This window comes from Triticum aestivum, chromosome 6D, assembly GCF_018294505.1.
Source record: "Triticum aestivum cultivar Chinese Spring chromosome 6D, IWGSC CS RefSeq v2.1, whole genome shotgun sequence".
NCBI classification, from domain to species: Eukaryota; Viridiplantae; Streptophyta; class Magnoliopsida; order Poales; family Poaceae; genus Triticum; species Triticum aestivum.
The window spans coordinates 246,080,040-246,152,128 of record NC_057811.1 but is presented as its reverse complement, the minus strand read 5'-3'; the positions used below and the strand labels follow the sequence as shown (position 1 = coordinate 246,152,128).

General features: G+C 47.7%; 1 protein-coding gene across 4 annotated transcripts; it reads right to left on the bottom strand.

The window, feature by feature from the left end:
- Positions 1–21,555: 21,555 nt before the first annotated feature.
- On the bottom strand, positions 21,556–50,084 carry LOC123144548 (importin beta-like SAD2). 4 transcript variants are annotated; one of them, XM_044563754.1, is made up of 6 exons: positions 49,783–50,084; positions 43,948–44,125; positions 27,469–27,552; positions 26,992–27,146; positions 22,247–22,370; positions 21,556–22,171 (listed from the first exon to the last, which is right to left on the bottom strand). In XM_044563754.1, exons 1-6 carry the CDS (start codon positions 49,870–49,872, stop codon positions 22,011–22,013), a joined length of 792 nt encoding a protein of 263 aa, XP_044419689.1. In that variant the 5' UTR covers positions 49,873–50,084; the 3' UTR covers positions 21,556–22,010. The 4 variants fall into 4 exon arrangements, with proteins under 4 accessions (XP_044419689.1, XP_044419690.1, XP_044419693.1 ...); XM_044563755.1 differs by having other exon boundaries at positions 27,469–27,549; XM_044563758.1 differs by lacking the exon at positions 49,783–50,084 and adding an exon at positions 44,208–47,548 and having other exon boundaries at positions 27,469–27,549.
- Positions 50,085–72,089: the final 22,005 nt, after the last annotated feature.

Below are 72,089 nucleotides of genomic sequence, written 5' to 3'. Positions count from 1 at the left end.
AGCATTTAGATGACTAGAGGGATGTCTATCTAAGTGGGAGTTCTTAAGTAATATGATTAATTAAACTTTAATTTATCATGTACTTAGTACCTGATAGTATTTTGCATGTCTATGTTGTTGTAGATAAATGGCCCGTGCTACTGTTCCTTTGAATTTTAATGCGTTCCTAGAGAAAGCTAAGTTGAAAGATGATGGTAGCAACTACACGGACTGGGTCCGTAACTTGAGGATTATCCTCATTGCTTGACAGAAGAATTACGTCCTGGAAGCACCGCTAGGTGCAAGACCCGCTGCAGGAGCAACACCGGATGTTATGAATGTCTGGCAAAGCAAAGCTGATGACTACTCAATAGTTTAGTGTGCCATGCTTTACGGCTTAGAATCGGGACTTCAACGACGTTTTGAACGTCATGGAGCGTATGAGATGTTCCAGGAGTTGAAGTTAATATTTCAAGCAAATGCCCGAATTGAGAGATATGAAGTCTCCAATAAGTTCTATAGATGCAAGAAGGAGAATAGTTCTGTCAATGAACATATACTCAGAATGTCTGGGTACCACAACCACTTGACTCAACTAGGAGTTAATCTTCCTGATGATGGTGTCATTGACAGAGTTCTTCAATCACTGCCACCAAGCTACAAAAGCTTCATGATGAACTATAATATGCAAGGGATGGATAAGACAATTCCCGAGCTCTTCGCGATGCTAAAGGCTGCGGAGGTAGAAATCAAGAAGGAGCATCAAGTGTTGATGGTTAACAAGACCACTAGTTTCAAGAAGAAGGGCAAAGGGAAGAAGGGGAACTTCAAGAAGAACGGCAAGCAAGTTGCTACTCAAGTGAAGAAACCCAAGTTTGGACCTAAGCCTAAGACTGAGTGCTTCTACTGCAATGGGACTGGTCACTGGAAGCGGAACTGCCCCAAGTATTTGGCGGATAAGAAGGATGGCAAAGTGAAAGGTATATTTGATATACATGTTATTGATGTGTACCTTACTAATGCTCGTAGTAGCGCCTGGATATTTGATAATGGTTCTGTTGCTCATATTTGCAACTCGAAACAGGGGCTACGGATTAAGCGAAGATTGGCTAAGGACGAGGTGACGATGCACGTGGGAAATGGTTCCAAAGTCGACGTGATCGCGGTCGGCACGCTACCTCTACATCTACCTTCGGGATTAGTTTTAGACCTGCATAATTGTTATTTGGTGCCAGCGTTAAGCATGAACATTATATCTGGATCTTGTTTGATGTGAGACGGTTATTCATTTAAATCATAGAATAATGGTTGTTCTATTTATATGAGTAATATCTTTTATGGTCATGCACCCTTGATGAGTGGTCTATTTTTATTGAATCTCGATAGTAGTGATACACATATTCATAGAATTGAAGCCAAAAGATGCAAGTTTAATAATGATAGTGCAGCTTATTTGTGGCACTGCCGTTTAGGTCATGTTGGTGTAAAGCGCATGAAGAACTCCATGCTGATGGGCTTTTGGAATCACTTGATGCTTGCGAACCATGCCTCATGGGCAAGATGACTAAGACTCCGTTCTCCGGAACATTGGAGCGAGCAACGGGATTATTGGAAATAATACATACTGATGTATGCGGTCCAATGAGTGTTGATGCTCGCGACGGGTGTCGTGGATTTGTCACGGCAGATGTCCTAGTGTGAGGACTTATTCGTGAGGCCAACGCATCTTTGTAGTAGCTTGAGAGGGGTTGAGCGGAATCGAGAGACGCAACACAAGACAAGGATTTATACAGCTTCGGGCCCCGGGAAACATCATCCGGTAATAGCCCTACATGCTGTTTGTGGCTAGATCTCATTATGCTCATGAGAGAGTCGCCGCATAAGCTGACTCCCCCTTTGTGTCTAACCCTAGAGATTGTTTCTTCTTGCTTGTCCCTCTTTGGGGAGCCCTGCCCCTCCTTATATAAGTTGAAGGGGCGGGTTACATGACTAGTCCTAGTAGGATTAGGATTACTCTATTACAAGTGGAGTCCTAGTCTTGCTTCCTTTATAAGGGAATATTCCTTATACTTTCTCTTAAGCCGGCCCACCAGAGTATAAGCCGGCCTGCTGCACCTTGGGCCTTGTCGTCCGTCTGATCCGCCCGCCGGGTCTCCAGTGAGTCACAATGCTCAAGCGGGTTGCCTGTAAATCGCCAGGTCCGGGCGGGTTGCCAGTGAGTCGCCAAGCTCAAGCCGGGTCTCTGGTAAGTCGCCAAGTTCGGCCGGGTCATACCGCAGGGTATATCCCCGACAGCGGGTATCGTTATTTTCTGACCTTCACATATGATTTGAGCAAATATGGGTATATCTACATGATGAAACATAAGTCTGAAACATTTGAAAAGTTCAAAGAATTTCAGAGCGAAGTGGAAAATCATCGTAACAAGAAAATAAACTTTCTACGATCTGATCGTGGAGGTGAATGTTTGAGTTATGAGTTTGGTCTTCATTTGAAACAATGCGGAATAGTTTCGCGAATCACCCCACCTGGAACACCATAACGTAATGGTGTGCCCGAACGTCGTAACCGCACTTTATTAGATATGGTGCGATCTATGATGTCTCTTACTGATTTACTGTTATCGTTTTGGGGTTATGCTTTAGAGACGATTGCATTCACGTTAAATAGGGCACCATCTAAATCCATTGAGACGACACCATATGAACTATGGTTTGGCAAAAAACCCAAGTTGTCGTTTCTTAAAGTTTGGGGCTGCGATGCTTATGTGAAAAAGCTTCAACCTGATAAGCTTGAACTCAAATCAGAGAAATGTGTCCTCATAGGATACCCAAAGGAAACTGTTGGGTATACCTTCTATCACAGATCCGAAGGCAAGATATTCGTTGCTAAGAATGGATCCTTTCTAGAGAAGGAGTTTCTCTCGAAAGAAGTGAGTGGGAGGAAAGTAGAACTTGATGAGGTAATTGTACCTTCTCCCGAATTGGAAAGTAGTCCATCACAGAAATTAGTTCCAATGATTCCTACACCAATTAGTGAGGAAGCTAATGATGATGATCATGAAACTTAGGATCAAGTTACTACTGAACCTCGTAGGTCAACGAGAGTAAGATCCGCACCAGAGTGGTACGGTAATCCTGTTTTGGAAGCCATGTTACTTGACCATGACGAACCTACAAACTATGAGGAAGCGATGATAAGCCCAGATTCCGCGAAATGGCTTGAGGCCATGAAATCTAAGATGGGATCCATGTATGAGAACAAAGTGTGGACTTTGGTTGGCTTGCCCGATGATCGGCAAGCCATAGAGAATAAATGGATCTTCAAGAAGAAGACTGACGCTGACGGTAATGTTACTGTCTACAAAGCTCGACTTGTTGCGAAAGGTTTTCGACAAGTTCAAGGAGTTGACTATGATGAGACTTTCTCACCCGTAGCGATGCTTAAGTCTGTCCGAATCATGTTAGCAATTGCCGCATTTAATGATTATGAAATTTGGCAAATGGATGTCAAAACTGTATTCCTTAATGGATATCTTAAAGAAGAGTTGTATATGATGCAACCAGAAGGTTTTGTCGATCCAAAAGGTGCTAACAAAGTGTGCAAAGCTCCAGCGATCCATTTATGGACTGGTGCAAGCCTCTCGGAGTTGGAATATACGCTTTAATAGTGTGATAAAAGCATATGGTTTTATACAGACTTTTGGAGAAGCCTGTATTTACTAGAAAGTGAGTGGGAGCTCTGTAGCATTTCTGATATTATATGTGGATGACATATTGTTGATCGGAAATGATACTGAATTTCTGAATAGCATAAAAGGATACTTGAATAAGAATTTTTCAATGAAAGACCTCGGTGAAGCTGCTTATATATTGGGCATCAAGATCTGTAGAGATAGATCAAGACGATTAATTGGACTTTCACAAAGCACATACCTTGATAAAGTTTTGAAGAAGTTCAAAATGGACCAGTCAAAGAAAGGGTTATTGCCTGTGTTACAAGGTGTGAAGTTGAGTCAGACTCAATGCCCGATCACTGCAGAAGATAGAGAGAAAATGAAAGTCTTTCCCTATGCCTCAGCCATAGGTTCTATCATGTATGCAATGCTGTGTACCAGACCTGATGTGTGCCTCGCTATTAGTTTAGCAGGGAGGTACCAAAGTAATCCAGGAGTGGATCACTGGACAGCGGTCAAGAACATCCTAAAATACCTGAAAAGGACTAAGGATATTTTCTCGTTTATGGAGGTGACAAAGAGCTCGTCGTAAATGGTTACGTCGATGCAAGCTTTGACACTGATCCGGATGACTCTAAGTCACAAACCGGATACATATTTATATTGAATGGTGGAGTTGTTAGTTGGTGCAGTTCCAAATAGAGCGTCGTGGCGGGATCTACGTGTGAAGCGGAATACATAGCTGCTTCGGAAGCAGCAAATGAAGGAGTCTGGATGAAGGAGTTCATATCCGATCTAGGTGTCATACCTAGTGCACCGGGTCCAATGAAAATCTTTTGTGACAATACTGGTGTAATTGCATTGGCAAAGGAATCCAGATTTCACAAGAGAACCAAGCACATCAAAAGACGCTTCAATTCCATCCGCAATCAAGTCAAGGAGGGAGACATAGAGATTTGCAAGATACATACGGATATGAATGTTGCAGACCCGTTGACTAAGCCTCTCTCACGAGCAAAACATGATCAGGGCCAAGAATCCATGGGTGTTAGAATCAATACTATGTAATCTAGATTACTGACTCTAGTGCAAGTGGGAGACTGAAGGAAATATGCCCTAGAGGCAATAATAAAGTTGTTGTTTATATTTCCTTATATCATGATAAATGTTTATTATTCATGCTAGAATTGTATTAACCAGAAACTTAGTACATGTGTGGATACATAGACAAACAGAGTGTCCCCAGTATGCCTCTACTTGACTAGCTCATTAATCAAAGATGGTTAAGTTCCCTAGCCATAGACATGTGTTGTCATTTGATGAACGGGATCACATCATTAGAGAATGATGTGATGGACAGGACCCAACCGTTAGCTTAGCATAATGATCGTTTAGTTTTTCTGCTATTGCTTTCTTCATGACTTATACATGTTCCTCAGACTATGAGATTATGCAACTCCCGAATACCGGAGGAACACCTTGTGTGCTATCAAACGTCACAACGTAGCAGGGTGATTATAAAGATGCTCTACAGGTGTCTCTGATGGTGTTTGTTGAGTTGGCATAGATCGAGATTACGATTTGTCACTCTGTGTATCGGAGAGGTATCTCTGGGCCCTCTCGGTAATGCACATCACTATGAGCCTTGCAAGCAATGTGACTAATGAGTTAGTCACGGGATGATGCATTACGGAAAGAGTAAAGAGACTTGCCGGTGACGAGATTGAACTAGGTATGATGATACCGACGATCGAATCTCGGGCAAGTAACATACCGATGACAAAGGGAACAATGTATGTTGTTATGCGGTTTGACCGATAAAGATCTTTGTAGAATATGTAGGAGCCAATATGAGCACGCTATTGATTATTGACCGGAGATATGTCTCGGTCATGTCTACATAGTTCTCGAACCCATAGGGTCCGTACGCTTAACGTTCGATGATGATTTGTATTATGAGTTATGTGATTTGATGACCGAAGTTTATTCCGAGTCCCGGATGAGATCACGGACATGACGAGGAGTCTCGAAATGGTCGAGACATAACGATTGATATATTGGACGATGTTATTCGGACACTGGATGAGTTCCGAGAGGTACCGGATAACTATCGGAGTGCCAGAGGGTTATCGGAACCCTCGGGGGAACTAATGGGCATTCATGGGCCTTAGTGGGGAGAGAGGAAGGGCCACAACGGGCTGGCCCGGTACCCCCCTAGGTCCGAATTGGACTAGGGGAAGGGGGCGGCGCCCCCCCTTTCCTTCCCTTCCCCCTCTCCCTTCCTTCTTCCCCCTCTTCCTTAGGTGGAATCCTACTAGGACTTGGAGTATCCACTATGTTTTGATATTGATGTTGCTATGACTTTGCTATGCTTAATACTTGTCACTAGGGTCCGAGTGCCATGATTTCAAATTTGAACCTTTTATGTTTTCATGAATATATTTGAGTTCTTGATCCTATCTTAAAAGTTATAAGCACCTATTATGTGTTATGATCCGCATACCCCAAGTTTACGATAATTGGAATTCTTTCCGGTGATTACCGTAGTTTGAGTAGTTCATGTATTCACTATGTGTTAATGCTTTGTTCTGGTTCTCAATTTAAAGGGGGCCTTAATATCCCTTAGTTTCCTTATGGACCTGTAAGTGCATCTAGTGCCCTTAGTGATTTTGGTGTATTGAAGACTTATAGGTTAAGGGACTGATGAGTTTGTGAGTGTACACAGGTCTATAAGTCTATGAGGAGTTTGATATATACAGAGAATGTCGACCCCTAAAAATGAAGTTCTTTGATTGAAGACTTTGGATTTCTGAAGGCTTTCTGAAGACTTTGAAAGTGAAGAAATTGGTACGACCCTGAAGACTTGGTATTCATTCGAGGAACATTAAATGTGAAGACTTTTGTTTTCGTAGTTTCATTTTCTCTTTCTTGAGTCATAGGAAACACCGTACTGTTAAAGGGGGTCGAGGAAATACTAAGGAAAATTTTCCATGTGATGCTCAACTCAAAATCCTACACCTACCAATCCCTTCGAGTGAAGCCATTGGAAATCTCATATAGTTCAGTCAATTTCTTCAGTGACAGAGATGAAGCTCTTCTGGTCTCTGAGGAATTTGTTCTGACTGAGGAGTTAGGAATTCGCCAGTGCGGATTGCCTACAAGTGAGGAACATGATAGCCCTGAGGAATTTGACAGTCAAATTTCCGACCGTTGCTGTGCTACGCGCCAGCTGTCCCAAAATATATACCCACCTAACGGTCATATCATTGAAGGGCATTTATGTCTTATCATGTCGGGCTGCTCCCTAGGCTATAAATAGCCGCCCCCTACAACCACTAGCTGGTTGGCTGCTCCGAGAGAAACTGACACTTATCATTTGAGAGCATCCCATCCTCCGAGGACTTTGAGCGAAAATCATCAAGTGAGGAAAACCCAAACCCAAACACCTACAAACCCAAAGTGATTGAGCATCACTGAAGAGATTGATCCTGCGTGGATCCGACGCTTGTTACCTTTGAAGACTGTGCATCTTCCAGACGGTTAGGCGTCATGGTCTAGAGCATCCAAGAGGAAATTGTGGATCGCCGAGTGACCGAGTTTGTGAAGGTTTGGAAGTCACCTGAAGACTTACCACGAGTGATTGGGCGAGGTCTGTGTGACCTTAGCTCAAGGAGAATACGGTGAGGACTGTGTGTCCGGGACTGTGTGTCCTCAGGTTTAAATACCTAGCCTCTCCAACCAGACGTACAACTGTCACAGCAGTTGGAACTGGTCTACCAAATCATTGTCTTCACCAAGCCTACTGGTTCTATTTCCTCAACTCTTCCATTTCCTCATTACTGTGTTGTGCACTTGTTCATATCTGTTTTGAAGACTTTGAATAAAGACTTTCTCAATTTCCTCAGTTCAATTTCTTCAGTCTGTTTGTCTTCATCCTGTTATCATGTGTTTACGCTTTCTGTACTCTGTGCTTGTTTTCATTTCATCATGATGACCATGCTTATGTCTGCATCTGAGTACTTATTCCGCTGCAAGTAGTTCTTCGCTTAGGAATTTCCTCACCCTGAAATTCCTTAGTGAAGAATTCATAAAAATTGCCTATTCACCCCCCCCTCTAGTCAATATAACGCACTTTCAGGACCCCGCTGTCACGGGAGGGTAGGAAAAAAGATGTCATGCAAGTTCTTATCATAAGCACGTATGACTATATGCGGAATACATGCCTACATTACATTGATGAATTAGAGCTAGTTCTGTGTCGCTCTAGGTTATGACTGTTATATGATGAATGTCTCCCAACACAATTATCCATCACTGATACAATGCCTACACAAATCATATATTGAGCTTTGCTTAGTTACTCCGCTGTTGTCGCTGTTACAATTGCTACAAAACCGCTACTACTACTGTTACCGTTAGCCGCTACTGTTACTACTGCTATCAAACTATCATATTACTATGCTACTGATCGCTCTGCTGCAGATATTTAGTTCTCCTACTGTGGTTGAATTAACAACTCAACTACCGACAGCCACCCAGCTCCAGAATTTCTCCCATGGTCCGCGGACAACCAATTCCACTTCTTTGCCGGGTATTTCTATGGCGGGCAGAGCCCACCATTCTCAGATTTCTTTGTATAGGTCATGCAGTCATACGGATTCAACCTGCTGGATTTTGCCCCCAGCGCCATCACCTGCATGTCCATTTACGCACACGTGTGCAAAAAAATCCTGGGGGTGGCACCCAATCTTTCCCTGTTCCTGCATTTCTTCATCCCCTAGAAGACACAAGTTTCTCTTAACATTAAGCATTAAGCATAGTAGGACTCCCCTCTCCTGGCGTGCCCTAGAGGGCCGGCCGGCCTCCCCCTCCCCTCCTTTATATACGGGGGCAGGGGCACCCTAGAAGACACAAGTTTCTCTTAATCGTGTGCGGTGCCCCCCTCCACAGTTACACACCTCGGTCATATTGTCATAGTGCTTACGCGAAGCCCTGCGTCGGTAACTTCATCATCACCGTCGCCATGTCGTTGTGCTGACGGAACTCTCCCTCGGCCTCAACTAGATCAAGAGTTCGAGGGACATCATCGAGCTGAACGTGTGCTGATCGCGGAGGTGCCATACGTTCGGTGCTTGGATCGGTTGGATCGCGAAGACGTTCGACTACATCAATCGTGTTACTAAACGCTTCCACTTTCGGTCTACAAACGTATGTAGACACACTCTCCCCGCTCGTTGCTATGCATCTCCTAGATAGATCTTTCCTAATCGTAGGTAAAAAATTTGAAATACTGCGTTCCCCAACAGGAGGTGCCAGCAAGATCCTCTGGGGGCAAATAGGCGGAGAGGTCAGCCAAAGCTGGCATTGCAGCTGCATGACAGTAGTGGAAGGCGCTGGATTCACCTGGGCAAGAGAGTGGACCAAAGAAAGCACCGGACCAGACCCTATGGTTGAAAGGCTAAAGGGAACATTGGGCTTAGGCTAGTAGCGACAATTGACGGCTGGCAACAAAGGAAGGGTGCGTTTGCAGGTGACCTCGGGTGAAAAGGGGTCTTGTGTAAAGATTTTAGGCTAGAACCTGAAGAGGAGCGAGTTGCAGCTTTCCCTAGACTGCAACCCAGAGGTCAAGTCGAAGGAAGGAAAGTAGCCATCATCGAGCTTGGCAGGACCGACATAGATGGCGCCCTCGAACACCCTTGCCAGGCCGAGCTCAAGCCGGAAGAAGAACGCCCCCAGGTCCACGTCCAAGTAGGTGACTGCATGTGGCCGAGCCACCAACTGACGCTTGATATGCCCATCCTTCTCCGAATCCACATCCAAGTCGGACATATCCAGCGTCATCGCAGAGACCGGCAACTTGAGGGCAGGCTTGGCAGAGACCTTAAGCAGGGCCATCAAGTCACTAAAGGACGCTCCGTGGGGGTTGTTGTAGGCACGGAACGCCCTCTCAGCAGGCAGCAGCAGGTAGGCCACGCGTCGCCCGCTGGTAGACCCGGCCTCTCATCAGCGCCGGTGGAGCATTGGGCGGACCCCGCAGCGGTAAGCGACCACGCTCTCGCCCACTGGCAGGGGGCTGCTCGAAGCACGAGGGGCAGCAGGGTTACCAAGAGACCTCGCCACATCCCATATCTCATTGATAAAGACGTCGGCATACAGGCCGGTGACGTTGATCTTGTGGAAGGAGATGTGGTGGGGATGTGTTGGAGCGCCTCTACCTTGACCAGGACGAAAATGCCAGCCAAGTCACGACCAGAGAGGCTCGCATGCTCCACGTTGATCAGGACGGCGAAGCCCGAAACAATGGCCGCCACTCCACGCCGGTTCCAGAGCTCGAGCAGCACTTTCTCGAGGGAGAGGCACACGATGTGGCGGTAGGCGAAGGAGAAGGAGTTGCTCCCCGCATTATGCGGCAGGATCTCCACCTTGGGCGAGCCCGCATCCAACGGGCCAGCGTGCAAAGCACGCATCTGATCAGACTCTCGTTGAAACACAGCTAGGGATGTAGCCACGGAGGAGCCAGCGAAGCACACCGCGGTGATGCCGAGGCGCTGGTGGAAGAAGCGACATAGCCAGGAAAGGAAGTTAGGCATGGCTAGGGTGATTTTGACAAGGCAAACAAGGGAGTTGCGATCATGGACGAAAGGATAGTACATGTCAATGCAGGTGGTCTACGACGTTTGGCTTGGTTGTATCGCCGAGCTCGTGAGCGCCGCTGGAGAGGCCCTTGTGCCGTCTCGCTTGCCGCTTCCCCCACCGTCTCGGGCAGGTGACGTGGCCCACGGTGCACCTCCTCCTCCTCTTCGGTGCGATGTCGTCCCCAAGCCAAGGCGTGATGCCCCCCAGCGCGACCCGCCGCGTAGGGCACCGGCACGCGATGAAGAAAGCTGCCAGGTGGTGCAGCGGCCTCAAGGAGAAGCGCGTGCGCTCCCAGCACCGCCACGTCAAGACCGCGTGCCGCCAGAGGCGGCAGTGACGGTGTCCTGGACTAGGGGGTACTCACCATGTTGTCTCCCGACCAGTGGGTCGGGCCGAGGACCCCCATGATGATTCACTAATGGGCCAGTTCGGACAGCCCATGCCTCATACAAGGGATATTCCACAAGACTTGGCGCCCAAGACGAGGACTCTCCTAAACCCTAGGCCTACAGTGCATATATAAACCGAGGCCACCTAGTCAATAGACAATCTCACATTCATTAGAACAATCTCGTGGTAGATGCATATACTCTGTACTAACCCCCATATGAATACAATCAAAAGCAGGACGTAGGGTATTATCTTTTCGAGAGAGCCCAAACCTGGGTAAAATCCTGTTTCCATGTTACCATCGCTCGAAGACGCCTAGCTTAGGACCCCTACTACGAGATACGCCGGATATAGAACCGACATTGGTGCTTTCATTGAGAGCCTGCTGGGTGATCATCGCAGTTTGATGGGAATAAAAATCAACGATCAGTTGATGTTTTTTTGATTATATCGGTTTTGTACAAATTGGTTTGTTTGGAAAGGATTTCCGCTGTCACATCCTTTGCTTTGTCCGCAGATTAGATCGTGGTCAGTGGATAGTTCGGCGGATACTACCAAAACCAATGTGATGCGAGTTGGTCGGGTTTGGCATCCGGCGACAACTGCTAATGTGCCGCCCTAAGCGAACGCTTACGCGGACAATTACACAGCGGCAGCACCGAGCAATCCCACAAAGGAAGCACCCGCGTGCACAGATTCCAAAGGGCATCACCATGTAAAGCTTCCCAAAGCAAAGTATCCAACTTGGTTTTGTTTTCTGTACTAGAACTTTCTCCAGTATGAGGAATTGAGATCAATTCAATTTTAGTACTAGTTATGTTACCTGCTAGTTGGTCTGCTCAAGTGCCATCAATATAATCTGATAGTTTTCAGGTTAGATCTGTTTTATGTAAATCATCTTTTTTTTCGTTGCTGTGTCATGCTTCTTCGTTTATGGTAGGATCAGGATGAGAACATTTTAACGACGGAGCCGCCCATCGTCTGGTCGTGCAGACTCTGCAATCTCGCCGACGACGAGCGATCCAGCCGAGGAGACACTGCGGAGCAGTGTGCTGACAGGAGTTCGGCTCGATAGAGCACACATTAGGGAGATTTTGTTCGTATCCTTTTTTAAATCTGCTGCTAGTCAGCTTCTAGACCTCCACTACATTTTCTAAAAGGCGTGCAGAGCAAAAGTAGTACTAACCCTATTGAGTACACACTAGTTTTGCAGCACTTGCTCAAAATCGAGCCGGCGGTTAGTATTAATACTCCACGTATCGGTGAGTTCTCATGGATAAGCGGATCTGGTTCTTCTTACCAATTTAGTATGGTACAGTTCATCTGTTTACCTCGATCTGCTACTGCCATCGCCATCCAGGTTTTATTTTTATTAGCTATTTGTTTAGCACATAAATTATTACACAAAAAATATTTTTTGTTGTTTTGCACTGCATTATTTTTGCAGAGATATTTTATCGACACTTGTACAGGGCGTCGGTCTGGCCAGACTCTCGCCGTCATCTAAGTCGGCCGACCTGTGTGGACATTGCCGCGCCACAACGCCATCACGCCATCGAGTCGACCTTGGCGCTCGTGCCATATCCACCATATTATTGACTTCGCACAAATTAATTATGCATTTTTTCTTTCAATTATTATTATTACTTGCTTGCACTATTCTATGTGTGCAGGTAATCAACTTCGACCGCATCAGACGGTCAACTCTGTGGGCCGACGTCGTCGTCTTGCCTGCATAGATCAAGTTGTGGCGTCACCTCAGCGTGCGTCCCTATGTCAGCATGCAATTGACTTACACCGCGCATTACCTGGCGCAATGACACCCATTGAGGCCGAAGAGAGTTCGGCTCAGTGCAACCACATGGAGATTTAACTTTCTTTTTTCCTTTCTCCCTCTGTATTATTTAATTAAGCAGGTCCATCACACTTTTTCTAATGGTTTATCTTGCATGCACTTCCTGTGATGCAATGAGTACTACTATAGATGAGTCATGAGCTAGCCTACCTAGTGACTCCCGTGTGAAGCTATATAGTCACTTTGGGGCAGTTCTTTCACTCCTATGGCTACATCTCCTTATGAGCAATATGAATTATTTGTGCCATCATATTTTCTATTGGTTTGCACTCTTGTGTGTATGCAGACAACTGTTTGGCCTATTTGACGCCGCATCGGAGACTTGGACCGCCCTGCGAATTCAGGTTTTGTCACGCCGACGCCCCGCATCGACATTGGCTTCGACGCCAGGCCACATCTCTTTAAAAAAATATTTTGCGGGGATTTTTATATATTTATATTATTATTTTTTAGACTGCACTATTTTACATGTGTAGGTAATCAACTTCGGTTGCGTCACGTGGTCACTTCGGCAAGCCGACGTCATCGTCCCAATCGGCATAAATTGGATCGCGTGATCACCTTGTTGGTCGAATTGCCATACCGGCATGCTCGGTTGCCTCGGAGATTTCGGCATCGTTGAGAGAGCTCCACCTCATCAAGTGTTCGGCACATGGGCCATATTTCTTTTATTACTCACTTTGTATAAATTATTAATTAGGCAACGAATTTTTTAATTTATTATTATTACTATTATCTCCGGCTTGCACTATTTTCTATGCACAGCTAAATGATCCGGGTTGGGCAGCGCTGTCACCTCGGTGTACCGACGTACCACGTCACCTCGGCTGGACCGAGGGCTTCGTCAACACTTCATAACCCACGTCGGGGACTTCGGCGGCATTACCGCCGGCCTGCTCCGTCGCCTCGGTCGGACTGGGGGTTACACCTCGCTACATTGGTCGTGCTATGTCGCAACTTCGGAGTGCCGAGCTCTTCGCTCCGCCACCTCGGGACCGGCTTGGGGGCTGGGACCTCGTCCCACCGTAAGCTCGGGTCGCGCATCGACATCGAGCACATTAACCAGCTAAGTCGCTTCCATGCTTAATTTTTTTTAATTCTTGTTCGATTCAACCAAACATTATATTTGTGTTAAAAACTTAGTTTGTCAACAAACATCGTTTGTTAAAAACACTTCCTTTCCCATGTTAACTGGGGGCTCTTAAATTTATATGAGTTGTTTTATAATAACTACTTTCTTGTAAGTCGTTGCAAAGTCTTTTTTCTACCACTCCTTTTTCGACTCGAGTGTATGGTCAATAGCCGGATAGCCTGGTTTCTCTCTAAGCCGCTCGAGTTTAGTTCGCTAAACCGGCCTCGGAGAAGCACTCCGCCTTCGGGATAAGGAAGTTGAAGCCAAAGACTGGCCTACTTGAAGTTTAGAGATGGGATGTGTCATGTTAAAGCACGACAGAAACACACACAAAATTAAGACTGATTTCGGATTGGCACAAAAAAATTGATTTAGTTCGGACGTAAAGTTTTTTTTTGAAGTTTTTGGTTTTCCAAGCTTATGGCACTTTTAGCCCATTTATGTGTTTCCAGCATAAGTCTTGTAGTACAACGCCGGACACTTTTAAAGCTTCGGCAATATCAACGCGGAGCTGCGACTAGAGCCGAACCTGCCAAAAGCCTAGGTACTCCGAGGAGTCCTCAGCAAAATGTTTTCGGGTATTGCTTTATATGCATCGGTTTTGAATTGTGTCTTTGGTCAATAGTTGGGTTGCCCGACTCCTGTGATTGCCTCCTACGTTCCGCTTCATTCCGCTAGGTGTGCAAAGGGAGAACCACTGCGATTGTGCTTCCAGCTCACATGGTTAAGCACCTCAGTGGAGAAAGCCAAAAACTGACTGTCACAATAAGCATAAACTGGTCAGGGATCCGATGACTGTGTTAAACTATAAGATCGATGGAGGTCACCCCGTGTTAAAACGACCGACCGTTTATAACATTGGCCGAAGTGTTAACGGCTTGACTTCGGCTGATGTCGAACACTAACCGGGGGCTAGTAACTGGCCTCCCAACTTTAAGCTCCTATGACTAAGTGAAAGTTATAAAGCCTGCATATCTGATTGCCTCGTTTCCGCTAACACAACCGCCTCCAGGCACCGAGATGTCGGCTAAGGGTTGTCTTGTTAGTACGGAAACACCCTGCATAGCATCTACAAAGGGGTAGAAGCCGACGATAGGCCACTTTCAGATTATAAACGGTCGCAACGGAGTCAAAATAAACATATATCATTAGTGTTTGTATTCAATATACGAGCGCTGCCTTCCGTAGTTATCGTTGTAAAGCCATAAATATGCATCAATTTGACTTAAGATTTTGGCCAAGCTGGGTTGCCTTGCTTGGCTTCTGTGCTTACCCCTACGTTCCCGATTGTTCGGCTATGCGGTAAAGGGAGCACCTCTGTGATTGTTACTACCGGGTCATCTGAGTTAGTACCTCAGACTGGGTGAAGCCGAAAGCTAGCCATCTTAAAGGATATAATTGGTCGGCAACGACGGAAGTGAAAATTTCGGTCCATTCCGACTATAGAGTTCGGGAACTTTCCCTGAACTAAATCCTCATTATTTTCCTCCCACGTTGATCGGAGGTGAGGTTTCATCATGGTCAGCATGACAACCCAAACAAAGGAACCGATGGTGAGACTATTTTCTTTGGAAGATATTTCTTACGTTAATAGTAATATAACATACCGCGTACCTTTGTTTATAAAACTGTATGGCCGGATTGCCTTATTGCCGTAAATCTTTGCCTTCATAAAGGCTTTATAAAGTAGGACAAACACTCCCCGGCTACTGGCCGAGGAGGTCGAAGTCGATGGTCGGTCAACAAAGTTTTGTACAATGTCGATCCGAGCATTAATGATGTGGAGTACTTGAATACATAGAATCATTACACATATTTGTGATTTTACTCTGGATATCGATCCTTAATTCGATCACCCGTGCCCATATTAAGGCTCGGGGGCTACTGGGCTTCTCGCTTATCATTTACAAATATTAAAGGGGCACATCATTCCCCTGATCTGGTGTTGCCACTCGACCAGTGGTTCGGAGACCACTGCATTACCTATTCAATGCAGAAAATTCAAAGTGCTCGGTGTTCGGCTTGACCGAGCTATAGGCAAACGCGTCTTCGGACAACAATAGGTACCATCTAGGGCCTATCCGGTATATAGTTCGGGCGCCAGTGGCTGGCTCCATAGAGGGCATTTCCGGCATTAAGCTCGGCCGAATTCGTTCAATATTTTAAAGACCGAGGTAGTTTATGACACCTCGGACGCTGACCATTGTTAGAGCTCGGATGCAGTCCAGCGTTGGAGCTCGGAAGCGGCCTGGCATAAAGGTCGGATTCGAATGGCTCGTTCCATAGAAGACTACTCTGGCATTTAAGCTCGGATGAACTCATTCAAATTTTCAGAGGCCAAGGTAATCTATGATACCTCGGATGCCGACCATCGTCGGAGCTCGGCTGTGAAAAGATGCCTCGGATTTAGTTCGACGTTGGAGCTCGGACGCAAGAGGATACCTTGAATGTCGAACAGTGTTGGAGCTCGTCTATGAAAAGACGCCTCGGATTTAGTTCGGCATTAGAGCTCGGACGCTAGAGGACGTCGTCGCACGGGAAATACTTCAAACCCGAGATGTGGCGTAAAAAAACTTACAAGGCATTGATAAAGGCCGATAACTTAAAGGGGCTCCTCGGATGCCCGACATGTAAATTCTTCGGATTCAGCTCGGTGACCGTCAAGATCGGACATGAGAAGATTTGTTGAACCAGTTTTCAAGACCGACGATCGAAGACGAATAATTATTCGGAAGAACCGAGGAGCGTCCTCAACTTGAAGACCGGTTCAGGGGGCTACTGACGGTGTCCTGGACTAGGGGGTACTCACCACGTTGTCTCCCGACTAGTGGGTCGGGCCGAGGACCCCCATGATGATTCACTAATGGGCCAGTTCGGACAGCCCATGCCGCATGCCGCATACAAGGGATATTCCACAAGACTTGGCGCCCAAGACGAGGACTCTCATAAACCCTAGGCCTACGGTGCATATATAAACCCAGGCCAGGCTAGTCAATGGACAATCTCACATTCATTAGAACAATCTCATGGTAGATGCATGTACTCTACGAGGTTTGGCTTCAGTTGACAGGTTCCATGGCAACAGGTGGCAAGGCTAACGAGGGGGCAGGAGCGAAAGGGACAATGGCGTGGCAAAGGTTCTCACTATCAGAAGGAGGTGGAGGAGGGCTTGTGGGTGGAAGAGGGGGTGAGGCCTTGGCTTTAAAGACCAGAGCAGGAGAGCTATCTGAGCAGGAGTGTCGGGTGTGGCCTATGCGCCTGTAACAAACACACCAGAGGGTCACGACGGTCAACTCTCCTATGGCATTTATCATTTGGGTAGTAATATTACACTATGTCAGAGGTGTGCACGACTACCCTGTTGTTCAGGTCTCCAATTGCACACACGCATTGATCGGTCGTGAGTACGGCAGAATAACCACGGACAAGGACTGACTGTTTGTTTTGAACCTCATGGCTCGGATGAACAATCAGTGGATCAAGGCAATAATCAGATAAAACTTAAGATAACTAACTAGGACTTTTACATTCTAAAAGACATCAGAGATAAATAGAGATGTTCGATTGAGTCAGTTAGATGTGGAATAGATGTGCCCTAGACAAACCTTTTTATTATTTTTCCCTAACCTTTTTATTTTGAGGAATCTCATCAAACCTCTTAATCCAATGCCGAGTTGTTTTCTACTTTTTTTTTTGCGGGTTTAATAGTAGTCTATTCCGTAATAATAGAGTTACAATCGAGAGACAAGAGCTCCTCAATATATGAGGGGCCACTGTGGCTCACTCTGAACGACTATACCTTATCAGACAATCTGCAACGCTGTTTTGAGTTCCATGTAGCTTCTGTGAAATAAATTATCTACCAACCATTAAAGATTTTCTCAGCAACTAAATGACCATAAACCGAACAAACCAAACTTGACCCGGAGAGACAGGAAAGAGCAGTCAAAGAGTCAGACTGCATCAGAATAGGCAACTCGGTATGCTGACGGGCAAGTGCCATATCGATGTATCTCTGCCTTAAGAGCCTCATCGCAGTTAAACAAAAACAAAAAGAAATAGCTGATCCATCATGTCACCGGAGTATAAATCCTGCTGCCGTCGTTCCATCCGCCTCTAGAAAAGATCCATCCACTGAAAGAGCTAACATGTTATATGGAGGTGGTTCCCAACGTTGTGGGCACTACAATATCTCTCGTCTGCTCCCAGAAGTCATTAACATGCATTTTTCCTTTGATCATTTCTTCCGTGCAATATTTTCGTGCATCAAGAATAGACTGCATATATCTTTCTAGAGGCTCCCCCGCTAGGGTACCCACCCCTGTCGCCGCCGGCCACCTCCAGGCCTGCCCCGCTCCCCCTCCCCCCTCTCCCCTACCCACCCACCCCTCCCCCCCCCCCCGCGACGCGCCGGGAGGGCCTTTGCCGCCACAGACTTCGGCCCCGCCTACCTCCCCCCCTCCCCCCCCCCCCCCCCCCCCGCCGGCGAGCTCTGGTGGGCGCGGCGGCCCGGGGGGCCTTCTCCCCCCTGCTCGTGGGACGCCAGCGCGGGGCGACCTCCTCGAGCGGCGGCGCTGGACATCGCGGGGTTCAGCGGCTCGGCGGCCTGCTGGTGGCGGCGCGCCGGCGCCCTGGATCTCGCGCGCGGCGGGGCGGCTGCGGCGCTCCCGTCTCGGGAGGTGGCGCGCGGTCGGCCTCCTGCTGGATCCGGCCGGATTTGGCGGTGGGGGTCGGCCGGCGGCGCGTGGCGACTGTGGTGCGTGCCCGGCGGCTCCGGCACTAGGAGCTCGCCGGGCAACGCGGGTAGGGCAGCGGTCGGGCGTGGCCGTTGCTCCGGCTGTGGGCGGCGACGTGTGGAGGTCCGGCGGTGGTGGACTCCCGGTGTCGTGGCGGCTTCATGGTGGCTTGGCAGATCTCCTGCGGCGGCGGCCGGCTTCTCCGGCGTCGGCTCGTCTGCGATCGGACGGCCTTCACCCCATCTCCTCGGCGCCCGGTCGCTACTCCCTTCAAAGGGCTGGCCCTTTCCCAGTTGCGGTCCATCGCTTGTCTCGCGCCCGGTGCAGGAGGACCGAGCTCGTCTCGCGCACAGTGACGCGGCACCGAGCTCGTCTCGCGCACGGTGCAGCAGGACTGACCTCGTCCCCCCCCCCCCCCACGGTGTTGCAGGACCAAACTCGTCTCGCACTCTGGGCTGCAGGATGGGTCGATGGATGCCAGTGCTGGCCGACCTATTGGTCTCGACGCTGGGGGTGGACCAGGGGTGCAAAGGCGGGTCATTTTTCGCTCGTCTCTTTGGTTGGGGTAGCGACGGGTCTCGGGTGCGGTGGTGTCTAGGTCTTGGATGCCGGGGCGGCGACCCTGGTGGCGGGAGCATGGTGCTCTTGGTCAGAGCCCATGTCTTGGCGCTGCCCGGTGACCATGGCCCTGTGGGCGGCGTGGTAGCCGGGGTGTAAACCTGCTCTATCTTCGGACGGACCGGTGATGGCGAAGCTCGTTCCCTTCTTGAAGGCGTCGTCGTGGCTCTCGCCGCCCGTCGTGTGGCTCCAGGGGAAACTTTGATCCTCGGATCGGGCGGTGGCGGCGCTCCGGTGTCGTATCCTTCCTAAAGGCGCCGCCTCCAGTCCACGGATCGTTGTATGCGGCTTCATCTCTTCATGGTAGTGTGCTAGGGGTGATGTTGATGCGCTCAGCGCTTTTGTATCATGCCTTGGGTGTGTGTGGTGTTGGCGTGCGTTTGTTCCGGATGATGTTGATCTTTGCTTTATATATAAAGCGGGGCGAAAGCCTTTTTGGGTATGGCATTTTTGACAATTAAGGGCTCGCGTCGCTCCGTAGGGGCGACTCGGGCGGCGCCCTAATCTCGCGACCGGCGGCCCTCCCTTCCGCTCTGTTCTCCTCGCCGTCACTAGAGGGGACCGGCAGCGAAGCCTTCTCGGCCCTCGAGGACGGCGGCGGCTAGGCGCCCCTGCTCGGTTTCCTCCTCTTCTGCTCCTTCCCTCATCCGGGCTCCGTAGCCATCCGTCGTCGCCGGCAGCTCCCAGCGGATTTGGCGAGCGGCGCGCCGGATCTGGTCGCCCCAGCGCCTAGCGGCTGGCGTTTGCCTGGGTCTGGGTCACGCCTCCAGTTGAAGTGGCTTCAGCCCTCCCCGCGAATCTATGATTCGGTCCGCTGCTCCGGCAATCTTGTTGTCGGCGGCGGCCGTCGTGGTGCTGGCTGCGACCGTCCTGGCCCTCCTCGTTGTGTGGCCCTTATGATGTGGCGCACTCCTCCATCTTCCCAAGATCCAACCCTGCCGTGGCGCGGAGAGGTTCCCTTCGATGCCTCGCAGTGTATCTTTGTTGGCGCTACTCTGGCTATGGCGGTCTCTGGACATGTGGGGCTGCGTCAATGAGCTGGCCTTCTATATGTGCGGTGCGGACCTCCGACGCTGCGATCCTCGGTTGGTGGTGGTGATCTAGATCTGATTGGCCAGATGGTTGTGACTGTAGATTGTTTGCAACGACTTCGTATGCATCCACAACAGCGGAGGTCATAGAAAAGACTTCGGGAGTTTTTATCTCTTGATCCGGTGAATGACTTTCAGTGGTGAGTTACAAATTATCGACGATGACTTGACGCGGAGGGATGTTTGTGGAGTGGCGGCGGTCAAATTGTAGCTGCTAGGATTGCGAAAAAGCGGTGGCGAGAATACATGCGTGACTTTGATGGTGGTGCTGCGAGCACCCGGTCTCGAGCTCCGGGGTGAAAGCCTAGGTCAGACCCGAGTGGTCATCCCTGGCAATGGCGATATTTTTTAAGTCGTTACCTTGTTGGAGGCATTGCTCGGTTATGTTCGAACTGTTTCTTCGAGGTGAAAACTTTGATTCCGGCCTCTGTGGTTGGATCCGGCAACGGCGGCGCTTGAGTATCGCTTCCTTCCTGAAGGCGTTGTTGTTGAAGATCCTCGTCATCAATGTGGTGTCAATGATTGGTGCAGATATGATCTTAGTTGTAGTTTGTCGATCGTTGATCTGGTCGCTTTGGGGTATTTTCTCTTTCTTTCTTTTTCCACAGCTTTTTGTCTTAGGACTTTGCTAATTGTTGGTGTGTTTATGCATGTGTGTGTTGGGTTGGCTGTGTGCATCCTAATTATGCAGAGGCCGGGTGTGCGCTCATTGTATTGTGTCCTCTTGATGCTCCATTGAGCCAATAAAATTCACCTTTTGTCGAAGAAAAAAAAACAGCAGAAACATGCGTTGGTGTCTGCTCTTTACCATGAGTAGTATCAGACCTTATTTGCCAAATCCTCCAAACAAGCATAATCACCATGTTTCTCACCATGTCCGAGCACTTTGCAAGCAGCAGTAGCAACCAGTCCCGGCCAACGTCCTGTATCATTTCTTTATTTGGAATCGGCCAAATCTTGCCCATCTCATCCCATAGATCTTTGGCATGTCCGCACGATACTAATGCATGGAACGAGCCTTCCTCTTCAGAACCGCATACAGGGCACGTAGCCCTTGTTTCAATATGGCGTCGAACCTTTTCCTGTGTGCAGTAGCAAGGCCACCCATCACCGCTTTCCAAACCATGATCTTCATTTTTTGCGGGACAGTCAATCGCCAAAGACGCTTCCATAGCGGCCGCTCCCCCTCCGGGTGAGTACTTGAGTTGTTTTCTACTTGTTTTGGACTTTCAGAAGAATCAATTTTACAGAGCCTAAAAAATCAGGAAAAATTACAGAATAAAAGTCGAGAAGCTTCCGAAGGAATCTGGCCCCTAAAGGCCACATGCGGCTAATAGAGATGGCTTGATCTGCATAGTGCCGATCCTGAAGTTTTGCATCTTCTTCGAAAGCCATAGTGGTTGCATGATCGGAGGATACTGACCCGTAAAATGTAATTTATGTAGTAGTTAAAACAATAAATTGGTTGCCCTTTTAAATAAACCAACGAAGATGAGTATTCCATTACATTTTTGCCAAAAAAATGTAATGCCTAGACAAGCAGCCAGATGTACACTAACAACAAACTTTCCTTAAAACTCATGGCCCAGAGATGACCATGCCACAGGGGTTTCTAACAGACGCTCCGACCAAAATATACTTGCCTGAGCAGCATGACGAATTAGTGTCACTGCTCGCACAACCGAGACCCCCAACAAAGGGCCACCAGGAGAATGACTTCCGATGACCGAATCTCTAAGAAGGCTGCTATCGCCTCCCGCGAGGATAGAACAGGCTTTGCCTTGACAGGTACATGAATAAGGCTCCAAAACTCATTACCTGTGATTGCCAAAATTAGAGGATACTGACCCGTCACTTCTACAGACCTACTGAATGGAAGCGCTAGAGCACAAATGCTTCATGAATCATCACTGTGTATTTGCCTTCTCCAATTTTCTCTTTCGATCTCAACTCTTCTTTCTTCAGCATATTGACCTATGCCATTAGCAAGCGCCTGATATCGGAAATCAAGAGTTTGCACGAGGTTCTGGAACCTGGCCAGATCAGATGCTTGCAAACCTGTTGCAATGTGAGGAAATTCAGCCGATATTTCAGGTGAATAAGTAGCATTCTATAGTAAAAAGCCCACTGCACCTTTGACACTTTCAACAAATAAAACGAACGGATCCACCTCATCAATCGGTGATTGCAGCTCCTCATCGTCACTGAAATCATCATCTGAATCATCATCTTCATCAGCTGGCTGGAAGCCTCTAGCCTGCGTCAATAAAAAATTCAGAACTTTAGAGTTGATCAGACAAATACATCTTGAAGAAAAGATTATGATCTGACACTTCTATGGAAACCATGAATCTAAACAGCTAATGATAACAAAAATTAAAGAATGATTTTTGGAGCCCAATCATCATGGTGATTTTCTTCGGAGGCTTGGGTTTACTGCAACCCCCTCAAACACTTATCTTCGTGCTTCATCACGGGTCCGGCATGGCTTACTTGTTGCATTACGTGGATGACATAGTGCTCACGGCATCCTCCGCACAGTTTCTTCGAGCCATCACCAGTTCACCACATCTCTCGGCTCCGAGTTCAAGATGACTGACCTCGACCCTTTACATTTTTTCCTCGGTGTTGCACATCGACAAACGGCTACAGGTTTTTTTCTTTTTGTCACAGGAACGATATGCCGAAGAGCTCCTTGATCGTGCTGCCATGTCAAACTGTAAGCCTGCTGCCTCTGCAGAACCTGTATCTGATACCACTTCCTACAGGAGTATTGCTGGGGGCACTTCGGTACCTTACTTTGACTCGCCCGGACATTGCCTATGCAGTTCAACAGATCTATTTGCACATGCATGCTCCTGGGGATGCTCATTAGGGACTGATCAGCGGCTCCTTTGCTATCTTCGTGGAACCACCGCGCATGGACTTCAGCTCAGTGGCCACTCCTCCGCTGCCATCGCTGCCTATTCTTACGTCGATTGGCAGGCTGTCTAGACACTCGTTGCTCCACATCGGGGTGTTGTGTCTACCTCGGGTGACTCCTCGGTGTCTTGGTCCTCCAAACGGCAGCTTATCGTTTCACGATCAAGTATCGAGGCAGAATGTTGCTGACTTCGGCAACTTCTTGGTGAGTTCCACTGCACCATCAACACCGCCACCGTTGTCCTTTGTGATAATGTCTTGGCCGTCTACTATCGGCCAACCCTGTTCATCATTGTCGAACAAAGCACATCAAGCATGATATTCATTTTTATCCAAGAGAAGGTGGCACTTGAACAATTCCGTGTTGTTCCCACTTCATCATTCAAAGCTTTTCGATCGAGTCTTGGAATCCCTTCCTTTTAAACATGGGTATGATCATGCAGGGCAAGTATAGGTTGGTTGTAACATGTATACATGTCCTGTACGTGCATCATCACAAAGCGATGTGAATTCTCTCAAATCTTCTCGACCTCAATCTACATTAACCACCGACTTCTACAATGACATGCCTTGCCGGCTTGCCCAACGCATCCTCCCTATGTGGCTTCGCCTCCGCTCTCGCGGAGTTGATTGCATAGAAGAACCACAATTAGGGCTAGGTTAACGAATTGGTACCACTTTTGTTCTCTTTTGCAGATCAGTACCGGTTTCAGTTGAACGGTAACAAAACGCCCTGATTATGGTAAGAACCATTTTTGCAGGTCAGTTCGGTTGTCAGAAACGGTTCAAACAAGAATAAAGTGCTTTGTTACTGTTTGACTGAAAACCGGTACTGATTTGCAAAAATAAAAAATAAAAGTGGCATCAATTCGTTAACCTAGCCCCGATTGTTTTGGTGCAATGAACTCGGAGAAGCACCTATCATTCAATTCCCCTTCAAGCTGGACTGCAATGTTTTGGTTCTCATTCTCGCCTCTCTTTGAGGGAGACTACAACAGCTACAACATCACTATGGATGATGAGTGCCGCTTCTCCTCACCGTCACAAACCAGGGGATTGCCCAACTTATCACCAGCTTTGGTGATTTCCAGCGTTTGGGCATCTTGCTACGCTTGCCGATGCCACCGCCGCATCAAGCAGCCCCGACGATGGTGCCTGCATCGCCCACTTCTACAACAGCTTCCCCGACCTCCACTGCGAGCTCGCCGGTTCTCGGTCAAGCTGCCGAGCGACTAAGCGGTCCCAACGACTCGACGGCATTGGTTCAGTCTCTGCATGTGGCACCTCAACCTCAGTGATCGAGCAACAATTCGGATGCAGGCCTAAGGTACGCCGTGTTTGTCCTGGTGTTCACTTTCGTAGCCTAAGTTTGCATGATTACCACCCAGATGTCACCACCAACCCAAACCACCCTTTTAAAATCCACGAAAACCCATCTGGATAGCATTTAAAATTATTAAGGATGTAAAACCAAATGTGAAATTAATCTCTGATGCCATGGACCACTTTTTTTCTAGTTCAAATGTGTTCTCCATGTTCGGGAAGCTGGCCCGACTCAACCCGAGCCCATGGCATGGCCATCCGATCTAAGATCATCTTCCATGCCATCTCTGCCATTCTGAACTTTGGCTGGTTTCACTGTCAATCCTCCATCCTTGGACGCTAGCCCAACTCACATGGCCACTCCACGACCCAACCCGAGCCCACCCCCCCCCCCCCTCCTGCAATTGTACCTCAACGCAATCACCCACGCCATCTCCCCCTACATCGCCGTCTAGCTTCCTACATGCGTGGCCTAACCCCTTCCAATGCACCCTACCACGCAACCCCATGACATCTATTGTTGCTCCCAACGTGTTGCATGGATGGCCCAACCCTTCCCATGCAACCTCGTGCTATCTCCTGTCGCATCAAACGCGATGCTGCCACCAACTGCTGATGTTCCGCTGCATGCCTGCGAAATCCAACCGGCAGCGGCAAAATATCCTCTCGGACAGCCTTCTGATCTCCTTCTCCTCCATGCAACCCCATATCAACATGGCCTGTCAAAGACCAACAACCTGCACGAGGCACAAAAGGATACTCGTAGCCCTTCCATCGCCATGGCCTCAAAGTGCAGTTTTTCGAGACCCCCCCACTTCTACGTTTGCATCGCCCACTATTGCTGACTCTTGGACCTAGTGCCCGCCCACCCCCCACCCGCATCACCAACGCCTGAATACCATCCCCCTTCCCCTTTCTTACCGCTAGCCTCCTCTACCACCACCGCTCGCTTGTGGACCAAGCCCCCACTATGTCTTCTTCTGCCTACCCCCTACCCGGTGAACTCCTGCACCTCTCTCAGGCCCCACCAAGCTTCCACAGCCCACCTCAGCACATCTTCCTGCTGCACTCCAAGCTGGTTAACCACAAGGACGCTACCCGATGGCGCCATCTACCAACCTCCCCGTCACGTCACTCCACACTGGTTACCCACAAGGACACTACCCGGTGGCCCCATCTATCAACCTACCCGTCAGCGGCACCGTTGGGAATAAAGTGCAGTTTACGAGGCCTCTAGCCACCTCTCCCCACCAACGTTCGCATCGCCCACTGTTGCTGACTCTTGGACCTAGTGCCCGCCCAAACCCCACCCACATCACCCTCATAAAGAATGTGTGTGCCGACCCGACAGTGTCACGGTCCAACTGACAAACCTTGACGTTCTCGTCGTCAAGCTCCACAAGCACGGCAAGATGTGGTGTATCAGCCGAACGACCTCTCTTCATTCTCCGAGGAGGGCAGCTCAAGTGGGGGCTCCACTGGTAGCTCTAGCTCTTCGGATGATAATGGTCTTGACCTGGAGCGTGCCACTAATGCCTCCGCCGTGGCGTAGGCTTCAGATGTTCCTGTGGTGCATGAGGTGGATGTTCGTAGAGGACGCGGCTGCAACAAGTGTGTTCTTGATGCGCTTCATGTTCACTGCAGCAACCGCCTTGGCAAGCTTACAAGCATGTCAACATGGAGGAAAAGGCCTCGCGCCAAGGCCAAGCGCATGGAGCTCTTTGTAGCTGCCCTACACTGGATGATGCCATCCTTGCTGCTCGCCTGTCCAACGTCGACTCTGACCCCGGCTCTCCGCTCACTCATGGCACGCTTGCCCTCGAGTGTGACTCCTTTGACGAGGCCAACTTTGATGCCTTCAATGGCAGCAGTGCTCGCAAGTGATTCATAGAAGTCTACTGCGTTTGGAACCCCCGGCCTCGGCATCGTAGTCTAGGATCTAGTCCGGTCAACTATCAACTTCTTCCAGGTGTTTGTGCTCGTGTTAGATGAATCATTCATCCTTGCCTCATTTATTACTTTTGCAAGAAATAAAATTAGCCACTCCAAACATGCAAGAAATTCGATCTTTTCTCCCACGTTCCGTCGATCGTTTCCTCATTTTACCCGCAACTGGATCGGCCGGTGGCCTGCTCTCGGCCTCCAACTTAGACTCGCTAAGTACTTTCACACAAAAATCACACGTTTTACTCCTACCCATTCTTCTCTAGCACTGCCATGCCCATTTGTAGTCACCAATGTATATATGCTCCTACCTGACGTTCGCTAAAGGAAACCTTCTTGGCTGAAATCAAATCGATAGCTACTTTCAAACCTCACGAACCGACTTATTACTGCTGCCTCGAAAGAATTGATCGCTCTTTCCTTACTGCTCACCGGTTTAGAAATCCGCTGGATAAGGAAGCTGCCAAGTCTTGGCTAGCTTACTTCTCCTTGAGGTTTGTGTAATCTTGTCAACTCGACCTAATGGTCATGCTTGAGTAATATAGAGTAATATATACAGGTGGGGATCCTCTCCCCCCGGTGATTTCTCAAAAAAAAAATCATGGTCCCAGTTTTACCAGTTGAAATACCAGCCTCGCAAGTATTTTTAACTTCTTGCAGTTTTAGCAGTCAAAGATTGCACAACAAACCTCTGCAGCTAGTCTCTGAAGATGAAGATTGTTTAGTTCATCGCCGTCTTCATCGTCAAGACCCATCTCCTTGTCTGATTCAACTTCTTCATCATCTTCATCAGCGTCAAAGCCATCCATATCATCAACATCGTCCTCATTTTGCTTCTTCGGTTCTGCTTATTGAACGGAAGAATAGTCACAAAAAACATTCTAGTAAAGTTAAAAAGATCAAGATGACATAATCAACATATAATGCAAAATAAAAAAAGAAAGACCAGTCTGTTGTTAAAAGTGAAATGGTAGCCAAAAATCTTGATATGATAAATTCATAATTAAAACGTACACATAGTAGGTGTAAACTCACTACAATCTAGAGCAAGAACTTCATCAACGATATCCAAATACAAGTGTCAACAGCAAAGCTACTCGGCAATGGTATCTTCAAAATCAATCGCACAAACAAGCAAGATGTAGTAAAACGTATGATAACGCCACCTGCAATTTGATCTTTGTAGGCAGCAAGGAGATCAAGTGTTGCTTTGAAAATGCCATCTAGAGCTTCTACTGGAATATGATCTGCTGGAAGGCCAATAAGTGAAGTCAGCCCCAGGCAACAAATCTTCTTATCATGTTCTCTGCAAATACGGGCAATACAACAATCTCAGTTTACCCTAGGCCAACAAGTCTACTTAAAAACTAGGACAAGCTGTATCTCCTAAAATTGGCTCGCATGCCATTATTTTTTACTTGTTGTAACATACCAAACCAAAGGTTAAAAATTTCTGTTGCAACTCCAAGTTTATGTAAAGTCGCGAGTGTCAACGAAGGGTTATAGTAGAACGCATTAGCAATCTGCAAGTAGCACATGTAGGTTCTTAGTCACGTGTGTAATACATAACATATATGCTTCAGTCTCTGGTGAGTAAACCCTTGCATGTGCACCATACTAATGTGAATATACATGCGAAAATATACGATCATCTCAGGAAGACAACTAAAACAGAGTAAGATGAACATCGCTCGAGGTAATATATCTACACAAGGGAAGAAGACAATTCATTGACAACACGAGCAATCCATGACTTCACGCTACGACTAATTAATACTCCCTCCGTCCCATAATATAAGAACGTTTTTGACACTATACTGGCGTCAAAAACGTTCTTATATTATAGGACGGAGGGAGTACATAACAATCCACATTGTCAACACGAACAATACATGACTTCACGCTACGAAAAAATAATACATAAAAAATATCACTGATTTATGAGTGCATTGGAACTCTCATTAATAATAGTATAGAAACCAGAATCACATAACTTGCTGAGGTACATAAACTGTAGACGGAGTCATAGAAATAACTTTAGATAACATAGGCACGCCTAATGAATGAAAGTTATGACAGCTACCTCATTAGTACAGCCTGAAGTATTCAATGCACCCAAATGATGCACGGAGCATGTCAATCCACAATGGGGTACGAAGAATTAATACTCAATTAGTTTCTATCAGTTAAATCCAGCAGTTTATGAAATGATATTTGAAGTTGATTAGAAAGTTCTAAATATCATGAGAAGGAACAAATTAACTTCTTTTTATAAAATGAATCTCAACCACGTCAAAACTTCATATCATTGAAAACTGTTAACTCGGTGTATCAAGTAAATGCCTAGCTGGGTATACACTGCATTCAAGTGCTTGCGGACACAAATTTGAGTTCATATGTGTTACTGGGTTTTCCCTTACAGTTTATCTTAAAAATAAGTATAGCTGAGTACGCAACTGTATCTTCCTAGTATCATGATATCTTAGTGGACTTTTGCATTGTTTGTCTACGGCCATTTGAGAATTGAGACTTGTTGGAAATAGGGCTCCAACTAGTCGAGTTCGAACAAGTTGTATTAGACTCAACTCAACTTATACTAAAATTCGAGTGAGCTCAAACTGAGCGAAGCTCGAGGTCGAGCAGTGGAAAGTGGCTCGTGCTCAGCTGTAACGATCTCGAGTCAATTTCGAGCTAGTTCTGTCGTGGAATTGTCACGGCAGATGTCCTCAAGCTAGGACTTAGTCGTGGAGCCATCGCCGCTAGGAAGCTTGAAGGGGTTAACGAGACAAGGAACACGAGGGTTATACTGGTTCGGCCCCTTACGGTGAAGGTAAAAGCCTACGTCCAGTTGAGGTGGTATTGATTAGGTTTCGATGACCAGGAAGCTTAATTGCTATGCCTGGCTCTCGACGAGATCTTCCTTGTCCCTAAACCGCTGCCGGGTCGTCCCTTTATATAGGGAGGCTGACGCCCAGCAACTCTCAGAGTCCCGGCCGGCTCATAAGAGTGTCCGGCTCGGACTCTCAACTATTCTTGCCTTACACTACAAGTTCTACCATGATTGTAACTACGGGCCTTAAGCCATATCCGGGTCTTAAGCCCATCTTTGGCCCACCGTCTTCTTGCTTGACGCCGGGCTTCTGGCGATGACCATTATGAGTAACCCGGCCCCTCCTGGCGGGTGACTCTAAGGTCTATATCCTCAACATTAGGCCCCAGATTGATTTGAGCCGGCTCATGTCAATCTTCAATTCTTTTGACAGAAAACCTCCGGCTTACAATTGTGTGAAGGCCATAACCCGGCGTGACGTCATTCTCTGGACTCCGGGTAATCCGCCGTGACGTCATCTTCCATTAAGTCCGTTTTTTACTCCACCAAATCCGCAACGGATCTTATCTTTACTACCATCCCGAAAATCGAGGCGTTTCATGGGGAGATAACCACGCCGTGGTCTCCTCGTTTCTCGCGCCCACTTATGAGCTCGTCCTTATAAATAGCCCGGTCCGTCGGTCCTTCAGCCACCCGTTCTTCCTCCTCGCGCCACTGTTCCTCCGCTCAAGCTCTGTTGCCGTCGCCGCCGCGGGTCTCCTCCTCCTCACCAACTCCGGCCGCTGCATCAACCTGTTGTGTCCAGAGAAAACGGCGGCGACCTCCGCGACTCACCAGCACCTGTAAGTTCTGACTGCCCCGTAGAACAGATCTGCAGTAGATTCATCCTTTTCTTCTGTGTTCTTCGCCGCCGCCCGCGAGTTTTTGGTAGTTTTCCTTTTTACTGCCTCTTTTTGATCTTAGGATAGTATAGAACCAGTGCGGCGGCCGTTTAGTACTCATTTCAAATGCAAGTAGACCTCTTTTTACTGCAGAAAGGCCTCGTTCGAGCTCAAGAACTCCCCTGCGTCTGTTTTTTAGGTCTAGAAACTTTCCTTTTGACCGACCATTTTGATCCAAATTATTTACTGCAATGTGTGAAACTTGTTTTCACCACACTTAGTAAAAAACTGCACTCATTGAGTCATGGCGGTTTACATTTCCGGCTCATCTGTGATAAGGCCGTAGACAATCGAATTACTCTCAATACTTCGGGCGGCTTAAATAACCCGGTGCACTTAGATATATGTCATTAGTCCCCTTCATAAGCCGCCACTTTAACATTGAACTATAAATTTCCTCCGGCTTATAATTAAACCGGACGTTTCCTTTTATCATAGGCTGCCGACTTTCACCATGCCTCCCAAAGCTCCTAAAGCCTCCATCACTTGCAATTGGATGAGGTCCAATGTCACCAACGAGACTTTAGCGGATTTTGTCAAGTCAGGTTACCTGCCCAAGAAGGACGTCATGTCCTACCGTGCCCCCGACCCATCAGAGGAGAGACCACAGCCAAGGGACGGGAAGGTGGTCATTTTTGCGGATCACATGAGCCGGGGCTTCGCACCGCCCGGCTCAAAGTTTTTTAGAGACGTGCTGAACTTCTTTGACCTGCGGCCACAAGATATAGGACCCAACTCGGTGTCCAACATATGCAATTTCCAAGTGTTCTGTGAGGTTTATCTTGGAGAAGAGCCCAGCCTGCTGCTCTTCAGAGAGCTCTTCTACCTGAACCGCCAGAATGAGTGCGCCAACGGGCCAAGTTTGGAACTCGGCGGAATCTCCATTCAGCGACGGAGAGACTGCCTCTTCCCTTACGCCGAGCCGCCGAGTCACCCAAAAGACTGGAACCAGACGTGGTTCTATTGCCAAGACACGTCGCCGGCTGACGAGAGCCCACTGCCCGGCTTTCGCCCTTCACGTCTGGAACGAACTCACCCTCTGTCTGACAAGTTGACTCAGGCGGAGCGCCAACCTCTGCTCCCCACCATAAACAAGATCAAGGCTCTCCTGGGCAATGGTCTCAACGGAATCGATCTGGTCCGGGTCTGGATCTCGTGGCGGGTGATCCCATTGAGCCGCCGCCCCGGCTTAATGTGCAAATACACGGGCCGAAAAGATGACCCCCAGAGACACAGTCGCAACGATCTTCCTGAAGATGTTGCTGAGGACATGACCAAGGCTCTCTTGAACGAGAGCTTGGCAGACTGCGGGAGGACCGGGTTAGCCCCCTTTGCAAGATCAACCCAGCCCCAGCAGTAAGCCGCTGATTTGAACATTTTATCTCCGTCTGCAGATAACCTTCATCTGAATCTTCAAGAAATCATCATTGTATTTTTCAGGCCGATGACAAATTCTGGAAGGTCAAATATGACCACGAGGCGGCCAAGAAGGCCAGGAAGGCGAAGAAAGCCGCCAAGAAAGCCGCTCCCCGCAAGAAGGGAAGTAGGCCTACTGCTTCAGAGCTGATGCAATTAAGCGACAGCTCCGAGTCAGAGGTAACCCCTGAACCTGTAAGCTCTTGTTATATCTGCTATTTATTTCTATCCACCTTACCAATACTGTTCACCAACAGGATGACACCGGCGCAAGTAACCCGGTGGTTCAAGAGGTAATGTCACTTTCCTCCGACTCGGAGCCCTTGCCAAGGCTGAAAGTCCGAAGGGTAACCCGGAAAGTAAGCTTTTCACATCCTTTAGCTTATCAAGATCCTCAATTTATTCTGAAGCGACAGGTTCATGAAAGCCGGCGGCACACCCGGACCAACAAAGACACTGACCTCTCCTCCGGGTTACCTGACGCATCGAAGAAACGCCGGACCGAGGTGATCTCAAAGTTGTACTCTTTTCATCCTTTGGCAGGTGTTATACGTCAACCGCTCAACTCTTCTGACTCAAATTATCAGGAAACTTCCCCCTCTTCTGGCGACTCTATGCAGTCGAATCTGCCGGCTTTCAAGACCGTGCCCGGGTAATGATGATCACCTCATGTTGTATTTTGTCTTTACTTACACTTTTGTGCTTAACCTTTCTGTCTTTTCAGTGCCCAAGCAAAACTCAGCAAAAGGGCGAAGAAGAACAAGCCGGCCGATGAGCCGGACTTGCCTGAGCCGGAGATAGCCGCTCAAGAACCGCCAGCTGCCTCTGCTCCTGAGGCCGCTGCTCCAACCAACAAGCCCATAGTAGAAGCTTCTGCTAACCCGGAGGCCTCCAGCTCGGCTCAACCAGCAGATGACCCAGATGTAGTAATCACCCGGACGGAATATGTTGAGCCGGTGAGACCTACTGCGCTGGCCAAGTGCTCCGCTAAGGAGGAGTTGTTAGGGCGCCACCGGGCCAATCTGGACCTCACCGATTATGCCAATCTGAGCATCGGAGAGGTCATCTCCGGCTATATCAACCAAGTGCACAAGAGCCGGGACTTAGAGATCGCCATGGTGAACCAGATTCAGCAGAAGTCTGAGGTATCACTCTTCTGTCTTCTTACTTACTGCATAGTTACCTTTACCATGCTAGCCCCCACTTATGATTGAATATGTTGTAGACTTAAGTTCCGGCTTACTTCCATGAACCGGAAATTTGTAGATAGGAACGTTCGATACGCATTAGCCCCCAAGTGCCAAGTGTCTTTGCTTGGAAAACGCTTGGGACTTTTAAATTTGCATAGTAATTGTTCATGCTATAACCCGGAAATTATGCAGGCTGCTGGCAAGAAGTTTGAAGCTGACATCGCTGATCTCAAGACCCGTCTGAAGACGCAAGAGACGGAGACCCAGAAAGCAAACGCCAAATTTGTGTCCAGCATTGTTGCGCAAGAAAAGCTGAAGACAGACTTTGATGTTGAACGGAGAGCCTGGGCCGAAGAGAAGGCCACTCTGGTGAGCCGGGCCGAACAGGCGGAGAAGGCTCTCTCAGAGAAGACCGCCGAACTCTCCGGCTTAAAGCGCCAAGTGTCCCAGATGGTTGCCGCAATCTTCGGTAAATCATCTCACCAGCTTTCATCAAGTTTAGAATCTGTATATCTCATAACTCATCCTTGTCGGCGGCTTATCTTATTTTGTTAAACAGGTCCCAGAAGCGCCAACCTCAACCAAAGCGTGGTAACCAAGCTTAAAGCCGTGTACACCCTGGTGGAGCAACTCTACACCGGGTCACAGCGTGCTCTGGCTGTGGTGGCCCTATCCAACGAGGTGCCGACTCACCTGGCTGAGGTTCTTCGCCGGCTCGCCATTCTTCCTCAACGCATCCAAGAGCTGCGACGGGCCTCTGCAAGAGCCGGAGCCATAGCGGCTCTAAGCCGGGCTAAGGCGTTCCTTCCAGAGCTAGACCCGGCGGACATCGCTCTGGGCTACCCCAGTTTGAAGGAAGACGGCACCGCCTTCGACCAGAAGGACTTCGCAGCTTGCGTGAAGATCGTACGCCCGATGGCCACTCTGATTGGCAATGATACAGATCTGACTAAGTATCAGCCGGGCTACGATGCAGAGAATCAAAGGATCCCCACTCCGCGCTATGAGGCCCTCAACTTAATCCCGCCGACTCGCAAGCACACCTTCGCCCCGGAGATTGACCCGGCGGGATTAATTGACGAGGAAGCTCAATTCGAAGCTCTGAGCGGCATCGACTGGAAGTCGTCGACTTTCCAGACCTTGGGAACAGCCGGAGGAGAAGAGAGGGATGAGCCGGAGACTTCAACCCAGCAAGCGTCGTAACTCTGTAGACGATTTATGTGAAACAATGCTTCACCCTTTTGGACTCAACGAGTCTTGTAATAGAATAGGGTCAACACTTTAACTGTGCCGGGCCATCGTGCACGTGCTGAACGCTGAATCCTTATGAAAGTTGCTTCCTTATATGTCTCCGGGTTACAGTTGATCAGTCATATTCCTTAAGCTGAAATAGTTGTCTTTAACTACCCTGCATGAAAAGACAAATCACAAGTCTCGAGGCGGCTTACCGCATGGAGAATCATAGTCTTATGCCTATAACCCGGAATATGATTCACCAAAGACTGGCCCTCAATGATGTCCTTGATATAATCGTAACAACACACTTACCAGCCTGCAAGCACACTGTCGGCTTAGATAACCCGGGCTATGAGGTTGGTACCTCAGTTCCGGTTTACCAGTCTTAATAACGCCAACTGTGTTCGACTAGTACTGCAAATCAAAGTTAAGCCGGCAAAGTGCGACCCGGCCGTGCATACTTGACATAATCAGAAGAACTTGCTACAAGTCAGAAAAACTTAGGGGCTTCCAGTTCGAATACGACCAGAGACCCGTCCCAAAGGGGTTATGCTAAGATTCGAATGCGATCATATAGCCCCCAGTGGGTGTGGCGATGCCAATCAAGAGGGCACCGACAGCTATGTTCTCTTTGGTTCGAATACGACCCATGTTTGAACAGGAAGCCCCCAAGTGATTTTAAGATTTGTTTAACGACGCTGATTCGAATACGATCCACGTCGGCTCCCAAAGGGGTTAAACTAAGATTCAAATATGACCAAAGAAAACTCCCCAATGAGCTCGGCACTTTGCCAATCAAATGGGTATCGACAGCTATGTTCTCTTTGATTCGAATACGACCTATGTTTGAACAGGAAGCCCCCAAGTGACCTTATTACCGACGGCTAGATTCGAATACAATCATAAGCCGGATCCTCCTTCAAGTTATCATGTAATCTTGCAATGAAAACAACACGTGCACATTTGGAGGAGAAAAAAGGACAGAGGTCCTGCTTTATTGCTTATCATACTATATACATGGCTGAGAGAAATATGTACATTATGAGAGCCGGTGGCTCAAGTGTAGTAAGGCCGAAGCTGAGCTATGTTCCACGGCCGACGGGTCTCTTCCTCCGACTTACGTGAATCTTTGTGCTCCCGAATGTCAATGAGGTAATATGACCCGTTGTGCAAATTCTTGCTGACCACAAAGGGCCCTTCCCAATGCGGGGATAGCTTGTGCGCATCTGTTTGATCTTGGATGAGCCGGAGCACGAGATCGCCTTCCTGGAAGACCCGGGATTTAACCCGGCGACTATGATAACGGCGCAGGTCTTGTTGGTAAATCGCTGAGCGGGCTACTGCCACATCACGCTGTTCGTCCAACAAGTCAAGAGCATCTTGGCGCGCCTGCTCATTATCCGCCTCAACATAAGCCGCCACTCGAGGCGAGTCATGACGGATGTCACTAGGGAGGACTGCTTCTGCCCCATAAACCATGAAGAAAGGCGTAAAACCTGTAGACCTGTTAGGAGTAGTGTTGATGCTCCATAACACGGAGGGCAACTCCTCCACCCACAACCCGGCGTCCGTTGCAAAGGGACCAAAAGCCGGGGCTTGATGCCCTTCAGAATCTCCTGATTAGCTCTCTCAGCTTGACCATTGGATTGAGGATGAGCCACCGAGGAAACATCAAGTCGGATATGCTCTCGTTGACAAAAATTTTCCATGGCGCCTTTGGATAGATTGGTGCCATTGTCAGTTATAATGCTGTGCGGAAAGCCAAAGCGAAAAATCACCTTTTTCATAAATTGAACCGCCGTGGCTGCATCACACTTGCTAACTGGCTCCGCTTCAACCCACTTGGTAAATTTGTCAACTGCCACCAAGAGATGGCTCTTCTTATCCTTGGACCTTTTAAAAGGCCCAACCATATCAAGCCCCCAGACCGCAAAGGGCCAAGTAATTGGGATCATCCTCAGCTCCTGAGCCGGCACATGAGCCCGTCGTGAGAACCTTTGGCAACCATCACATTTACTGACCAAGTCCTCCGCATCAGCATGAGCCGTCAGCCAATAAAAACCATGACGAAAAGCCTTGGCCACAAGAGATTTTGAGCCGGCGTGATGGCCACAATCCCCTTCATGAATCTCACGCAAGATCTCTTGACCTTCCTCAGGGGAGACACAACGCTGGAATGCTCCCGTAACACTGCGGTGATGCAACTCGCCATTGATAACAATCATTGACTTAGCCCGCCGGGTTATTTGTCTGGCCAAAGTTTCATCCTCAGACAACTCTCCCCGGGTCATGTAAGCCAGATAGGGCATTGTCCGGTCCGGTATGATGTGGAGAGCCGCCACCAGTCGTGCCTCCGGGTCAGGGACAGCCAAGTCTTCCTCTGTAGGCAACTTAACAGAAGGGTTATACAGGACATCCAGGAAAGTATTAGGCGGCACCGGCTTTCGCTGAGAGCCCAGCCGGCTTAGGGCATCAGCCGCCTCGTTCTTCCTGCGATCAATGTGCTCTACTTGGTAGCCCTGAAAGTGCCCAGCAATGGCATCAACTTCGCGGCGATAAGCCGCCATGAGAGGGTCCTTAGAGTCCCACTTGCCTGATACTTGTTGAGCCACCAAGTCTGAGTCACCGAAACACCTTACCCGGCTCAAGCTCATCTCCTTAGCCATCCGAAGACCGTGGAGCAAGGCCTCGTACTCAGATGCGTTGTTGGTACAAGGAAACATCAATTGTAGCACATAATGGAACTCATCACCCTTAGGGGAAGCCAATACGACTCCAGCCCCCGAGCCCTCCAACTGCCGGGACCCATCAAAGTGAATAGTCCAATATGTGTTATCCGGCTTTTGCTTGGGCACTTGTGACTCTGTCCAATCATTGATGAAATCCACCAAGGCCTGAGATTTAACAGCAGTGCGTGGCACGTATTTGAGACCATGAGGTCCGAGCTCTATGGCCCACTTAGCTACTCTGCCTGTGGCCTCTCTGTTTTGAATGATATCACCAAGAGGAGCCGAACTAACCACAGTGATGGGATGACCCTGGAAATAATGCTTAAGCTTCCGGCTCGCCATGAACACACCATAAACAAGCTTCTGCCAATGTGGATACCGCTGTTTGGACTCGATGAGCACTTCGCTGACATAATAAACCGGCCACTGAACCGGATGCTCCTTACCCTCTTCCTTGCGCTCCACCACCACAGCCACACTGACAGCTCGTGTGTTCGCCGCCACATATAGTAATAAGGGCTCCTTATCAACCGGAGCAGCAAGGACTGGGGGCTCTGCCAGCTGCTTCTTCAAATCCTCAAAGGCAGTATTAGCTGCATCATTCCAGACAAAGTTATCAGTTTTCTTCATCAACTGATATAACGGCATGGCCTTCTCACCCAAACGGCTTATAAACCGGCTTAAAGCAGCGATGCGACCCACCAAGCGCTGAACATCATTTATACACGCCGGCTTACCCAGGGAGGTGATGGCCTTGATCTTCTCCGGGTTAGCTTCAATGCCTCTGTCAGAAACCAAGAAACCCAAGAGTTTGCCTGCAGGAACACCAAAAACACACTTGGCCGGGTTAAGCATCATCTTGTAAACCCGGAGATTATCAAAGGTTTCCCTCAAATCATCTATCAGGGTTTCCTCCTTTATAGATTTAACCACAATATCGTCCACATAAGCATGAACATTGCGCCCAATCTGGTTATGAAGACAGTTCTGCACGCAACGCTGATAAGTCGCCTATGCACACTTGAGTCCAAAGGGCATAGATACATAGCAGAAGGCTCCAAAGGGAGTGATGAACGCCGTCTTCTCCTGGTCCTTAACTGCCATTTTGATCTGATGATAACCGGAATAAGCATCCAAGAAACTTAAGTGCGCACAACCTGCCGTAGCATCAATAATTTGGTCAATACGGGGAAGGGCAAAAGGATCAGCCGAACACGCCTTGTTTAAGCCCGTGTAGTCCACACACATTCGCCAAGTGCCGTTCTTCTTGAGTATGAGGACCGGGTTAGCTAACCACTCTGGGTGAAAGACTTCAACAATAAACCCGGCCGCCAAGAGCCGGGCCACCTCTTCACCAATAGTTTTCCGCCTCTCCTCATTGAACCGCCGAAGGAACTGCCTGACCGGCTTAAATTTCGGATCAACATTGAGAGTGTGCTCAGCGAGTTCTCTAGGTACACCTGGCATGTCAGAAGGTTTCCATGCGAAGATGTCCCTATTCTCACGGATGAACTCGATGAACGCGCTTTCCTATTTTGGATCCAGATTGGCACTGATGCTAAACTGCTGAGATGAATCTCCTGGAACGAAATCAACAAGTTTAGTCTCATCAGCCGACTTGAATTTCATTGCCGGCTCATGCTCCGTAGTCGGCTTTTTCAGAGAGGTCATATCTGTTGGGTCAACGTTGTCCTTGTAAAACTTTAACTCCTCTGTTGCACAAACAGATTCTGCATAAGCTGCATCGCCTTCCTCACACTCCAAGGCCACCTTCCGGCTTCCATGAACCGTAATGGTCCCATTATGACCCGGCATCTTGAGCTGTAAATACACGTAACACGGCCGTGCCATGAACTTGGCGTAAGCCGGCCGCCCAAATATGGCATGGTACGGACTTCTTATCTTGACCACCTCAAAGGTCAATTTTTCCACCCTGTAGCTGTGCTCATCTCCAAAGGCCACTTCCAACTCGATCTTGCCGACTGGATAAGCCGACTTACCAGGTACCACACCGTGGAAAATAGTGTTTGACTGGCTGAGGTTCTTATCAATCAACCCCATACGACGGAACGGTTCATAATAGAGGATGTTGATGCTGCTGCCTCCATCCATGAGCACCTTAGTGAACTTATATCCTCCCACCTGAGGAGCCACCACCAAGGCCAAGTGACCCGGATTATCCACCCGGGGAGGGTGATCCTCCCTACTCCACACTATAGGCTGCTCAGACCACCGCAAGTAGCGTGGAACCGCCGGCTCAACAGCATTCACAGCCCTCTTATGAAGCTTCTGATCTCGCTTACACAGACTGGTGGTAAACACATGATACTGTTCACCGCTAAGCTGCTTTGGATTGGTCTGATAACCCCCCTGCTGCTGTTGATGACCCTGGCCAGACTGTTGATTAAAGCCCCCTTGACCGTTCTAAGGATTAGAATTTGAGCCGCCGCCCGGGCCATGAAAACCGCCGGCGCCTCAGCCGGCGCCCGGGCCATTGTAATTTTTAAAGGCCTTCATGATTGCACAATCCTTCCATAGATGGGTAGGTGGCTTCTCTCTAGAGCCATGCCTTGGACAAGGCTCATTCAACAGCTGCTCCAGCGTCGGGCCTGACCCGCCGGCTCGGGGAGGGGGCCTCCCCTTGCGTCGCTGGTTATTACCTTGTGAGCTAGCGTTGGCTACAAACTCTAGGCTGCCATCGGCCTTGCGCTTGCCACCTCCTTGATTCCCCGGGTTATGCTGAGGACCCTTGCCATTGCCATTCTTCTTTCCCTTCCCTGTCCTTTCATCATCTAAAGCGGGGTCCTTGGTACCATCAGAATCGGCGTACTTGACAAGAGCCGCCATCAGTGTACCCATATCATTGCAGTCGCGCTTAAGCCGCCCGAGTTTCATCTTCAGGGGCACGAAACGACAATTCTGCTCCAACATTAAGACTGCAGAGCCGGCATCCATCTTATCTGATGAATGTATGATCTCCTTGACCCGGCGAACCTAATGTGTCGTGGATTCACCCTCCTGCTGCTTACAGTTAGTCAAATCCACAATTGACATAGACTGCCTACAGGTATCCTTGAAGTTTTGGATGAACCGGGCTTTCAGCTCAGTCCAAGACCCGATGGAATTCGGTGGTAGCCCTTTCAACCAAGTGCGGGCAGTCCCATCTAACATCATGGTGAAGTACTTGGCCATTGCCGCCTCACTGACCTTCAGCAGTTCCATGGCCATCTCGTAACTCTCGATCCAGGCTGCGGGTTGTAAGTCAGCCGTGTAATTAGGCACCTTCCTAGGGCCTTTGAAGTCCTTGGGTAGACGTTCATTGCGGATAGCTGGTACTAAACAAGGGACACCCCCAGTCCTGGTGGGGATACCCACGTCGACAGACGTCGTTGGGTAAGCCGGGGGAATCTGGTAAGCCGTCAACTGAGGCACCTACTCCGCCTCTTGCCGCACTCTGTCTTGGTCTGCTGCATGAAAGGCTCCGTTATGAGCCGGGCCATGGCCAGGGGGCGGGTCATGGCGTCGGACGTTACTTGAGCCGGTCGCTGAGACCATGTGTCTGCTATAACTCGGGCTCCGGCCTGGACGAGGGGTCGAGTGGATCCTGTCCCGGCTGTAGGAGTACGCCTCTTGTTGCGCTAGTGCTGTCTGAAGGAGTTCCCTGACCCGGCGGGTTTCAATAGCCGTCGGAGAGTCGCCGTCAATTGGGAGAGCCGCCAGCCGTGCTGCCGCGGCGACCATGTTCTCCAGCGGGTTGGCATAATGACCCGATGGTATTGACACGTACTGAGGCGGGGCAGGGGGCACCTGGGAGGCCCCATCACTTGTGGCTGAATAGGGGTCCCAGACCCGGGCACTATGACCCCTGGCGGGTTACTAGACCCTGCACCTGGCGTGTTGAAGAGGTTTCGTGGATCGTAAACCGGAGGGAGCCGAGATTGGACCTTCTGATGCCTCCTTCTCATGACCTCATTGGACGCGTTCTGATCCATCGTGAGCCGGAAAGACTGCGCCTGGATCAATTGTGTTTGGGCGTCGAGAGCCGCCCTCTCCGCAGCCATCCTGATCCCTTCCGCTGCCAGGTCCTCCTTAGCTTTCACTAGATCTAACTTTAATTGCGCCACCTCCGCATCATGCTGAGCTTGATCCGCCGGGTCAACCGCGGCAGTTAACAGGGCCGTCATCTTGTCCGTGAGATCCATCAGCACCTGAGCCGAAGAGGGCACCGGGTTTCCCGCTCCAGCAGCAGGGTTCTGAACAGGCTGTGCACCGGCCATAAAGACTCCAACCTGACTTGGCGGCTCAAACGGGTCCGGAATACTATCACCATCGGAACAACCCATGAGTCTGCCATCTTGAAGTTGATACGAGTTTGACTCATCTGTGGACGACTCGTCATCAGGGCCGGCGGCCGTCTCATCACCAGATCCAGATCGATCAGAGAGCCCTCCATGGATACATCCCACAAAAGCATGCTTTAAGGCAGGCCGGGCCCGGGCGGGTCGTGCGCGCTGAGCCGTCTCGATGAGATCGGCGCAGAGATCCGGCTCAGGGCCCGGCTCACCAATCTTCCAATGAAAACATGAATTCCGCCGAAGGGGACCCGGTACCCGTACTCAATTGAGCCGGCGTCGGGACCCCAGTTTGCATCGTCGATGTAGAGCTTGCCGCGACGACTCTTGGTCATCCGGCCCACGGCGTATCCCTTGAGCCCTTCGAAGTTGCCCTTCAAGAACTCAAATCCACCGTGCGCTGGCCCCACGGTGGGCGCCAACTGTCGTGGAATTGTCATGGCAGATGTCCTCAAGCTAGGACTTAGTCGTGGAGCCATCGCCGCTAGGAAGCTTGAAGGGGTTAACGGGACAAGGAACACGAGGGTTATACTGGTTCGGCCCCTTACGGTGAAGGTAAAAGCCTACGTCCAGTTGAGGTGGTATTGATTAGGGTTTTGATGACCAGGGAGCTTAATTGCTATGCCTGGCTCTCGACGAGATCTTCCTTGTCCCTAAACCGCTGCCGGGTCGTCCCTTTATATAGGGAGGCTGACGCCCAGCAACTCTCAAAGTCCCGGCCGGCTCATAAGAGTGTCCGGCTCGGACTCTCAACTATTCTTGCCTTACACTACAAGTTCTACCATGATTGTAACTACGGGCCTTAAGCCATATCCGGGTCTTAAGCTCATCTTTGACCCACCGTCTTCTTGCTTGACGCCGGGCTTCTGGCGATGACCATTATGAGTAACCCGGCCCCTCCTGGCGGGTGACTCTAAGGTCTATATCCTCAACAAGTTCCGAGCTAAATAAGATGATTTCTTTTTAATAATCTATAAGAAAAATTATTAAAGACAGGCCAAAATACAACATAAGAAACCATTATATAATTCAACTTATTCTCTCTCAACTGAAGACTAGTACTTAATAGTAAGAGATCATGGATGAACTAGCAAGAGAAGAAAATGAAGGTGCGTCTAATCTCAAACTTTGACCAAAATAACATGATATTTTGCACATGGCGACCACATACCATATTGGAAACTTGAAACTGGAAGTTGGGAAGCTAGAAAGTATATATTCATTAGGTAAGCAAGCTACAGGCCAACTTCTTACTGTTCTCAAATTTTTCATGCTCGAGTGTTATGTCTATTTCAAATTCTAATGCTAGCATGTGATGTATTTTGCAAACACCATGAGGATTGAGGACATTGGTGATCATTCAGGACTTGAAAAGAGGCCTCAATTGCTAGTCTCGGTGACCCAGGATCACATCTCATGCATTTAATTATTTTATCTTTATTACATGGCATTTATTAATTATTTTTATATAATAACTGTAAGGCTAACAATGTTCAGGATATCGGTAACTGGTAGCATATCCGTCAGGTGCTGAGTAGGGATAAATAGGCGAATAAATCAGTCAGCCGATAAATCAGTTAATCTGCTATTCGGCGACCCACCGAGTAGCAATTAATTGACCGAGATGCTGATTAACTGGCCGATATTTGGAACAATGACGGCTGTTTCTAGAAATTGTCTTATCCTGTGTCCCCATATCCATATCGCCATTGTTTATAAGGCGGTAAGGCGACCTAAGGTGAGCGCCCTAGGCGAAGCCTAAGCACCTAAAGCGGGCATATTTGTAAGGCGATGCCAGGGCGCCTTATCGCCTAAAGTGTCGCCTAAGCGTCTACGGCAAGACGCCTTAAAAGCAATGATATCGCCATATCGGTGCTTCTTAGATTGATTGTATGTTTTACTGAACCACATTGATATAGAAAAACTTTAAAAGATCATTCACCATTAGGTGAACATACATAAAAGACCTAAACAACAGTCCAGTCACGTCACACCTTAAAAGTTCTAAGCAGACAACAACGGTAACAAGCCAGTGGACGGTTACCAATGACACTAAACCCAACTGCTATACATAAACAAATTATACTCCCTCCGGGCCGGTATATTAGTCGGGCAAGGATTTTTAGGTCTTCAATTTAACTAGGGAAACTTGTATTATATTTTATAAAAAATATCTTTAGATTCGTTGTCAAATATAGTTTCTAACCATATAAGTTTTGTGGCATATTTTACATGTTTTATTAGTTAAATCAAAGACCTAAAATCATGTGCCCGACAAATATACCGGCCCGGAGGGAATACAGTTCAAGTTAGGATCTTTTACTTTTTTCCAATAACATGACTAATAGTAAATGACAATTGTAAATGCTACCCAATTCTAAAGTAGGATGCAGCTTTTTCCATTTTTCTTAAAAATACTAACTCAAGAAGTATGTTTACATGCCACACTAGCAAATGGCTATTGCACATCCAAGCTAGGCCTCAATTGCTAGTCTTGGTGACCCAGGATCCCACCTCATCCACATTCACTGATGGGGATTCCAGGCCATCTCAGCACATCCAAATAGACTTGTCAGTGTTACAAAACAGTAGACTTAAAAGAGAATAAATAATTGAAAACCATAAAATTAAGCAAAATATAGAAAATCAGTACAACAACCAGGGCTCTTGGCTGACTAGTAAATTTGTACTCCCTCTGTTGCAAAAGGTAACGCGTATATTGATTGGTTAGGACAAGGCTTTGACCAACAATTACTCCACCGGTATGCAATTTATGTGAAATTTATGCGACACAAATTGATGGCATTAGATCAGACACAAAAGTACTTACGATGAATTTGTATAGCACGTATTAAAGGAGTAATTGCTGGTCAAAGCATCGTCCTAATCAATCAAAATACGCCCTAAACCTTGCAACGGATGGAGGCACTTTTTTTCGTATTGTGTCTTACCACTTGTACAAGGAGACATTTCAAATATGGTTTCTGAGCGGCGCAACCGATCAATTGTAAGCCAGAGGTAAGGCTCAACCCATTGATCTACATGACCTTTGCAGTTCTGTAGAAACACCTCGATGAGCTTGGGAGCAGGCTCGATATCAGAATCTTCCAAGTTTGGCTCCATCATAATCTACAAGCATTGACAATCATAATCAAAAGATAGTACCAATGCACCTGCATACTCACTTCACAATCAGCTTTTAGCGACTCACAGATGATAGCACATTCCACAAGCTTTTCTGATAATCAGGGTCTTTGCAAGCAAGAAAATGATCAGTGCCCCGTGAAACGTAGTTATCCAGCACCTTGGGATTACCCCCCCCCCCCTCTCCTTAAACTTGGTCAAAGTTTGTGATGAATCTAATGATATATGTTTGGCATTCTAGATGTACATATTTTTCCCTTAAACTTGGTCAAAGTTTGTGAGGTTTGACTTTTCAAAAAAAATAATATATATATATATATATGCACTACATTATGAAACGGAGGGAGTATAATGTAGTAGCGGATGCTTTTTTCCGCTTTGTTATGTTGTTTCAAAAGCTTGAGCTTGATGTTATTGGATTTGACCCTCCCGCAGAGTTATGTTGTTTCAAAAGCTTGAGCTTGATGTCATTGGATTTGACCCTTGCGTTACTAAGCTTACGCTCATCAACGAAAGAGAATTAGACTATCCCATCTATGATAAGGAATTGTATGCTCTTGTGTGTGTGTGTGTGTTACAAGTTTGGCATCACTATCTTTGACTTAAGGAGTTTGAATACATTGAATACTTTCCCTATGTCATCATGTATCAGCTATAATGTAGTAGCAGATGCTCTTTCCCACAGAGTCATGTTGTTTCAAAAGCTTGAGCTTAATGTCATTGGGTTTGACCCTCTCTTTAGTAAGCCTTACGCTCATTGCGACGAAGGCACTTGTTAGGCGAGTTACTATATGAACAATGAATATCCTATGTGCGCTAACAAACTTTGTGTTCTAGAGAGTTTGTTGTGTTTGCTTCTTTTTTGCAGGAGTCACATGGTGGACTCATGGGACATTTTCGTCACGGCAAGACACAAACTATGCTCGTCAACAAGTTCGTTTGTCCAGTGATGTTTTGAGATGTTGGGCGCTTTGTCTGTCGGTGCACGACATATCGCAAAGAGAAGTCTATAGCTCTCTCCCGTGATCTTTATACAACTTTGCCTATTTCACATGCACCTTGGGACTTTGTGATTGGGTTGGCTAGAACTAGAGATGGAAAGGATTTCACCTTTGTGGTAGTTGATATTCTCTAAAATGGCGCATTTCATTCCTTGCAACACGAGCTACCATGCTTCACATGCTCCTACATTGCTTTTTAACAAATTTTGCGACTCCATGGTGTACCCAAATCCATTCTCCAACCACGTCTTCAAGTTCCTTAGTTACTTTTCGAAAACATTGTGCTTCAAGCTCGCCATACCGATGCTTGCCATATCATCCACAAACTGAGGTGGTCAACTGCACCTAATCCACCCTCCGAGTGCTCATCAAGAAGAATTTTTCAATAGTAAGAGAATTGCTTGCCCATCGTCGAGCCTGCCTAAATCTGCACTCAACACTCAACGACACTCAAGTCATCGTTTGATGTCTATGGCTTCAACGCTCTTTCTCCATCGAACATTCTCCCGCTACGTCTACAAGAGCACACCAACATGGATGCAAGTACACATGTCGAGTTCTTAAAGACAATGCACTAGAAAACAAGGCTCGCCACTAAGCACCAAGTCTAACAACACACCGACAAGGTCAACACCAACAAGTCAATGGTGTTACAATCGTGCGGCCTTGTTCCTAGAAGAGCGCATGTCCAAGCTACTTCCTTATGCCCATGGTCCATTCGGGTCAGCCAACAGATCGACACAACACCTACAAGGCCGACTTATTCATGGATAAGTACTCGGTAAGCAACCTTCAATGTTACCAGCCTTGCCCCTTACTATGGTGATGACGACCTTTATAACATTTGGGTTAATATGATTCATTCATAGACTACCCATATCAATAGAAATTCCTTCTTCTCAAAGAGCCTCAAAGCTGGCTTGGAGCAATTTGAGGATGAGTGACCAACTGGGAAGTTGATCCTAGGTGCACACAAGTGACGACAAAGTGCGCATAGGAGACTAGTGTTGGTCTGTGCGGGGAGGGGGGATTCTAGATCCCGCCAGGCGTAACGGCTGAGAACCGATGGTTGTGGTTGAGTTGCTACAAATGGTATCAGAGCCGACCCTCGTGGTTACACGGGCATGCGGGTCAATGCGCAGACATGTACATGGCGCCTGTGGCCCATCATGGCACACGGCATGTGCACATGTGTATGTTGGCATTCACGCTCATAGACATGTGCTAGGGGGACGTTCCTGTTGGGCCAGCCGTTCCTGCGGGGCCGACGAGTATGGCGGATCGTTTCAGGGGGGTGTACATAACATCCGGGTTAATAGAATTGATAGACTAATCAACAAGGAATTCCTTCTTTTCGGAGCAACTTGAGGATGGGTGACCGACTGGAAGTTGACCCCGAGTGCACACGAGTGAGGACAAAGTGCGTGGGAAAATAGTGTTGGTCTACAGGGCTAGCGTAACAACCGGGAACCGATGGTTGTGGCCGAGGCATTACAACCTTGATCCGAGGACAGATCCATCCCAAAGGGGGAGGGGGAGATGACGGAGCATCCCACAGACATCACCATCAACTAACCGACAAGTCCAAGTAGACCTATGACTCAAGCACGTACACGCACCATCCAAACCAAGGTGTGACTTCACTCCTCTTTGAGCTCCATATGCGTTTAAATGAGACTTGGCTACCAACTCAAATCCGGAATCGTATGTGTGCTTAGGTAAGAAGGCAAGGAGCACGAAAAAGTGAGGTGCCAGACCTGCCATGGAGGGGTCGGCTTTGGAGTGGTCGACAACAGAACATGCTAGTGGTGCTGGAGGGAAAGGTATTGTAGTTGACTAGTTGTGTTGACCGCAGGAAGATCAGAGTGGCACAAGAGCCTGTAGGCCTAAAAGGCTGGTGCCGTGACATTGGACTGGTTATAAGCCTTGGCGAAAGAGATGGCGGTGTGAAGGTCAGATGGTCGTTGAAGCTTGACATTAATGCAAAACCAACGGGCGGCCCTACTGTGTACAAAAAAATAGTTGTTGGGACGGTGTCAATGGCTCATTGTTGCGGGCACATGGGCGCTAAAAACCTCTTGGTGTAGTCTGCGACCAAGCAAGTGAACGACAAATGCGCGAACTCGCCCAAGAGATTTGCGCAAAGTGATGGCCCAAACTAAGCATGGCAAGCCTCCTTGAACTACTCCAGTGTCGACATGCCGAAATCACGCTCAAGCTATAAATGCCAGAATTGAGCGTCATCGGTGAGGTGGTAGATTGTAGTCCAAAACTTGTCGGCCTCGTCCATGCGTTGCCCACGAAAGAAATTGCTCACACCTATTGAGCCAACCAAGAGGATCGACTGAGCTATCATATGTTGGGAAGTCAAGCATGTGAAAGCGAATAGTTAGGCAGGGGCGGAAGGGAGGTGATCAATGGGGTGGATACATAGATGGGTTGTGGAAGGGAGGTGTGGCCGTAACTGCATATGAAATAGGTTGGCACGTGGAAACGTGAAGGCAATGATGATATGTCGTTGGTGGTGGTGGAGGGCGGGCGGCAAAATTGGGGAGGGTGGGATTTGAGTTGTAAGGTAGGGGTGTATAAAGTGGCTATGATTGATGTTAGGGGGCAACTGTTGCGAGTAAGGAGATGGCTAGAGGTGGTAAAAGGGGGGTGGCGGCTGGTGGTAGTTCGCAGGAGTTGACACATGGTTGTGTTGCGATAGTAGGTAGGCGGTGGAAGGCAGGAAAGCGAGGGGTGACGGTGGGCAATCTGCCCAACGGGTAGAGGTCCGCTGGCGGCGGTTGTGGCGATCCCCGCGCATTGGAGAAGGGGGACAGAAGGCGTTGTTGGCGAGGGGAAGAACCAGGGGGCGTCTGGCATCACAGGCAACTGCTGCAGCCGCAAAATCTAGTGGCAACAACAAGGCCGATAGTCATTGCTCCGGTGTTAAGCACTACACCAGCCTAGCTAGGAGCGCCTAGTCCTCCCGTCCTTGGCATATGAAGGTCTTGCTCCGTGATTATCTTCATCTTCTCCACAACCTCGATCTTGATTTCTTTGCCTGCCATCATAGATGGATCTGATACCAAATTGGAAGAATCTACTACTAACACAACCCTAATTACTAAAAAGTAGATAAAAGAAAACAAGAGTTCCTCTCTGCATTGAGAGGGAAATTGGAAGAATCTACTACTAACACAACCCTAATTACTCAAAAGTAGATAAAAGAAAACGAGAGTTCCTCTCTGCATTTAGAGGGTTTGGCCTCTTCATATAATAGATAAGACTTGACCAACAAGCCGGTAAATCTATTCAAACTCTAGTTCGATCTCTAAACTGATTGGTCTCTTTCCAACAAAGTTGCTTAATCAACTAGGTTAGAAATAAGGCAAACATTCGCTTGGGGTGCGGTCCCAACAACTTTTGATCGACTCGCCACGTCAGATTAGGGAACTTGTTCGCTGGGGAACAAAAGTTGTACGAACACTATCCCAACCAAACAAAGCCGCCCACGCACAACCTCCACCTAGGAGACCAGGATCGAATCCTAGATCCTTTTTTTAGTTTTTCTAGTGGCAAAAATATGCACACAAAAAATGTCAAGGTACATGGCAATTTTTTTTAAAATGTACATGACAGATTTATAATTTTTTTAAACTTGTCACATGGCAATTTTTAAAACATGTTTTGTAATGTTTCACATGTCAAGTTTGTTTTGTACACATGGCAAATTTGAGCAATTTTGTTACTAAGAGCATGTCAATTTTATTTTTTACACCATGGCAATTTTATTAATTAGACCATGGCAAATTTATTATTTACACCATGGCAATTTTATTAAATATTCCAAGGAATGTCAATTAGAAAATGGCAATTTTATCAATTCGACATTGACAATTTTATTGTAGGTGGCATGGCAATTAAAAAATTTAGAATATGCCATTTTTGAATTTAAATTGTAGGTAGCACTTTTTATTTTTGCCATGCGACTACTTTTACTTTAATAGGCGTCATTTCTATCATGTATAACATGGCATTTTTGTTCATGCTTTTAAGATGAAAAAAAGAATCTTGAAAATGGCCAAAAAAACAACATATAGATGAAATTTTATCACAGATTTTCAATATTGTGTTTTATTATCTACATCATAGCAAATCTTTTTTTTACACTTTTTTTAAAATAAAATCCCTGTGTAAAAGGGGATGGTGTTGGGCCAAAAGGGTAGCAGAGGGCCTGGATGGTGTGGGGTTCGCAAAACATTCGCACAAGGGAGTTCCTCATAGCAAACTAAATCGTTCGGTGCCCCCCCCCCCCCCCGGCTGGCCCACAGATGACACAATACACACGGCAAAATGAATAATTTTCAAATAAGTTGCATATACCTAGTCGAGTCCACTTGAATCTAATTGATCCGCTGGTTTGTATTGAATAGTTAATCTACCAAACCCTTTGGTTCTCAGTAAGGCGAGCAACCACAGAAACTCTCAGATTAATGCAGATCATCTAGGGTTAACTCAGATCATTGCCCCCAGAACTGCGCCAACGCAAACGGAGCGCGTCGCGGCTCGCGATCAAACGATACTGGATTGGAGCTTGATTTCTGAGAAGGGGTGGTGGTCTTAATCGGGAGTAGGCAGGGTGAAGCCGCTGACCTGGTTGAGGCTCTCCTCCGCGGTCTTACGCTCCTCGGGGACGTGGCTGAGCGCGGCGCGCAGCACGACAGCGAGGTCGGGCAGATCCATATCGTCAGCGGCGGAGGAGGAGCGGGGCACTGGCTAGGGGTGGCGCATAGGCGAATACCGGGACCAACCTAGCCCTAACCCCGGGCTCGGCCGCCGGGAGAGCTCTGGATGGAGAAAGCAGAAGTTTGGGTGGTGACCTCTCCTTCTGGCGCCAGGAGGTCGTTGGGAAGGGGACACGGTGGTGGTGTGTCCGGGGACGGATCAAAAACGTGGCTTCCGTATTTAACCCTAGGGTTTAGTCAGGAGCCACCCGCGTGGGTTGGGGTGCGTTTGGTTTCCATGCCTCGACGGGCCATAGCCTAGATAGCCAGCTAGCGCAGGTCAGCTTTGCTGACTTTGCCTGGCTGCACGTTTGGCTCAGAGCAGTTTTTTTTTTTTGCGTGATGTGTCTTGCCGTTGAGAGCTAACCAAATCGGTTCTCCCAAGCCGGCAAGGATTTCCTTGCCCCGCGAGGCTAACTTGCCGTCAAAAGCGATACTTTATTACATATACCAAACAGGTTCTCTAGCCTGGCAAGGCTATAACTAATTTTGCCTGGGATCCAAACGCACCCTTGGTTTACTGGGTTAGAGGATGCTCCCGTACAGATCCGCGCGAGAAGAAAATAACTTATTTATTTTTTATCTTTATTTTTAATTTTTATCTTTATCTTCTTTTTACCTACTAATACTAATACTAAAATACTATAAAATACTTATAAAATATTAATAAAGCACGGATTTGCTTCGGTTGGGTTCACCGTCGCAGCATTTTTAAAAAAAACCTTTTGTTTCTGTTTCTTGGTAATTAAACCCGCAATCCCTTCTTAAGTGGATATTTGAGAAATGATTAGTTTTTGCACAAAACCTCCTGACATTAGGTATATTCAGCCCGCGGTACTCCTTCCCCTCCATATGTTGTATCCTATCCAGCCGCTACCTTTGCAGCGCGGTGGAGGACGAGAAGGTGAGGGGCGGCGCAGTTGTCGGCGGCGGAGACGGTTACAGCCGCGGTGGAGGACGAGAAGGCGGACACCGTGGGTGCGTGCTCAGGTAAGGGAGGCCACCCTTGCTGCGCTCCGGCGGTTGGTGATTTGGGTGGAAGGTGTCGTGCTCGCGCCGGCGGTCGGGGCATGTGGGATGTGGAAGGAGGAGGAGGAGGATGGGGGTCAGCTGTGGATTACCTGCCTGGATAGAGAAGGCCGAGCGGCGTGAAGGAGGGTCGCCGGCGAGGAGGCGGCGGCGCTGCAAGCAAGGAGTGAAGGTTTCAACTTGGAAAAGAAGGCGGAAAGAGGGGAAATGTGGCTTTTGGTAAGGGGAAGGGGGCGGGGAGGTAGATATTTCTGCGGAAGCCGAAAATTTGGAATCGCTTCAGCCAAAAAACTGGCGCGCAAAGTGTCATCAGACACGGTCCCTTATTCAGAACTGTGTATGATATGTGGACATCACAAATGATTCAGATAACTACAGCCGCGGTGGAGGACGAGAAGGCGGACACCGTCGGTGCGTGCTCAGGTAAGGGAGGCCACCCTTGCTGCGCTCCGGCGGTTGGTGATTTGGGTGGAAGGTGTCGTGCTCGCGCCGGCGGTCGGGGCATGTGGGATGTGGAAGGAGGAGGAGGATGGGGGTCAGCTGTGGATTACCTCCCTGGATAGAGAAGGCCGAGCGGCGTGAAGGAGGGTCGCCGGCGAGGAGGCGGCGGCGCTGCAAGCAAGGAGTGAAGGTTTCAACTTGGAAAGGAAGGCGGAAAGAGGGGAAATGTGGCTTTTGGTAAGGGGAAGGGGGCGGGGAGGTAGATATTTCCGCGGAAGCCGAAAATTTGGAATCGCTTCAGCCAAAAAACTGGCGCGCAAAGTGTCATCAGACACGGTCCCTTATTCAGAACTATGTATGATATGTGGACATCACAAATGATTCAGATAACTTAACCCGTGTGTGATGAGTTTGAACATCAAAAGTTCTGGTTCAAATTTCCATGGTTACAGTGGCCATCCACGCCATTGCATAATTTGGGTACACAAAGGAGACTACAGCACACCCACACTTCTTAATTGAGCAAGTTCAGCAATTAAACAGAGCTAGCTGACTTAAACATTACTCTAACAAATTAAAGATGGGCGCTCTTAATTAAACAAAACAAAGAGTACTACTACGGCTGGTGCTCGTCGATCTCCGCCGCTGCCTCCATGTCCAGCTCGCGCCCGACGGTCTCCTGGGGAAGGGGCTCCATGGCATCCATCGCACCATACTCGGCAAGCATCTCGCCATCCGTGTCCGCCATCTATTTGGAAAAGGCCGCCACGAGCTGGCCGTGGGCGAACGCGATCTGGGCTTGGATGGGCTCCGTCGTTGCAAGGTATGAGGCGGAGGAATGGACGACTTCTCGAACGCTATCGGCGATTGCCAGCTCTTCGGCCGTGGGTTGCCGACCGTTGTCGGAGAAGCGTCGTTCGATTTGTGCGGTGACCGCCAGGAGCTGGGCGTGGGCGGCCTCTACATGGTCGTGGGCGGCCTCCATCAGGGCTAAGGCCGCCGCTGCGGAACGGACAGCTGTTGTGCCGCTCTCGCCAGTTGCTATCCCCGAGGCAGATGTTGTTGCCGCCACCTGAGAAGCAACAGCGGCCGTTTGGGCTGCCTTTGCCGCCCGGTCGCAAATTGTGACCGCGCTCATGCACCTTGTTAGCACGTGCATGGCGGCTGCGGCCGCGCTCTCCCCGGAGTGGACCACCGTAGTTGCCCTCATGACGCGGGTCCACGTGCCCATCTTTCACCAGCGACGATTGAACAGTGAAATGATATTTGGGGAGCGAATTAGTGTGCTTGAGACGCCGGCTGTCGACTGTAGCCGACGCACCTTCTCGCGTAAGCCATAGGCGTACTATACACCGACGGTGATCCAAGATATTTTGTACTACATCTCACACGGTTGCTGATAATAAAATGTGTGCGATCTACTTGATTTTTCATCTTGATTTGAATTACATAATGGGGTCACATTGGCAATGGACGGTGTTTGAATTGCTAGACCTTTTATCTGGAGTGAACATGCAACTATATGTGTGTCGTAAAAGATTTGGAATTATTCATGGTTCATTTGAACATTTTATACATTAAATTGGTTTTCTAGCCATTTCAGATGAACAATTCAAATTTGAACTACATGCACATGCTCCAGTGCATATAAATTGGTTGAAAAATCAAATCTGTGTCCTTGGGTGCATGCTTAGGTCCCATGCAAGAAATGGGAATGAATTTCAAACACCAGGGCACCGTTGATTGCCGGCAAAGCATTGAGATGCCTGGTTTTTAAATTCTAGTAAATCCAAAACTCGTCTGAAATTCATGAAACTTGGCATGCTATCATGGAGCGGCATCAACATGCCGTGGTACAAATTTTGTCCCATTTGGGGCGGGTTTGGGTATATTGTAACGCCCCGAGACCGACGCTTTAGAAGCCTTCCAGTTATTTCGTTGTTGCTGTGTGTTTTATTTGCTTGTTGCATTCATCATCGCATCATTCGCATTGCATCGGCACTCTGTTGCCGTCATTGTTTTCAAACTTGCATCCCGTCGTAGTTGTCGCGTCCCCCTTTGCTTTCGTTGACCGTTCCGAGACCAACCTTGTTCTTCATTTTCCCTCTTGCCTAAACCGGAGTCTCTTTGCACAGTGCATCGACCCCTCGCCCCGTGTCCGAAACTTCCGCGAACCCGAACCGGACTATCGTTACCGTTGGGTCCGGATCATCCCCAAACATCTATAAAATATCTACGTTTCTCTATTGGACTCCCCTAACCTTCTATTCTTGACCGTCCGATTTAAACGGAGGATCCAAAATCCGCCCCCTACCTGTATAAACAGTCAAACCCTAGCCTAGGCAGTCCCATCCATCCAATCCCTCCTCCGCCGCCAGTCTCTCTCATCTTCATCGGGATCCTCCCAGATCCATCTCCCTCCAACCAACGCCCGAGCCTCCACCTCTCGATCCCCTCCTGATCCAACCACCAACCATAGTCGCCACCGCAGCCTCCGGCCACCTCCCGCAATTTTCGCGCCAGCCAACCCAATCCCTCCACCTCCCTCACCGACTCTGGACGCGCCCGCGGATCTGGCCGTCTCTCGCTATGCCCGCGCCATCCCCATCCCCGGCATCGTTCACGCCCGAAGCCTCGCTCCCAGCCTCCCGCAAGCAGAGGCCCCGCGAACCTCTCGCTCCCTCGTGCTCGCCGCTCCTCCCGTTCCAACGCGCCCTCCGGTGACCACGTCCAGGCCGAGCCTCGCCGTCCCTTGCCTCCCCCTCGCCATCCCTCTGTCTCCCGTTGCTAAACTCTCTCCCTTTCCCTGTGTTCTTCACGCAGGAGCAGCAGTAGACCATGGCGCCCTCCTTCTCCTCGCCGGAGCACCGCGTCGCCCGCTCGCTCCCCTGCTTCAACAGAGCGCGGTGCCATGCCTGCCTCCTCTGCCTCGCGCTCGTTCGCCGCCGTCGTCCTGCTTCGTCCGGTGACCTCCGAGCAGCGCCACCCACCGGATCTGCTCGAGCTCGCCTCGCCCCTGCGCCTCAAGTCCCGCGTCGCCAAGCCGCCTCCCTGCCCTCGAGTCCGTCCAGTTCCGCCGTCCGCCGTGCCCGTGGAGCTCGTTGGCGTCGTCCTCGTGCCGTCCCAGCCCCATCGCCGCTCCCGCAAGACCCTGCCATGGACACCGTCCGCCGGCGACCACCCAGGTCATGTCGTCGTGACCTGCCTCCTCTTCTTCGTGTTCTGCTTCTTCCCCTCTAATCTCTCTCTCTCTGTCCTTGCCTCGAGCAGGAGCACCAGCCGGCGCCACCATCATCGGAGATGGGCTCCCGCCGCCCAGATCCGCACCCGCCGGCCTCCGCGCCCTCGCCGGAGCGCTCGTCTCAGTCCCGCTCCTGCCTCTGTTCGAGAGGAGGAGACTGCAGTCGCGACGGCCGCGTTAACCGTTCCTCTCGTCCTCTGCCTCCACATCGACCGAGCGGACTCCCCTGCTCGCGTGGCCTGCGCCCCTCTCCAAGGCCTCAAGGCCCAATGGGAGCAGCTCCCCTGGGCCAGATCTCAGTTTCGGCCCGTATAGTGTTTTTTTTTCCTGCCTACGATTTTAGCTATTATCCAGAGTTGTCTGTTTTACAGAAAAACCCTTAGACATCATGCATTTAATATCTCACCAACCGTGCATCCAAATTGAACAAACTTAATATGTAAAATGCTTAGAATTCTGTCTAGTTTCATAATATGCTACTTTCATCCATGTTTAAAATGTTTAAGTTATTGTTTACATTTTATTTTGCATAAATGCCATGCTAAATGATTTATTTCATAATTAAATAACCGTAGCTCCAAATTTAATAAACTTTATATGTAAATGGGGTGAAATAATGCCTAGTTTAACATGTTGCACTTTATTTTCCTGTTTAACAACAATAAAATATGCTTTAGGACAGAACAGTACCAAATCTAAAATATGCACATGAGGATTTTCCGGAATTGTTGTTGTTATTTCCGGCCTCATTTAAACTTGCCTAGATAGCTAGTTTACTTGTGCCTCGCCTCTTACCATGTTGACCAACATTTAATATTGTTGAGTACATAAATGGGAGAGAACTAAATTAGTCATGTGGTGTTTCGTCAATATGCAACCCGTTGCATATTGAGTTTCACTTAATTTGTAGTGTTGTTTGTTGCACTTTACCATGCCATGCCTCTTTAAACCGGACATGCATCATACTTGATTGTGCATCATGCCACGTTTATGTGATGGTTGTTTACCATGTTGTTTGCTTCTTTCCGGTGTTGCTTCTTCGGGTTAGTTCCGATAACGTCGCGTTTGTGAGGATTCGTTCGACTTCGTCCGCTTGTCTTCTTCATGGACTTGTTCTTCTTCCTTGCGGGATCTCAGGCAAGATGACCATACCCTCGATATCACTTCTATCTTTGCTTGCTAGTTGTTCGTTCTATTGCTATGCCGCGCTACCTACCACTTGCTATATCATGCCTCCCATATTGCCATGTCAAGCCTCTAACCCACCTTTCCTAGCAAACCGTTGTTTGGCTATGTTACTGCTTTGCTCAGCCCCTCTTATAGCGTTGCTAGTTGCAGGTGAAGATGAAGTTTGTTCCATGTTGGAACATGGATATGTTGGGATATCACAATATCTCTTATTTAATTAATGCATCTATATACTTGGTAAAGGGTGGAAGGCTCGGCCTTATGCCTGGTGTTTTGTTCCAATCTTGCCACCCTAGTTTCCGTCATACCGGTGTTATGTTCCTTGATTTTGCGTTCCTTACGCGGTTGGGTGTTATGGGAACCCCTTGACAGTTCGTTTTGAATAAAACTCCTCCAGGAAGGCCCAACCTTGGTTTTACATTTGCCTAACAACCTATTACCCTTCCCTTGGGTCGGCCAACCCGAGGGTCATCTTTATTTTAACCCCCCGAGCCAATGCTTCTCTAAGTGTTGGTTCGAACTAGAGCCACTTGCAGCGCCACCTCGGGGAAACTTGAGGTCTGTTTTAGTTGTACGTAGTGCTCATCCGATGTGTCCTGAGAACGAGATACGTGCGACTCCTATCGGGATTGTCGACACATCGGGCGGCTTTGCTGGTCTTGTTTTACCATTGTCGAAATGTCTTGTAACCGGGATTCCGAGACTGATCGGGTCTTCCCGGGAGAAGGAATATCCTTCGTTGACCGTGAGAGCTTGTGATGGGCTAAGTTGGGACACCCCTGCAGGGTATCATCTTTCGAAAGCCGTGCCCGCGGTTATGTGGCAGATGGGAATTTGTTAATGTCCGGTTGTACAGAACTTGACACTTGACTTAATTAAAATACATCAACCGCGTGTGTAGCCGTGATGGTCTCTTTTCGGCGGAGTCCGGGAAGTGAACATGGTTGGGTTATGTATGAACGTAAGTAGCTTCAGGATCACTTCTTGATCACTTCTAGCTTCTCGACCGTTGCGTTGCTTCTCTTCTCGCTCTTATTTGCGTATGTTAGCCACCTTATTTGCTTAGTGCTTGCTGCAGCTCCACCTCATTAACCCTTTCCTGCCCATAAGCTTAAATAGTCTTGATCTCGCGGGTGTGAGATTGCTGAGTCCTCGTGACTCACAGATTCTACCAAAACAGTTGCAGGTGCCGATGATACCAGCGCAGGTGACGCAACCGAACTCAAGTGGGTTTTCGACGAGGTCCTTGGTCGTTACTATGTTCCGTTTCCAGATGATCAGTAGTGGAGCCCAGTTGGGACGATCGGGGATCTAGCATTTGGGGTTGTCTTCTTTTATTTTGGTTCCGTAGTCAGACCTTGTGTGTACTATGAATGATGTATGTTTAATTTATGTATTATGTGAAGTGGCGATTGTAAGCTAACTCTTTATCCCATTCTTGTTCATTGCATGGGATTGTGTGAAGACCCTTCTTGCGACAAAACCACCATGCGGTTATACCTCCAAGTCGTGCCTCGACACGTGGGAGATATAGCCGCATCGTGGGCGTTACATATATGCTTCTCACAAACCGGAGCTTCTCACAACAAGCATGATGGTTTTCGGTAGGGAACGTCCCACCTTTGGGGACGAAACGATATCCATTGCCTCTTATTGCTTTCATTTTTTTCTCGTGTCAACATAGAACAACTGGAGTGTTGTGTGATTTTTTGTGATTTTTCGGGGTTCGTTTGGACATTTTTATGCATTAACTGAGTTCTCAATGCATTTATGTGCATAATTCAAATTTGAACTACATGCACATCACTGGTGCGCGTCGGTCCTAAACAAACGGTTCTTTACCCCTTTCAGCGACAACATTTGGAACCGTCGCCAAGTGAGTGTGGGCGATAGGGGGGTCCTTCCCACACGACCCAGAAACCGTCGGGGATATGCCCTGCTGGCACACACGTTCGGCAAAATGAGGTCGTGTGCGACCGGCGAGCGCTCAAAATGGAAATACGTACAGTAGAGCTAAAAAATATAATTATACGGCAAAATTATTTCCGGTCGCAAGTACATCCCACACAGTCAGTCCCCGCTAAACATTTCCGTTCGTATGCACATCCCACACAGTCGCTCCAAGGAAAACGTTTTCGTTCACAGATACATCACACACAATTTTTCCCGTTAAATCGTTTGCGTTATTGAATGTATCACACACGGTTCGTAAAAGAAACTGTGTGGCAAAGACTGTCCATCACACACAGTTTTTATGTGGTTAACGTTTGCGCAAGGTGGCCTAACGCAAACAGTTTTCAAGAGAAAGTCGTGTGTGATTGTTCATTGATCCAACATGGTTTATTCCTGGAAACCGTGTGCGTTGCCTGAGGACATCGCCCACGGTAGTTTTTCAACAATCGTTTGCAATAGCAAAACACAATTAGCACGCTAATTCGCCATTAGCAGGCTAATTATCTGATTATTCATAATCCATTTATTAATCTAATTGACATTTCATATTAAGCACACAATATATTTCATTTCCATATTAAGGAAGAAGAATTTCATAATTGAAATACATCAGAGTACAACATGATATAGCTTTAGCACTCAGCTACCCCATTACACAACTGCACCAGCAACAAGTTCCACATGCAACATGTAGAACCTTTCGAAATTAGCATCATAGACGGTATATAGACAGATGCATCTAATCTGGAAAACTGCTGAAGCGGAAGGCGAATATTGAGCCTTCATTCATGTTGAAGGTCTTTGCAACTTTAGGCCAGTGCCTGTGGATGATTGACCGTCCGTCCTTCGTCCTCTTCAGGAACACTTCAATATTGAACCGTGGATGTTGCATGAAAACGTTCCTCGCCTCCTGACCATAGAGGTAGTTTGAGAGGTAATCGTCGGTAAACTACTTTGGAAAGGCCTGAAAACAAGGATGTGCATAAATATCTTCTCTATATTGGAAATGGGGAAAGGAATAAAAAAAGGCAAGGTAATAAAAAAAGGCAAGGTATAATAGTTAGTCTTATTCATTGTGCAGACAAAGATCTTGTTTTTTTTGTCACTAATTTCTTTATCCTAACAATCTTTCTGAGTTTCTTGATTTGATTGATATTCATGGACAACTCATTTCCCCATATGCAAAAAGGGTCGAACAGTGGGTCAAAACCTCTGACAACAGGACCTACATGTGCAAGACCAAATTGTTAAAAACCAAAATATTAGAATGGTTCCTGCAATTGCACAATAATGTGCTATTAGACAACGGACCATGCACGTGCTAACCTCGATTCTAAACCTCAGTGCTTCCCATTGTTTCCCTGCAACACATATAAGGTAGTTAGTCATCAAGTTAAGTAAGGGTTCGCATGCTATCAGTAAAATATGTTGATGAAAAATAAGCACATTGCAGATTCATCAGATTAATTGAAGCCACACGGAAAACCCATTTACCCAAACCAAGCATGATTAAGAACTAGGAAATATAGCACTTGTATATGTTTCTCATGTATTAAGTGCAACCAAATTCGATTTATTCCTCACATGCACAACAATACAAAATTCTACCCACGACAATTGGACATCGCATTGCATAATTGAACCAAGCACTTAACTAAACACCACAACAAATGAACCAAACATTAACTAAGCACCACATTGCACAATATAACATACTCCTAATAGAAGATCAGAGAGTTGACCAAACAGTTAACTACAGCCAATTGTAGAAATTGTATTTGTTTTTCATGTATTTACTATAGCCAAATTCAATTTATTTCTGACATGGTATACAATAACAGAATGCACCCACAAATTTGTAAAGATAAATTCGATTTATTTCTCACATGGAAGACAATGAAAAATTGCAGCCTGAAGAATTGAACAACACATTTGCATAATTGAACCAAACAGTTAACTGAAGAGGACAACTAATTCACAAAACAGTTAATAAGAGAGCACCACACTGCACGACATATAGAACATATACACTCGAGCAACAGATTGCATGGTGAAATTAGATAGCACAATTCACTAGAATTTGTGAAGGAAAGGCAGGAGCAGCACAAGCAACGGGTAAACTGAGCATGCTTAACCGGCGTAGCTAGCACTTGGCAAGGTGCTCCTTCAATATATGGGGGTCAGCACGAATGGCAGCCATCCCGACCTCATCCGCGCGTGCGGCCGTGATGCTTCTCCGCTGCCAAATGCTCCTTGAGGTCCTGGCTATACTGCATGCACCATGGCTTAGGCCGGCGCTTTTTTGGTGGAGGGGTCGGTGATTTGGGTGGAAGATGTTGCGCTCGCGCCGGCGGTCGGGGCATGTGGGACGTGGAAGGAGGAGGAGGATGGGGGTCGTGTGTGGATTACCTGCCTGGATAGAGGAGGCCGAGTAGCGTGAAGGAGGGTCGCCGGCGAGGAGGCGGCGACGCTGCAAGCAAGGAGTGAAGGTTTCAACTTGGAAAGGAAGGCGGAAAGAGGGGAAATGTGGCTTTTGGTAAGGGGGAGGGGGCAGGGAGGTAGATATTTCCGCGGAAGCCGAAAATTTGGAATCGCTTCAGCCAAAAAACTGGCGCGCAAAGTGTCATCAGACACGGTCCCTTATTCGGAACTGTGTACGATATGTGGACATCACAAACGAGTCAGATAACTTAACCCGTGTGTCATGAGTTTGAACGTCAAAAGTTTTGGTTCGAATTTCCATGGTTACAGTGGTCATCCACGTCATTGCATAGTTTGGGTACACAAAGGAGACTACAGCACACCCACACTTCTTAATCGAGCAAGTTCAGCAATTAAACAGAGCTAGCTGACCTAAACATTACTCTAACAAATTAAAGACCGGCGCTCTTAATTAAACAAAACAAAGAGTACTACTACGGCTGGTGCTCGTCGATCTCCGCCGCCGCCTCCATGTCCAGCTCGCGCCCGACGGTCTCCTGGCGAAGGGACTCCATGGCATCCATCGCACCATACTCGGCAAGCATCTCGCCATCCGCGTCCGCCATCTCTTTGGAAAAGGCCGCCATGAGCTGGGTGTGGGCGGACGCGATCTGGGCTTGGATGGGCTCCATCGTCGCAAGGTATGCGGCGGAGGAACGGACGGCTGCTCGAACGCTCTCGGCGATTGCCAGCTCTTCGGCCGTGGGTTGCCGACCATTGTCAGAGAAGCTTCGTTTGATTTGTGCGGTGACCGCCAGGAGCTTGGCATGGGCGGCCTCGACATGGTCGTGGGCGGCCTCCATCATGGCTAAGGCCGCCACTAAGGAACGGACAGCTGCTGTGCCGCTCTCGCCAGTTGCTATCCTCGAGGCAGATGTTGCTGCCACCACCTGAGAAGCAACAGCAGCCGTTTGGGCTGCCTTTGCTGCGCGGTCGCAAATTGCGGCCGCGCTCATGCACCTTGTTAGCACACGCATGGCAGCTGCGGCCGCGCTCTCGCCGGAGTGGGCCACCGAAGTTGCCCTCACGACGCGGGTCCACGTGCCCATCTTTCACCGGCGACGATTGTGTTGGGGAACGTAGCAGAAATTTAAAATTTTCTACATATCACCAAGATCAATCTATGGAGTCATCTAGCAACGAGAGAGAGGGGAGTGCATCTACATACCCTTGTAGATCGCGCGCGGAAGCGTTCAAGAGAACGGGGTTGATGGAGTCGTACTCGTCGTGATCCAAATCACCGATGATCCTAGCGCCGAACGGACGGCACCTCCGCGTTCAACACACGTACGGAGCGGGGACGTCTCCTCCTTCTTGATCCAGCAAGGGGGGAGGAGAAGTTGATGGAGATCCAGCAGCACGACGGCGTGGTGGTGGAAGTAGCGGGATCCCGGCAGGGCTTCGCCAAGCGCAAGCGGGGAGGAAGAGGTGTCACGGGAGGGAGGGAGGCGCCAGGGCTTGGGGTGCTGCTCCCATGCGCCTCCCCACTATATATAGGGGTGGAGGGGGCTGGTTTCTTGCCCTCCAAGTCCATTGGGGCGTTGGCAAAGGTGGGGGAAAGAAATCCCATCATTTCCCTTCCCCACCGATTGTTATCCCCCTTTTTTAGGGATCTTGATCTTATCCCTTCGGGATATGATCTTATTCCTTCTAAGGTGGGATCTTGGTGCGCCTTGACCAGGGTGTGGGGCCTTGCCCCCACTACCCACGTTCATGTGGGTCCCCCCATGCAGGTGGGCCCCACTTCGGAACCTTCTAGAACCTTCCCGGTACAATACCGAAAAATCCCGAACATTTTCCGGTGGCCAAAATAGGACTTCCCATATATAAATCTTTACCTCCGGACCATTCCGGAACTCCTCGTGACGTCCGGGATCTCATCCGGGACTCCGAACAACTTTCGGTTAACCGCATACTAATATCTCTACAACTCTAGCGTCACCGAACCTTAAGTGTGTAGACCCTACGGGTTCGGGAGACATGCAGACATGACCGAGACGACTCTCCGGTCAATAACCAACAGCGGGATCTGGATACCCATGTTGGCTCCCACATGTTCCACGATGATCTCATCGGATGAACCACGATGTCGAGGATTCAATCAATCCCGTATACAATTCCCTTTGTCAATCGGTACGTTACTTGCCCGAGATTCGATCGTCGGTATCCCAATACCTTGTTCAATCTCGTTACCGGCAAGTCACTTTACTCGTACCGTAACGCATGATCCCGTGGCTAACTCCTTAGTCACATTGAGCTCATTATGATGATGCATTACCGAGTGGGCCCAGAGATACCTCTCCGTCATACGGAGTGACAAATCCCAGTCTCGATTCGTGCCAACCCAACAGACACTTTCGGAGATACCTGTAGTGCACCTTTATAGCCACCCAGTTACGTTGTGACGTTTGGTACACCCAAAGCATTCCTACGGTATCCGGGAGTTGCACAATCTCATGGTCTAAGGAAATGATACTTGACATTAGAAAAGCTCTAGCAAACGAACTACACGATCTTGTGCTATGCTTAGGATTGGGTCTTGTCCATCACATCATTCTCCTAATGATGTGATCCCGTTATCAATGACATCCAATGTCCATGGTCAGGAAACCATAACCATCTATTGATCAACGAGCTAGTCAACTAGAGGCTTACTAGGGACATGTTGTGGTCTATGTATTCACACATGTATTACGGTTTCCAGTTAATACAATTATAGCATGAACAACAGACAATTATCATGAACAAGGAAATACAATAATAACCATTTTATTATTGCCTCTAGGGCATATTTCCAACAGTCTCCCACTTGCACTAGAGTCAATAATCTAGTTCACATCACCATGTGATTAACACTCAAAGTTCACATCGCCATGTGACTAATACCCAAGAGTTTACTAGAGTCAATAATCTAGTTCACATCACCATGTGATTAACACTCAATGAGTTCTAGGGTTTGATCATGTTATGCTTACGAGAGAGGTTTTAGTCAACGGGTCTGCAACATTCAGATCCGTGTGTGCTTTACAAATCTCTATGTCATCTTGTAGATGCAGCTACCACGCGCTACTTGGAGCTATTCCAAATAACTGCTCTACTATACGAATCCGGTTCACTACTCAGAGTCATCCGGATTAGTGTCAAAGTTTGCATCGACGTAACCCTTTACGACGAACCCCCTTTCCACCTCCATAATCGAGAAAATTCCTTAGTCCACTAGATACTAAGGATAAGTTCGACCGCTGTCATGTGATCCCTTCCTGGATCACTATTGTACCCCTTGACTAACTCATGGCAAGGCACACTTCAGGTGCGGTACACAGCATAGCATATTGTAGAGCCTACGTCTAAAGCATAGGGGACGACCTTCGTCCTTTCTCTTTCTTCTGCCGTGGTCAGGTCTTGAGTCTTACTCAATACTCACACCTTGTAACACAGCCAAGAACTCCTTCTTTGCTGATCTATTTTGAACTCCTTCAAAATCTTGTCACGGTATGTATTCATTTGAAAGTACTATTAAGCGTTTTTGATCTATCCTTATAGATCTTGATGCTCAATGTTCAAGTAGCTTAATCCAGGTTTTCCATTAAAAACACTTTTCAAATAACCCTGGATGCTTTCCAGAAATTCTACATCATTTCTGATCAACAATATGTTAACAACATATACTCATCAAAAATTCTATAGTGCTCCCACTCACTTCTTTGGAAATACAAGTTTCTCATGAACTTTGTATAAACCCAAAATCTTTGATCATCTCATCAAAGCGTTCATTCCAACTCCGAGATGCTTACTCCAATCCTTAGAAGGATTGCTGGAGCTTTGCATACTTGTTAGCATCTTTCAGGATTGACAAAACCTTCTGGTTGTATCACATACAACCTTTCCTCAAGAAAATCGTCGAGGAAACAATGTTTTGACATCCTATCTGCAAGATTTCATAAATAATGCAGTAACTGCTAATATAATTCTAACAGACTCTTAGCATCGCTACGAGTGAGAAAGTCTCATCGCAGTCAACTCCTTGAACTTGCCGGAAAACATCTTAACGACAAGTCGAGCTTTCTTAATGGTGACACTTACCATCATTGTCTGTCTTCCCTTTAAAATCCATCTGTACCCAACAGCCTTACGACCATCAAGTAGTTCTTTCAAAGTCTATACTTTGTTTTCATACATGGATCCTCTCGGATTTTATGGCCTCGAGCCATTCGTCGGAATCCGGGCCCACCATCGCTTCTCCATAGCTCGTAGGTTCATTGTTGTCTAGCAACATGACTTCCAAGACAGGATTACGTACCACTCTGAAGTAGTACGCATCCTTGTCGTCCTATGAGGTTTGGTAGTGACTTGATCTGAAGTTTCATGATCACTATCATAAGCTTCCACTTCAATTGGTGTAGGTGCCACAGGAACAACTTCCTGTGCCCTGCTACACATTAGTTGAAGTGACGGTTCAATGACCTCATCAAGTCTCCACCATCCTCCCACTCAATTCTTTCGAGAGAAACTTTTCCTCGAGAAAGGACCCGTTTCTAGAAACAATCACTTTTGCTTCCAGATCTGAAATAGGAGGTATACCCAACTGTTTTGGGTATTCTATGAAGATGCATTTATCCGCTTTGGGTTCGAGCTTATCAGCCTGAAACTTTTTCACATAAGCGTCGCAGCCCCAAACTTTTAAGAAACGACAGCTTAGGTTTCTCTAAACCATAGTTCATACGGTGTCGTCTCAACGGAATTGCGTGGTGCCCTATTTAAAGTGAATGCGGTTGTCTCTAATGCCTAACCCATAAACGATAGTTGTAATTCGATAAGAGACATCATGGTATGCACCATATCCAATAGGGTGCAGTTATGATGTTCGGACACACCATCACAATATGGTGTTCCAGGCGGTATTAGTCGTGAAACAATTTCCACAATTTCTTAATTGTGTGCCAAACTCGTAACTCAGATATTCATCTCTATGATCATATCACAGACATTTTATCCTCTTGTCACGACGATCTTCAACTTCACTCTGAAATTACTTGAACCTTTCAATAATTCAGACTTGTGTTTCATCAAGTAAATATTCTCAGCATCTACTCAAATCATCTGTGAAGTAAGAACATAACGATATCCACTGCGTGCCTCAGCACTCATTGGACTGCACACATCAAATGTATTACTTCCAACAAGTTGCTCTCTTGTTCCATCTTACTGAAAACGAGGCCTTTCAGTCATCTTGCCCATGTGGTATGATTTGCATGTCTCAAGTGATTCAAAATCAAGTGAGTCCAAATGATCCATCTGTATGGACTTTCTTCATGCATATATACTAATAGACATGGTTCGCATGTCTCAATCTTTTCAAAAACGAGTGAGTCCAAAGATCCATCAACATGGAGCTTCTTCATGCGTTTTATACCAATATGACTCAAGTGGCAGTGCCACAAGTATGTGGTACTATCATTACTATCTTATATCTTTTGGCATGAACATGTGTATCACTACGATCGAGATTCAATAAACCATTCATTTTAGGTGCAAGACCATTGAAGGTATTATTCAAATAGACAGAGTAACCATTATTCTCCTTTAATGAATAACCGTATTGCGATAAACATAATCCAATCATGTCTATGCTCAACGCAAACACCAAATAATAATTATTCAGGTTTAACCCCAATCTCGATGGTAGAGGGAGCATGCGATGCTTGATCACATCAACCTTGGAAACACTTCCAACACATATCGTCATCTCACCTTTAGCTAGTCTCCGTTTATTCCGCAGCTTTTATTTCGAGTTACTAACACTTAGCAACCGAACCGGTATCTAATACCCTGGTGCTACTAGGAGTACTAGTAAAGTACACATTAATATAATGTATATCCAATATACTTCTGTCGACCTTGCCAGCCTTCTCATCTACGAAGTATCTAGGGTAGTTCTGCTTCAGTGACCGTTCCCCTCATTTCAGAAGCACTTAGTCTCGGGTTTGGGTTCAACCTTGGGTTTCTTCACTAGAGCAGCAACTGATTTGCCGTTTCATGAAGTATCCCTTCTTGCCCTTGCCCTTCTAGAAACTAGTGGTTTTACTAACCATCAACAATTGATGCTCCTTCTTGATTTCTACTTTCGCGGTGTCAAACATCGCGAGTTGCTCAAGGATCATCATGTCTATCCCTGATATGTTATAGTTCATCACGAAGCTCTAATAGCTTGGTGGCAGTGACTATGGAGAACCATCACTATCTCATCTGGAAGATTAACTCCCACTCGATTCAAGTGATTGTAGTACTCAGACAATCTGAGCACATGCTCAACGATTGAGCTTTTCTCCCTTAGTTTGCAGGCTTAAGAAACTTGTCAGAGGTCTCATACCTCTTGACGTGGGCATTAGTCTGAAATCCCAATTTCAGTCTTTGGAACATCTCATATGTTCTGCGACGTTTCAAAACCGTCTTTGGTGCCACAATTTTAAACCGTTAGCATCACACACTGAACTATCACGTAGTCATCAAAACGTGTATGTCAGATGTTTCGTAACATCTACAGACGACGCTCGAGGTTCAGCACACCGAGCGGTGCATTAAGGACATAAGCCTTCTGTGCAGCAATGAGGACAATCCTCAGTTTACGGACCCAGTCCGCATAATTGCTACTATCAACTTTCAACTAAATTTTCTCTAGGAACATATCTTAGTAGAACTAAAGCGTAAGCTACGACATTATTTGCAAAGACCTTTTGACTATGTTCATGATAATTAAGTTCATCTGATTATTTAATGAACTCCCACTTAGATAGACATCCCTCTAGTCATCTAAGTGATACATGATCCGAATCGACTAGGCCGTGTCCGATCATCACGTGAGACGGACTAGTCATCATCGGTGAACATCTCCATGTTGATCGTATCTACTATACGACTCATGTTCGACCTTTCGGTCTCTTGTGTTCCGAGGCCATGTCTGTACATGCTAGGCTCGTCAAGTCAACCTAAGTGTTTTGCTTGTGTTCCGAGGCCATGTCTGTACATGCTAGGCTCGTCAACACCCGTTGTATGCGAACGTTAGAATCTATCACACCCGATCATCACGTGGTGCTTCGAAACAACGAACCTTCGCAACGGTGCACAGTTAGGGGGAACACATCTCTTGAAATTTTAGTGAGGGATCATCTTATTTATGCTACCGTCGTTCTAAGCAAATAAGATGTAAACATGACAAACATCACATGCAAATCATAAAGTGACATGATATGGCCAATATCATCTTGCGCCTTTGATCTCCATCTTCGAGGCGCGGCATGATCACCTTCGTCACCGGCATGACACCATGATCTCCATCATCATGATCTCCATCATCGTGTCTTCATGAAGTTGTCTCGCCAACTATTACTTCTACTACTATGGCTAACGGTTAGCAATAAAGTAAAGTAATTACATGGCGTTTTTCATTGACACGCAGGTCATACAATAAATTAAGACAACTCCTATGGCTCCTGCCGGTTGTCATACTCATCGACATGCAAGTCGTGATTCCTATTACAAGAACATGATCAATCTCATACATCACATATATCATTCATCACATCCTTTTGGCCATATCACATCACATAGCATACCCTGCAAAAACAAGTTAGACGTCCTCTAATTGTTGTTGCATGTTTTACGTGGCTGCTATGGGTTTCTAGCAAGAACGTTTCTTACCTACGCAAAAGCCACAACGGTGATATGCCAATTGCTATTTACCCTTCATAAGGACCCTTTTCATCGAATCCGATCCGACTAAAGTGGGAGAGACAGACACCCGCTAGCCACCTTATGCATCAAGTGCATGTCAGTCGGTGGAACCTGTCTCACGTAAGAGTACGTGTAAGGTCGGTCCGGGCCGCTTCATCCCACAATGCCGTCGAATCAAGATAAGACTAGTAATGGTAAGCAAATTGAACAAATCGTCGCCCACAACTACTTTGTGTTCTACTCGTGCATAGAATCTACGCATAAACCTGGCTCTGATACCACTGTTGGGGAATGTAGCAGAAATTTAAAATTTTCTACGTATCACCAAGATCAATCTATGGAGTCATCTAGCAACGAGAGAGAGGGGAGTGCATCTACATACCCTTGTAGATCGCGCGCGGAAGCGTTCAAGAGAACGGGGTTGATGGAGTCGTACTCGTCGTGATCCAAATCACCGATGATCCTAGCGCCGAACGGACGGCACCTCCGTGTTCAGCATACGTACGAAGCGGGGACGTCTCCTCCTTCTTGATCCAGCAAGGGGGGAGGAGAAGTTGATGGAGATCCAGCAGCACGACGGCGTGGTGGTGGAAGTAGCGGGATCCCGGCAGGGCTTCGCCAAGCGCAAGCGGGAAGGAAGAGGTGTCACGGGAGGGAGGGAGGCGCCAGGGCTTGGCGTGCTGCTCCCATGCACCTCCCCACTATATGTAGGGGTGGAGGGGGCTGGTTTCTTGCCCTCCAAGTCCATTGGGGCGTTGGAAAAGGTGGGGGAAAGAAATCCCATCATTTCCTTTCCCCACCGATTGTTATCCCCCTTTTTTAGGGATCTTGATCTTATCCCTTCGGGATATGATCTTATTCCTTCTAAGGTGGGATCTTGGTGCGCCTTGACCAGGGGTGTGGGGCCTTGCCCCCACTACCCACGTTCATGTGGGCCCCCCCATGCAGGTGGGTCCCACTTCGGAACCTTCTAGAACCTTCCCGGTACAATACCGAAAAATCCCGAACATTTTCCGGTGGCCAAAATAGGACCTCCCATATATAAATCTTTACCTCCGGACCATTCCGGAACTCCTCGTGACGTCCGGGATCTCATCTGAGACTCCGAACAACTTTCGGTTAACCGCATACTAATATCTCTACAACTCTAGCATCACCGAACCTTAAGTGTGTAGACCCTACGGGTTCGGGAGACATGCAGACATGACCGAGACGACTCTCCGGTCAATAACCAACAGCGGGATCTGGATACCCATGTTGGCTCCCACATGTTCCACGATGATCTCATCGGATGAACCACGATGTCGAGGATTCAATCAATCCCGTATACAATTCCCTTTGTCAATCGGTACGTTACTTGCCCGAGATTCGATCGTCGGTATCCCAATACCTTGTTCAATCTCGTTACCGGCAAGTCACTTTACTCGTACCGTAACGCATGATCCCGTGGCTAACTCCTTAGTCACATTGAGCTCATTATGGTGATGCATTACCGAGTGGGCCCAGAGATACCTCTCCGTCATACGGAGTGACAAATCCCAGTCTCGATTCGTGCCAACCCAACAGACACTTTCGGAGATACCTGTAGTGCACCTTTATAGCCACCCAGTTACGTTGTGACGTTTGGTACACCCAAAGCATTCCTACGGTATCCGGGAGTTGCACAATCTCATGGTCTAAGGAAATGATACTTGACATTAGAAAAGCTCTAGCAAACGAACTACACGATCTTGTGCTATGCTTAGGATTGGGTCTTGTCCATCACATCATTCTCCTAATGATGGGATCCCGTTATCAATGACATCCAATGTCCATGGTCAGGAAACCATAACCATCTATTGATCAACGAGCTAGTCAACTAGAGGCTTACTAGGGACATGTTGTGGTCTATGTATTCACACATGTATTACGGTTTCCGGTTAATACAATTATAGCATGAACAACAGACAATTATCATGAACAAGGAAATACAATAATAACCATTTTATTATTGCCTCTAGGGCATATTTCCAACAGATTGAACAGTGAAATGATATTTGGGGAGCGAGCTAGTGTGCTTGAGACGCCGGTTGTGAACTGTAGACGACGCACCTTCTCACGTAAGCCATAGGCATACTATACACCGACGGTGCCCCAAGATATTTTGTACCACATCTCACACGGTTGCTGATAATAAAATGTGTGCGATCTACTTGATTTTTCATCTTGATTTGAATTACATAATGGGTCACAGCGGCAATGGACGGTGTTTGAATTGCTAGACCTTTTATCTGGAGTGGACATGCTACTATATGTGTGTCATAAAAGAATTGGAATTATTCATGGTTAGTTTGAACATTTTATACATTAAATTGGTTTTCTAGCCATTTCAGGTGAACAATTCAAATTTGAACTACATGCACATGCTCCAATGCATATAAATTGGTTGAAAAATCAAATCTGTGTCCTTGGGTGCATGCTTAGGTCCCATGCAAGAAATGGGAATGAATTTCAAACACCAGGGCACCGTTGATTGTCGGCAAAACATTGAGATGCCTGGTTTTTAAATTCTAGTAAATCCAAAACTCGTCTGAAATTCATGAAACTTGACATGCTATCATGGAGCGGCATCAACATGCCGTGGTACAAATTTTGTACCATTTGGGGCAGGTTTGGGTATATGCTTCTCACAAACCGGAGCTTCTCACAACAAGCATGATGGTTTTCGGTAGGGAACGTCCCACCTTTGGGGACGAAACGATATCCATTGCCTCTTATTGCTTTCAATTTTTTCTCTTGTGTCAACATAGAAGAACGGGAGTGTTGTGTGATTTTTTGTGATTTTTTGGGGTTCGTTTGGACATTTTTATGCATTAACTGAGTTCACAATGCATTTATGTGCATAATTCAAATTTGAACTACATGCACATCACTGGTGCGCGTCGGTCCTAAACAAACGGTTCTTTACCCCTTTGTGCGACGACATTTGGAACCGTCGCCAAGTGAGTGTGGGCGATAGGGGGGTCCTTCGCACACGACCCAGAAACCGTTGGGGATATGCCCTCCTGGCACGCACGTTCGGCAAAATGAGGTCGTGTGCGACCGGCGAGCGCTCAAATACGGAAATACGTACAATAGAGCTAAAAAATACAATTATACGGCGAAATTGTTTCCGGTCGCAAGTACATCCCACACAATCAGTCCCTGCTAAACGTTTCCGTTCGTATGCACATCCCACAGAGTCGCTCCAAGGAAAACGTTCCCGTTCACAGATACATTACACACAATTTTTCCCGTTAAATCGTTTGCGTTATTGAATATCACACACGGTCCGTAGAAGAAACTGTGTGGCAAAGGCTATCCATCACACACAGTTTTTATGTAGCAAACGTTTGAGCAAGGTGGCCTAACACAAACAGTTTTCAAGAGAAAGTCGTGTGTGATTGTTCATTGATCCAACACGGTTTATTCCTAGAAACTGTGTGCGTTGCCTGAGGTCATCGCCCACGGTATTTTTTCAACAACCGTTTGCAATAGAAAAACACAATTAGCGTGCTAATTCGCCATTAGCAGGCTAATTATCCGATTATTCATAATCCATTTATTAATCTAATTGATATTTCATATTAAGCACACAATATATTTCATTTCCATATTAAGGAAGCAGAATTTCATAATTGAAATACATCAGAGTACAACATGATATAGCTTCAGCACTCAGCTACCCCGTTACACAACTACACCAGTAACAAGTTCCACATGCAACATGTAGAACCTTTCGAAATTAGCATCATAGACGGTATATAGACAGATGCATCTCATCTGGAAAACTGCTGAAGCGGAAGGCGAATATTGAGCCTTCATTCATGTTGAAGGTCTTTGCAACTTTAGGCCAGTACCTGTGGATGATTGACCGTCCGTCCTTCGTCCTCTTCAGGAACACTTCAATATTGAATCATGGGTGTTGTATGAAAACCTTCCTCGCCTCCTGACCATAGAGGTGGTTTGAGAGGTAATCATCAGTGAACTACTTTGGAAAGGCCTGAAAACAAGGATGTGTATAAATATCTTCTCTATATTGGAATGGGGAAAGGAATAAAAAAGGGCAAGGTATAATAGTTAGTACCATCTTG

Bases quoted from the DNA above. Each gene is read 5' to 3' on its own strand.
- LOC123144548 (XM_044563754.1), bottom strand. From the start codon at position 49,872: ATGGATCTGCCCGACCTCGCTGTCGTGCTGCGCGCCGCGCTCAGCCAC. The intron at 44,126-49,782 runs GTCAGCGGCTTC...CAATGCTTGTAG, and splicing joins CGGAGGAGAGCCTCAACCAG to ATTATGATGGAGCCAAACTT. The intron at 22,172-22,246 runs GTGCAGTGGGCT...ACATTGCAACAG, and splicing joins ATTTGTTGAAAGTGTCAAAG to GTTTGCAAGCATCTGATCTG.